The following is a 67,895-nucleotide window of genomic DNA, read 5'->3' on the forward strand; positions in this document are numbered from 1 at the left end:
TGAAATATGGTATGAGAGCATACTGATCCTCCTCACAAACTCTGTTTCAAGATTTAGTTCCAAACGGCAAATTTCAAACTAAAAGAATCTGCTGCAACCTCCAATAATTAATGAACCGGATCCTTCATCACCATACTATATACACCATTCCCACAGTCCAGGCGCCATGTTAGTCTCACATCAATCCCTTGACAAGAGACAACTGCACAAATCAATATGGAGAGCAAAAATCTGGCATCCAGTGGGTTAAAGGGGATAAAAATACTCATTTTTTCTGAAGTAAAGCTAAAGCACGTTCTAATTTTTGAACACCGGCAAGCTTGAGAAGGGTTTGAATTCTTCCTTCATAGCTCTCATTCTAAAGGTTGAAAATCCTTTATCTTTAAGAGATTTTAGACCTATTTGTTGGTAAATTCTCTTTATAAGATTCTTTTCAAATTATTGGCTAACAGGCGAAAACAAGTTTTCCCTAGAGTTATTAGTGACAACCAATCTACTTTCATCAGTGGTCGGTAGATTACGAACAACTTCTGCTAGCTGATGAAATTATCCATAGTGTGAAGAAAGGAATTCATTGTAGTGGTGACAGTGTCCTTAAATTAGACTTTGAAAAATCCTTTGACTGTGTGGATAAAGATTATCTTCAATAGGTTATGAAAGCTATGGGTTTCGATTCTAGATGGATATGGTGGATCAAGGAATGTATTTCTATTGTCTGGATTACGATTCTTGTTAATGGTTCTGCCACCAACAAGTTTGCAATGAGGCATGGTATAAGACAGGGCGACCCTCTTTCGCCTTTTCTTTTTTTGTTGGCAACTGAAGTTTTACATCTTCTTCCTTCCAGAACAGAATCTCTTTAGCTTTTTCGAGGTATTTCTCACTCATATTCTGGATTATCTATCTCCCATCTACAATTTGCAGATGATACCATTATTTTCATGGAGCCTATTCCTCATCATGTCATGGTGGTAAAACAAATTCTTAGCTTCTTTAAGCTCACATCAGGTCTTAGAATAAATTACAATAAATAGTGCATTTACCCTATTGGCATATCTAATTCATCAACTCTGGAGATTGCCTCCATCCTCTAATGTTCTGTGGGTTTGTTGCCATTTATGTATCTAGGACTTCCCCTTGGTGCTAATCCAAGATTTGCTCATACGTGGGATCCTATTTTTAATAAATTTAGGCAAAGACTTGCTTTATGGCATTTATGTAAGTGCCTATCCTTTGGTGGTCATCTTACACTCATCAACTCCGTTCTCAACTATTTGCCTTTGTACTATCTTTCCATTTCAAGCTCCCAAGGCGTTATTCACATGCTTGAGAAACTTTGAAGAGCTTTTTTGGTGGGTGGTGGAGATAATTTCGTAAATTGAATAAGGTTAAATGGAATACAGTACGTAAGCCCAAGAGGTTTAAGGGCTTTGGTGTTTCCAGCCTTGCCAATAAAAAATTGGCTCTCTTAGGCAAGTGGTGGTGGCACTATGGTACTGACGATGAGGCTCCGTGGGGTCGCTTAATTCTTGAAAAATATGGAGTTGATAAAGTTCAATGGATCCCGAATACCTCTCAACGAAATAGAATATCCACAGTTTGGAAATGCATTTCTCATCTCCCGTCCAATAACAAAGTTTGTAATTTAATTGGCTTTCAAACATATCGCTGGATTGTGGGACATTGTGAATCCTTTTTTTTTCTGGTTTGAGAAAAGGCTCTTTGATGATGCATTATGTTCTAGATTTCCTTGTCTCTTCTCTATTGCAGTGGACAAGGAATCCTGAGTTGTTGATATGTGGAAAAAAGGCACTTGGTTCATCCCTTTTAGACGGTTGTTATATTCTTGGGAAAGGGAATCTTACAATGAAATTTTCTACAAACTCACCAATGTCTATCTCACTGTTAGTAAAAGTGATAAGCTGATTTGCGTGCATGACCCTCACGGTCAGTTTGCTGTAAAAAAATTCTACTCTTTATTGGACTCCAATCCTCTCGATTAGAAAGTTTGGTTTCATTCTTTATGGAAGATCTTAATTCCGCCAAAAGTTAAATGGTTTCTCTAGCTTGCAATCCATTAATAGTATAAGCTCAAAGCAATATATACCAAGAGGGGGTGAATTCGCATTTAAGAAAAATCCTTTTAAAACAAGTGTAAAAATCAAATCTTTTGGCAACCAAAATTTTTTTTTTTTGTGTCAAAACAAAATAAAGATTTTTCAAGGCAAATGCAAGCTATAAATCACAATGCAGAAAATTAAAATCACGACACAAAAATTTTATAGTGGTCCAGCTTTCTCTAGTGCCTAGATCCACTACATTGGAAACCAAGGAATTTCAAATCAACTCAAAGAAATGTGCTTTTTAGGGAATCAAGCATTAAATCCTCACAACGCTTTTTCACAAGAACAAGTGGAACCCTCAATAACGCTTTTTCACGGGAGCAAGCGAAACCCTTACAATAATGGTTTTTAATAAGCTCAACCACAAACCTACAAATAGCTTTTGGAGGTTAAGTTAGAACATTTACTAAATGAGTACAAAGTATAGCAAGAATGCTTCTACAAAGGCTAGATGTTAAAGGTTTAAGCTTTGTGTACTAAGAGAAGAAATACTATCAAGAATTTCAGCTCAAAGATTTTTTTCAAGTGAGTGAATGAGCTTTTATTGCTTTTTGAATGTTTGATGGAAGACTAAGATGAAGAGTAGAAAGAAAAGATAGGCTTAAATGTCTCTCAAGGGTTTTCAAATGTAGTACTAGTCTTCTTTCTTTTTTTCAAAATGACTTAAAAGCCACCATTTATAGTCACAAGAATGTTTGGAGCCATTAGACACAAGTTTGAATTAAATTTGGCCACTATTAAAGCTTGATGGTCAACTACAACACTCCTAGGATTGACAATGTTCTTAAAAAATCACAAAGTAGGGCTTTTATACTCGACTCTTAAAGTCTGATACTCGATCCTTTTCCAGAAGCCCGTGATTTTGAAGTTTGCTCAAGTGTAGTCGACTATGGTGCCTTCAAGGTCAACTTGGGCTCTTTAAATCTTCTAATTTCTTGAGTGTTCTACCTCAAGGTCAACTACAGCCTTCTCAAGGTTGACTATGGTTGTCCAAAAGTTCAATTGCGCTTTGCAATCTGCCTCAAGGTCAACTATACCTCTTATAAAGTCAACTATGTCTTCTTTGTTTCACAATTCTTCATTCGTTCTTCAACCATTCTGCCATTGGATCGACTAAAGCTTCTCTAGGGTCAACTCTTACCTTGTTTCTTCAAGATTTCTTGACTTTTTGGCACCTCTCTACAGCTATTTCTTCCTTGCCTCTTTCTTTTAATCAAATATTAATTAAAGGCATGTTCGCTCTATATTTACTTAGCTAAAGATTCATTGTTTGAAAACTTTTGTGATGTTTTCTAATCATGCATGGCTTTTCAAACAAATGTGTGATTTTAAAGGATGAAAAACATGATTGAGACAATTTCAAATCCTTAACATTAAAACCAAGATATCATATAATTTTTGTTAAATCAAAACATAATGTAACGTAAGGCTAACAATCTCCCTCTTTTTAATATGACAAAAACATGAACATGTTGCATTTGAAATTTCTTGAAAGCTCCTTTTAACTTTATTAGTCTTTATGTCATGACCCAAATTCGGGCCATGATCGGCGCAAGGGTCCAATTGACGTAATCCACTAAACCCAAGCAAGCCTATTATTTATCTTATAATTCCATCTAATATCACTAAGTCATATTTCATAACTTTGAATCAAATAGTGATATACATTGCCAAATCGTACTGGGCATTACTCCCTAAAAATTTACATACAATGTCTACAAAATGTATTCTAATAATTTACATTAAGCTCGTCTATACAAAACAAAATAACACTCAACTTCCAGCGGAGTGACTCAGATGAATATACAAACTACGGAATGCCGAGACACCTATCAAAAGATGGACATAGTTTTACAAGGACACCTCTTCCTAGTAACTGGCTGCCTCGGTGATCTGAAAACATGAATTTGAAAATGGTGAGTATAAACCCATTGAGTGAACAAGGAAGGGAACAAACAACAACAACAAGGGAGAATTTTAAAATTCATGATGCACTTGTTTCAAAACAATGCAATTTGGTTCCATTCATATTAAAAACCCTTCATTTTAAACTTAACTCATTTAGTCCTAAATGTTAGAAGTCCATGATCAGATATGGTAGCAAAGAAGTGGAAAAAATAGGCAGCAATTGGACAAGATAGGAGACAAAACAGAAAGTTTTTCATTACAGTAAGAATAAATTTCGCTGCAGCGAGTTTTCGACCAGTCTACCCCTTCAAACTAGAGAGTTTCCCGCTGCAGCAAGATTCGTTTTCGCTGCAACGAGATACTACAGTGACTATCTCACGGCAGCTAGATTCATTTTCGCTGCAACGAGAACCAGTTCTGGTGAAAGGTCCTCAAACCCGAGAGTTTCTAACTGCAGCGAGCATGAATTTCGTTGCAGCGAAAACAGAGCAACAAGAGAAACATTTTTCCTCACTCAACAAAAAGCCATCCTGCTAAACTAACAAAATCAACATAAAACTCATGAAAATTCTCAAAGTACAATGTGTCAAATTTCACATATATGTCAACCATATATCACATTCATGAGCTTTCATTTCATAAATCTAGATATGCATAATTACATAGACAAACATCAATATCATCATAATCACTCCCGGCTCATGTACATCCCCCCACATCGTGCACATAGCCGGCACCATCATGTGCATCCCCCACATCGTGCACAATCAGTGCCATCGTGTACATCCCCCCACATCGTGCACACGGGCACTATCATCATCTATCTCTCACGCCACCATCATCACCGGCATGTGCATTCTCCACATCATGCACACACACGGTTACAGTCATTATATACAATATCATTCATCATGCACAACACACACATATATATATATATCATCATAATACAATAGTGCATGAATCCATAGCAATCACATATTACAACATAAAACCATTTTTCAAAAGCTTGTTCCCAAGGCACTTATTTTCATGAAAAGCTTGGTAATTCATTCAAATGGGTGGCAATTTCATTATATTTCCCAAAACAAGTTTTGAAGGCAGTCCACTCACAAGTGTCGAAAATCGAGATTCCGGGTGCACTCGGACTAATAGTCCTCAAGCACAATTCCTTTGCCTTTTTCGGACGTCTCACTACCTTGACAAATAACAAAGTCGAGGAATTTACTATATTGTCCCTAAATTGATATAAACTAATTTAAATTACTAATGCTTGATATGTAAATGCAAAAATATGTCTGATTACCGCTTAATCACGGTATCGATTAAATTCGACCGATCACCCGATTAATCGGCGATTGTGTCCAAATCACCTCCAAATTAATTCATTTCTCCTCTAATACCTTAATTTACCACATACATTTAAATAAAGCCAAATTCAGCATTAGAACCCTCACAGTTCCTTATAGAAAAATTTGGTCATTTGGTGCACTAGCATCGAATTTTTTTCTACATAACCGTTTCACCTTAATTCATCATTTTCCATGCCATTTTCCTTGAAATAAAAACAATCCCCCATTGATATTCAGCCCTCATGGTTCGGCCAACAAGGAACCCTAGAGAAATTGAATATTTCTTTTGTGTTTTTGTTCATAACCATGCTTAACTATCCCTAAACACTAACATAGTCTAAAATCAAATTATTCCAACAACAATTCCTCTTCCATACCCATTTTTCAGAATTGAATTCATCATGATAACTCAATATTCAACCATGGAAATCAAGAACAAAAGCATGGGTAAGCTAGGTATCAAGGAGAATTAAAGAAATTTTAACTTACCTAGCTTGTTTCCTTGATTTCTTCACTTTTTCTTTGAATTTCCACCTAGGTTTTCTTGTTTTTCCCTTTGTTCTTCCTTTTTTCTTGTTGCTGGTTGCCTAGGCCGAATATGGTGAGAGAATTGGGGATTTAATGGGCTGATTTCTATAGAAAATAATAAAATAATCAAGCATGCCATGTGTCACATGCTTATTGGCCCAATTTTTAACTTTTTGACTTTTTCTTCTTAATTTTCCACCACAAATATTCTGGTATTTATCCAATCCTACCACAATTAAAATCTCTTGGTCTTGACAAGTGCTGGGGCAAAAAATTTATCAATTTGCCCCGAGAAAAAAAATTACGATTTTGCCCCTATACTCCGAAATGTATCGGAATCACATTATTTCTACTTTTCAACCTCAAATAACACTAATATTGATCAATATTAACCAAATGGGGCAAAAATTGTTTTATAAAAATTTTCGTTTAGTCCTCTAGTGGTAAAATTACTATTTTGCCCTTGTACTCCAAAAATATCGAGAATTACAATTTTTCACTGCTAAACATCATTTTATACTCCAATAATCATAATTATATTTCATATAATTATTCTTGGTCAAATGTGATCAAATCTTGACTAAAAATCTTCATTTTATCATCAAATGGTAAAATGACCGTTTTGTCCCTAATCGATCAATTTTCCTAATGGACTCCAAACTGGACCTTGAACTCCGAATCACTATTCTAAGTCATTCTATGAGTTTTAGAATTTTCAAATTCCTCTTAGAATTTCTATTTGAACTAGTTCAAGGCTCGATTTAACTTAGTTGTACCACTCGGTACAATACCGTCTTTTAATCGAGCTTGACAGGGTCTCACACTTTAAGCCCTTGTTTTGAAAACATTTAAGTTTAAGTAAGAAGGGTATAAGAAATGAATAGAAACTTTAAAAATTCTCCCCCTCAACTTATGCATGAAATTCTAACATGTTTTCAAAAAATTCAACTTTATTTAATACTAGAGCATTTCAATGTGCTCATAAACGTTCCCTCCTCCCCCCCCTCCCCCTTTTTTTTTGTTATATAAAAAAGGAATAGAAATGTGAGCTTTAAGCACTTATACTCAAGAAATAATGATTAGTAAAAATCATCAAGAATATATGAGCATTAAGATTAATAATAATTTCTAACCATTAATCCAAAGTCATGAAACATATTTCTATACAAATATTCAATTTAGAGATCAAGAAATATATCCATTCAACGTAGTTATAAAGCAATAGATCAAGATGCATTTCCAACCAATATATATTGAAGCAAAGTATAAGGAAATATATCCATTTAGCATAACTTGAAAATATTATCACATATTTATACCAAGAATGCCACACAAACACACACACACACACACACACACATATATATATAAGCAAAATCATGTGAGAATTACATCCTTTAAGTTCATGAAAGTCTAAAATATAAACATATGTAGTCAAGCATCCAAGTTACATAAATATAAACATGAGGATGGGATGCATGAGTGAGTGAAGTGCAAGACATCCAAGACTAATGCTCTCCTTTGGCAAGGAGTTTTGCTAGGTAGGCTTCTATGGACTCTTGATGTTGGAGTATGCACTGAATGTTTTGATCGACACCCTCAAATTGTGTAGCCGTTGTGGGTCCCAAAGAGCGTGTTAGAGGGGAGGTGAATTCCACTTTTGGAATGACATGAAAATTCTTTCCAAGTAAAGAGCTGATTAAAGGAATTTGAAAATGGAAGTTTAAAACTTGCAAGAGGAATGATTTAAATGCTAAGAATAAGAAAAAAATAAAAGAAAGTACACAAAACACAATGATTTATAGTAGTTCGATCCCCTTAACCTATATCCATTAACTTGATCTCCCAATCAAGAATTTTCAAACCAATTCACTAAATCAGTGGAATTCTTAAGCTTCCACCAAGCTTTTACAATGGCTTTTCATAGGCTCAACCACAACCTTTAACAATGGTTTTTCCCGAGATTAACCAAAACCCAAAATTAACTTTCTAAGGCTAAGTTAGAACCTATAACAACGACCAAGCTAACCTAAGTTTGATCTACCCCTTAGAGTGCCTCGCACACTCTAAGTAAACGAGAAATGAAGAAAAATTAAGAAAAGATAAAGTACAAATGATCACTTAACTGATCTAAGTTGTACAAACTTAAGCTCAAACACTGTTTCAAAGGATGGGAATCAAATACAAGTGTAAAGAGAAGGTTTTTGGTCTTCTAAGCTCTAAATCACTTTGGATAACTTCTCTATCTGATTTTTGACTATTTGAGAGGCTTTAAATATTTAAAAAGTCACTTCTAGCAGTTGGAGACTGAAACTAGCTATTTTTGGCTGTTATTTTACCCTTTTCTGCTTAAATTCAAATTTTCTGACAATGAGGTTTTAGCTTGTTAACCATACTTCTTAGTCAATTAAGTTTTCTCTGTCTCGTGGTCTACTTTACTCTGTTAATCAATTAACGGTAGCTTTAACTGATTCACAACTTTCTATTTTAAGCACCTTCAAGTATTGTTTTTCACCAACCTCCATTCAACATACTAATACTCCCTTTAACTGATTAAAGCTTGTCTCCATTTATCCTTAATTGATTAAAATGGGCTCCAAAAAATTAAAAATTCTTAAACTTTAAATCTTTTGGTTTAGTGCCTTTGATGGTCATCAATATTTTGAATTTGAATTTTGGCACTTCTTAACACTTTATTTTTAACCTTTAACTAGTTAACTCTTTTCCTTTAACCGATTAAAAGGCTTTTGTTTTGACGTCGAGGCGTTGTAAAAGACACTTGGGCGTTGTGAAAGACACCAATCATGGCAAGGTTAAAAACCCCACTAAAGTGAACCACCAATCTTGGCAAGGTTAGAAAACCCCACTAAGGTGAAGAACAGCTAAAATCTCATTTTGGTTGGCTATGACAAAGATACTAAAACCTCTTACTCCTTAAAAAGAGCCTAGACAAATAAACACTCCTACTTAAGAACTCTCAACTTGAATGTCGCATAACTAAGCCCAAGGGTCATATTTATAGTATTATAGGCCCACATCCTAACAAAACTCTACTTCATGTTATCTAATACAATTAGAATAGTTAACAAGAGACTTAAATAAAATAGATATTCTATTCCTAAATACAATATGACTAGCCTAATTAAATAATAATTCTTAAAAGTATTAAAATCTTAATAAAAATAAGAAAAGAATTTCAATCTAAATAAAATAAAGAAAATAAATCCTAGATCAACTAAAATTAGAAAAACTAAATAAAATACTAGATGCTCTTGCGTCATTCTCCTCGGGTCAGGAAAAGACTCAACTCCAATGAGTAGGCCTTAACATAATTCTTGTAAATTTTTGGATCCACATACTACCATGGTCCACATCAACCATTGGAACAATTCATCCATTGTTTTGAAGTTTGTCTTCCATTCATCTCCAAGTCGCATTCTAATTTGATGATAACCATTACGCAGATCGATTTTAGAGAAGATAATAGCACCATGCAATTGATCTAACAAATCATCAAGTCTAGGAATGGGAAAACAATACTTGATGGTGATTTTGTTCACGACACGACTATCAATGCACATATGCCATGTTCTATCTTTTTTTGGAAGTAATAAAGCAGGAACAGCACGTAGGCTAACACTTTCTGTTACCAAGCCTTTCTCTAAAAGTTGTTTGACTTGATCTTGTAACTCCTTATGCTCTTGGGACTCATGCGATAAACAAGCTTGTTTGCAATTACAGAACTAGGGATGAAATCAATGGCATGCTGAAAATCTCACATTGGTGGCAGTCCATGGTGTATCTCATTAGGTACAACATCACAAAACTCCTCAATTATGCGTTTGACATCTTTGGATAAGGGTGAAGATACTTCATTCTGCTCACAACCAATAAAAGTTATAAAAGACTTGATTCACAATAAGCTTTGTTTAAGCCAAACACAGTGATGAGTGCTTTATCTTCCTCTTGTCTCTTTGATCTATCTTCTAGCTTTAATGGAGTCAACATAATTTTTACTCCATTCTTAATGAAGGAATAAGTATTCTTGTATCCATCATGGTGAGCTCAACGATCATATTGCCATGAGCATCCCAACAACAAGTGGCATGCATCTATTGGGATAATATCACACCAAATTTCATCTTCATACTTATTTCCAATAGAGAATTGAACACAACAATGCTTTGTTATCTTAACTTCATTTCGTTTTCTCAACCATTTTAGCTTGTAAGGATGAGGATGTACTTCAGTTGGAAGTTTCAACTTTTTTCGCCATGTCGTTGGCAACAACATTCCCATAACTTCCACTATCAATAATGACATTACAAACCTTCCCTTAAGATGTGCACCTTGCATAGAATATGTTGTGACAAAGCCAATTTTCATCTTCAATCATAATAGCAGTATTGAGGTTATGACAAACAACAAGAGCTTCTCCATGGTTAGCAGAAACTTCTTCTATCTCTTCGTTGTTGAATATTTCTAGCCCATCATGTACTTCTTCTAGGCTAGGTTTTTCCATAACTTCTTCTTCAACTAAGGAGATAATTCTTTGATTCGGACAATCGGAAGCAATATGCCCAAATCCTTAACATTTAAAGCACTTTTTTTTACATTAGAAGCACGAGTAGAAGTAGTTTCTTTATCATTATTGTTTGCAGTTTTGGAAAAGTTTATCTTTGAAGATGGAATAGTTGTTGAACTTTGACTTCCATGGTTTGAGATAGATTCCTGTTGTCTAGATGAACTCACTGAGCTTTTCCATGATTGTTGTTTCTCAACCTTTAATGCTAATCTAATGACATCATATAAGTTCCAGTATGGTTGTAGTTGAACAACATCTGCAATTTCAACATTGAGACCCTCAAGATAACGAGCTACAGTTTGTTTTTCAGGTTCATGTACATCGCACTTTAAGCGAAGTTGTTTGAACTCCATTGTATATTTTTCCACTGACATTGTTTTTTGCCTTAAGTTAAGAAATTTGATAAAAATTTCTTGTCAATAATGCTCAGGAAGGAACTTACGATTGAGTTTTTGACCCATATTATCCCATGTTCTGATATTGTTGCGGCCTTCTCTTTCTCATTTGTAACACCTCGTACCCTCGTATAGAAGCCCATACGACCTTATCAACAAGATAAAGGGTCAATTGAAGTAAATTTAAATACCAAAGAGCGGAGACAAGTGGAAAAGAATATTTTAAAATAAAATATTATTTATTAATAAAATAATATTAAAATATTAATATTTATCTATTATTGAAATTAGTCATGAAGAAGGACTATATGACTAATTTAAGTGGGGGACAAGAAATAAGAAAGAATTTAGAAGAAAAATGACGTAAGTAGGGCCCGCGTGCCTTTATTTAATAAAGTAAGAAAGGGTAAGTATATATTTAAATATTATGGTGACACCTTGGTGAAGTGTAAATTTGATATTTTATTTGTACAACTGTAAAGGAAAAAAGATAGAAGGAAATTGAAATTGAAGAAATGTTCGAAGGACCAAATTGTAAAGGATGAAAAGTTTGGAGGGTCGAATGGTAAATAAGGAAAAATTTGAGGACTTATGTGCAATTTCAACGTCTGAAGATAAATGAAAATCAACTAACCAAGGAAGATTAGATTAGGTGGGAGGATGGAATATGCATGTAACAAATACTATTACAAGCAAAGATATGCATGCAAGGATATACTTGTAGTGGGGAACATGTGGGACCCTCACCATGTGACAAACAAAAAGGTAAAAGATAAATGAATAAGATAACACATGTATGTGGATTTTTAAAGATTAAAAGAATGCATGAAGGATTCATGCATGATGGACACTTGATGACAATTACACTAAAAGAAAAGAAAATGTATTTGCATGTAATGTCATTGGCCAAGGAGGAGGCCAAATAGAAATCAAGGTGGGAAAGTTGCATGAAAAAACATTGGACATAAATAAAGTAGCAATTAAGTGGAAATAAATTAAAGAACGGTTATGGATAGTAAAGGAGGATTTTTAACCAATGTGGAAGAAAAGAAATTGGTGCATGAAAACCCATTGGTTGGCACAATGGCCAAGTGAAAATAAAAGGTGAATGTGTGCATGTATTGTGATTGGTTAAATGGGTGGCCATAAAAATACCAAGATTCAAGAGTAAAAGATAAAAGGGAATTGGTCTTGGTGAGACTTGAGAGAGAGTCGGCCATTGAAAGAGGAAAAGAAAGAAGAAAGTGCCTTTGAGAAGCTCCACCCGATAAGAAGAAAAAAAGAAAGAAAAAGAGAGGAAGGTGGGAATGGCTCGGGTTGTGAGGATTCCTTCCTTTATCTTGTAGAGTTGTGATATTCTACTACCCAAAGAGTCTTCAACATTCAAGAGAGAAACCGTGGAGTGTTGATGGAGGTGTAAAGCTTGGTTTCAAGATACAAGAGAAACAAGTTAAGGATTGTGGTTTTCGCTTGAATGTTCTTTGAAAATGGGTTGGTAACTATAAGAAATGTTTTGTGGCAGCAAAGATTAGCTTGATTGGAGAAGATTTAGTGACATGCAAGCCATCAAACTCTTAAATGCATGAGGGATTCAAAGTGAAAGAGAAACGGTAAGCTTGGTATTGTGTTTTAAGACCTATAGTTGGTAAAATCATTAAGAAAATAATTTGTGCATAATGTTGGCAGCTTGGTGATTGGAGCTTTGGAAGAATATTGAGATTGCATGCAAAATCCAAGCCATCACAAAAGATAAGGCATGCAATGTGAAATGATTGTGTGATGCCTTAAGTACGGTTAGGAAACAATTATGCTAGTTCAAAGCTTGAAGATATAATTGTGGGTATATGTTGTTTTGAAAGATTTAAAAAGTTAAGAATGTTGGTGTAACATGAAAGGAAATTGATATTGTGCTTAGTAGCAGCATGTTAAATGTGAATAATGGTGCATATAAGCTTAGAATATACTTATTGAAATTGGATTTATAGTTGCTGCCATATATGTGATTAATAGTATGAAAATAAAAGTTTGAATATGATAAATATCATTAGAAAGATTGATATGGGTATTTGAAGTCATAAACAAGATGCAGGGTTTATGTAATTCAAAGTTCACACTAAGGATTTAGTGTAAACGGTTATCTCTTAAGAATAAGAGATGAAAGTATAGAATTAAATACGAACAGCAAGTGTAGAATATAATGGCAGCAAAGCTCATTAAATGCATTGGATTGAAATGATGTCAAAAAGTTGACAAAGCAAGGATTATTGCTGCAAGCATAAAGTAAGCGTTTGAGGAAATATTAGTGGCGAAGTAATATCCCGCCATTGTAAGGGTGTCTATTTCAAAAGTTCCATAAACTATATATTGATATACGTTTAACAAACGTTGCTGGTTTCCTTTAAATGCAATTGTGGATAGCATTAGTTGTTACCCTCGGTAGGTGATTTTTAAATGGATTTGTAATCAATTATATTGTTTTTGTAAAAAGCATGAGTTGCTAGAAAATGATAAGTGATTTGAATACATAGTTTGTAATGATTTATACACTGCTATTGTGGAAAGCATGAGCTGGTAGAAACGATAGGCAATTGTGGATGCAAATTGATTTGGAAGTTATTTATGTATACTATATATATATATATATATATATATATATATATGTAAAGTGTTTTAGAAATCGGGAAACAAGCCCTTTTGCAATGTTTTGCATCAAATCCATGCCTTGTATCTTTGTATGACGTGCATAGTTGAATGTACTTGTTAAATGGTTTAATGCAAACTTTTGAGACCCGATTTTAGTTCAATCTTTATACAAATGTTTACACCATGCATTTTAATGTGAAAGCAATTTGAAAGGTTATCGAACCTTGTTTTCAAATGATTTAAAGCAAAAGTCTCAAAAACCTTAATTTGGTTTTGAAAACGGTTTTGACAAACCGAGAGCATCGAGAGTAGGTTAAATGTCACATCGAGATAATGTGACCGTTGTGCACAATTGAGCTTTAGCTAGAGAACCTTTGGGTCGCCTATGGGTTGTTAAACGTGGTTTGGCCACGATCTGTTATCATCCGTGGCAAGGCCACGGGTTGTTGTACGTGGCAAGGCCACAAGTTGATATACGTAGTTGCAACTGCATGATTTCTCCAATGTTGACCAACATCGTTAAAACTACCATGGTTATGGGAATCCGTTGGATGGGGGCCTCTCGAATTGTTATTACGTGGAAGAGGGTTCACGGATTGATTATCTATGATTACTTACTTGAGAGCCTTGAGAGTTTTTAGACTCGTACTCTTTTGCATGGTGAAGAGTTAATATTTTTTCGCAGCTCCCTTATTTCATTGAAAGTTTCAGTGCTTTATAAGTTGATTATGAGTTGATATGCGTGGATGTACACAATTATTTTTACATGCCACACATTTTGGGAGCGTGCATGCTTTTATATGGTTATTGTACTTTTGAACGAAATAGATGATTTCAATAATTGAAATTTATTTTACTACGCTTTGTTTTCGGCATTGTTTGCCCAGGAAAGTATTGCACTATGATTTTTATGAAATTATTTTTACAAGGCACAAACACCTTATTTGTTATGTGGTTTTAGCTTCATACTCTCATTTTACTATTCAAATTATCTATTCTAAGCTTGTTTCCCATCTATGCCCTGCTCACAAAGCTAATGATCACTGAGTCTATGAGACTCACCTCTTTATCTCCCTTTTGCAAACAGTGATCAGCCTAGCGTGCATTCATCGGCACTTATTGTCCACCGCGGATAGGCAAAGGCATCTCATAGCACTTTATTCTGAGTCACTCCACTACTAGAGGTCAATTGTTCATAGCATAATTGTTTGTAAATAGTGTTAATATAAATGTACAATTGGAGATTTTAGACTATAATGTATTCTTACAATTACGGTGAATAATGGTTAAGATAACTTATTACGACTTTTGTTCAAATCATATTACAAAGAGTTATACGGTTCAAAATAATTTCATAGATTGATGGCATGAATATGAAGTAATAACTAAAGTTTCAATTAAAGCTTGTTCGGGACTTGGCAAGTTCTCCCGCAAGACTCGGACGCCGATAGTGATCAAGGAGCGGTCATTACATCATTGCCTTTTGAGATTTTCCCACCAAATAGAAGCATGCTTCTTCAATTTAATTACCACAAGCTTCACACATATTTCATCGAGAATATCTTTAAGCTCGAAAACTCTTTCCACTGTGCAAAGCTAGTTAAGGAAGTCATCAGGATGAAGTCTTCCTTCAAACTCAGGAATGTCGACTTTGATTCCCAAATCTTTGGTAACAACAGTTCTCAAGTGACGAATAAGTACTTCTTCATCAGAGGACGAATTTTGATGAAATAGGTTGGTGTCATTTTCTTCATCACTAGAGCTACTATTGTTGATTTGAGCATCACATATTGCGAGTTACTCTTGTAATTCTTGAATTTGCTGACATGGTTCTGCAATCTCGATCTCGTGATCATCTCTTGGACAATTTTGGCATCTTGGTGGCATTTTATTATATGGTGATGACGATTTGGTGATGTAGAAAAAAAAGATGATATAACTATAAAGCAATAAATAAAATCACCAGAACAAGGAGTATTGAAACTCGATAGTGAACCTGAACTATGCAGTGAATAATGATTCTCCCACTCTAATACCAAACTGACGTCGGGGTGTTGTAAAAGACACCTAGGCATTGTGAGAAACACCAATCGTGGCAAGGTTAGAAACCCCACTAAGATGAACCACCAATCTTCGTAAAGTTAAAAAACTCTACTGCGGTGAAAAATAGCCAAAATTTCACTTTAGTTGGCTAGGCCAAAGATACTAAAACCTTTTATTCTTTAAAAAGAGCCTAGAAAAATAAGCACTCCTACTTAAGAAAATATTATTTATTAACTCTCAACTTGAATGTCTCATAATTAAGCCTAAGGGTCCTATTTATAGTATTATAAGCCCACATCTTAACAAAACTCTACTTCATGTCATCTAATACAATTAGAATAGTTAACAAGAAACTTAAGTAAAATAGATATTCTATTACTAAATACAATATGACTAGTTTAAATAATAATTCTTAAAAGTATTAAAATTCTAATAAAAATAAGAAAATAATTTCAATCTAAATAGAATAAAGAAAATAAATCTAGATCAACTAAAATTGGAAAAACTAAATAGAATACTAGACGCTCCTGCATCATGTTTTGCATCCAGCATCCATTTAACTAATTAAACCTTGTGTTAATCAGTTAAGACCTTTCTCTCTGTCCTTGGTGTAGCACCCAAAACTACTTTAATTGAGTAAGGATTTATGTTAATTGGTTAAGACTAATCTGTCTTCATTAAAGCTTTTTCTTCTTTGCTCGTTTAATCAATTAACCCATCTTGCAACTAAACAAGCATCTTGACTTGCCTTCAAATGCCAAATATGTTAATGAATTTAAGCTTTCTCTTACATACTTAAACAATATAATTAGACACCAATGAATGAGAATGTTTTACTATCATCAAAAACATATAGAGTCAACATTCTCTCCCTTATTTTTGATGATGACAAAACACTCCTAGATTAAGAGTGCAATGTCTATGTTCAATATGAATGCTTCAAATCTTTATGTATAATGAGTTTCTCCCCCTTAGTCAATGCATTTAGTTTCTTTAAAGATTTACAATAAAATATTTATAATATCCACAATAGCTAAACAAGATATACAATATCCACAGTAACTAAGCAAGATATATTGAATATCCATAATAACTTACCAATAATGTTCAACAAAACCATAACTAAGCATCACACACATAAATTAAACATGAAGTCTTTTAAACTCTATTTAAAGTAGTCTTCCTTCTCTCCTTTTAGATTATCATTAAAAAAGATATTCAAAATTCCCCTTTAATGAGTGCATCTAGATTTTCTTTTAATCTTCAAATCATACCTTAATGAATGAGAATCATAAGCACTCATACACCTAAGTCATACAAGCTTATAGATATAGTTCAATAACTTTAAAAGTCAAGTTTGTAATTATGTAAGAATAAATATATGGGAGTTAAATCATTTCAAGAACTTGTATTGGCTGTCATGATTTAACCTATGCTGAGCTTTATGCTATTCTTCAAGCGTTGAGAGCCTTCGCTTCTTCCCCTTTTAAAGGCTCTCAGTTGATTATTGAATTTGATTCAAAAAATGCTTTGGCTTGTGTGTCTAAGGATTTTTATAGGCCATGGAATTGTTGGCAGTTATTTAATGAAATTCATGCACTTCAGTTTTCTTTAGGAGCTGTATACTTCTCCCATGTATTTCATGAAGGTAACTTTTTTGTCGACTATTTGGCAAAGTTTGAAGTGGACAAAAATTCAATGTTTTGCACTTAATGGTAATTTTTCCATACTGTTCGTTGCCTTCTGATCCTTTGAAGCCCTACTCTCTTTGCTGGATTTAAGTCTTTTGGTTTTTTTTTTTTGAATGCTTACTACATCGATGATTTGTACTTCTTCAATTTCTGCTCGTGGCTACTTTACATATTGCTTTATGTTCCCTTGTTCTTGTTATAGTTTCTTGCTCTTGTTCCTTTACTCTTTTTGAGGAACTTTCGTTATTTCTTATATTATTAATGAATTTTTAATTTTTTATTGACCAAAAAAATACATTCATTGCTCCCATCACTTTGGAGGAATGGTTCTCCAAGCCAATCAAAGTTACACAATCTTTTTTAAGCGCGAGATGCTTTAATTTTATCTCCACAATAAAACTTCAAGTCATGAGGAATTTGTCACCTTGGGAAGTCGCATAATTTTCAATGAAGCCTATTGGGAAAGTTCTTTCAAGATTATTGGAGAATTTAATTATATTCCCAAATATTAAAAATGGATTAAAGATGTGCTCTTGCACGATGCGAAGATTGATGATGTTATTTTTGCATTTTCATATACTTATGACCACAGCAAGGATGTTATTCTAGCATTCTATGAAGCTCGATGCAACAAAACAACACATCTTCAATTCATTCCCAATATTTAGAGATATAATTAAATTCTTTGTATATTAATCTTGAAAAAACTTCTCCAATAGCCCTTACTAGAAACTATGCGACTTCCCAAGTTGACAAATCCTTCATGACATGAAGTTTTATCGAGGAGATAAGATTGAAGGAATCGTACTCTTGAAGAAGACTATGAAACTTTGATCGGCTTAGAGGACTATTCCTCCAAAGTAGTAGGAGATATGAATGTTGATGGTTGAGCCAACAAGATCCAACCAAATATAGGTCTCTCTATGGGAAGAAATAATCTTTCTTCATATATTCATCCTTCTTAGAAAGAATGACAAGGTGATCGTTGTAGTCCTTAAAGAACACCATGACAATTTTGGATTTTGCTATAATGAGCACTTACAAAGACTATCATGGTGATTGAGAATCTCTCAATTTCTTACTAAGGCTATCAAAAAAAAAAATTGTACCAACACAAAAATTGAAGAAAAAAAATACAACAAAGGCAGCAAGCAAAGAAACCAAAAAAAAATAGATGCAACAATGAGAAAGCATTCTATTAAATGATTTAAAGCAAATGAACCAAGAAAAAGAATCCCCACAAAGCAAAGCAACCAAGAATACAAATAGCAACCAAGAAAACTATCAGAAAAGAAATCAAACAGAATGAAAACGTTGCAGTGGAAAAGAGTCAAGAAAAACATATTGTTGCAAAGGATTTGTAGTAGTAAGAGGTCCAAAAAATTGCAGCAAAGAAATTCAGGATTGAAGCAATGGCAACAAAGAAGCTAGATTCAAGTTACAAGTAGATATGCATATGCTATCTTAACATGGGTCAATATGCATGAGTTGTAACATGGCATATTGATTAGTTCTTGAATCTATAACTTGTCACCTTGATTCATGAAGCCACCTTGTGAATTGCAATACCTAAATTTATGAGTAAAATACCTAGACTTTTCTAACTTTTAATCAAAATTCCAAGTGAGTCCATTACTTTTTGAAATGGACACTCTATCCCAAAAACAATCTTTCACTAGAAATATAGGTCTACCCCTTAGTTAACCGTTAGTGTTTTCATTCGTTTGATCATGTGGCAATATTAAAAGGATAATTTTATCCTTTATTAATTATAAAAATTACTATTACATAATCTTTTTAGCCAAAAAAAATTTCAAGGCCCCTCCCCTGGGGGTAGCTAATCGGAGCTCCCTAAGGGAAAGGAGCACCTGTCATGGGGCGGTCGATCGGCTATATTATTTGAGAGTAAAAAAGGGAGAAAAAAGAAATGGCATTTTAATCTTTTCATATTTTCTGTTAACAATGTTTACACTTTTGGGAAGGACTGTACATTTCGAAAATTAATGAACTCACGTGAAATTATGACTTCAAGTTAAGAGAGCAAGAGTATTTTACCCTAAAATTTTTTTTATGTGAAGAAGATTTGTAGAAAAAACCTTTATTTTTTTATAAAGTAAATGTGGACTAAGGAATGCACTACCAATTGCAAGATAACTCTTCCAAAACTATATTCTTTAGCCAAATACTTCTTCCAAGATTATAATTGTATTGCCTATTAGTTGGGCAAGCATAATTCAAATTGAACTTTAATTACAAATCTACCAAAGCATTCTAGGATTCCAAAATATCCTAGGAAAATAAATTCTTTGCCTATTAACAGTTCATTCCAAATGGAGTGTAAGTAAATAATGGTGTCAAAATAAATTAAATTTCAAGACTTTTCCACTTGTCACATACAAAATCTTACGTGAACAAGCCTTGATAGGACATTTATAAAAGGAGAAAATTTTATTATCCAATTACAAGATACCTCATGTACAAAATTAGTAAATTGAAGAAAAATTGTCAAAGGCACGTGGACTTGACAACAGTATTTAAATTAGTCGTATTTGATGGGTTTGGCTATGGACGGCATGCTCAAAATACATAGCAAAACAAAAATAAAACTTTATAACTAAACAACCAAAGCATGCCTCCACCCATGGATCACCTTGGTGATATTTAACACATAAAAGCACAAAATAAATTATTATTCAGAAAGTCACCTTGCCAAGTAATTTTGTAATCACAATGGCACTTTCCGAAGCAATGCCGTGAAAACCACAAGGAGCAAAAACCCTAGCCAATCAAGTGTTTGGCCACCAACAATAGTACACACGATTGCACCTGAACCTTCAACAAATGAGGGAGTTTTTAACTATACTTTATGCTAGCAAAAATGACAACAATTGTCCTTTTCTTCCTTTTAACAATCTTAGCCAAACCTCTCTTGAAAATTACTTCATAAGCAATTTTCTCTTTCACATAAAGAGAGTGGTAGCAAAGAGAGAAAACACTTTTTTTTTGACAAAAACTAAGTTTTCTTCAATTGTGAAAAACTCTTATAAGGAAAATAATTAAAAGGTGACTTATATAGTTAGGTTAAAATAACTTCAATTTTGTAATTAAGCCCTCAATATTATAACACATTATAATGTTGGGTCCATTACTTAATTAAACTCTTTTAATTAAGTCCTTGAAAATTAAAATCAAAATTAATTTCCTTTATATTTTGCAATCAAGGCCTTATAATTATAACTATTTATAATTATGTCTAAAACTAAATTAAACTCTTTTAATTAAGTTTATAGAAGTTAATTACCTAGCATTTGATTTAAGTCTAACTTAAATCATCACTCTCCCTATTTAATTCAAATGCAATCATTGTGTGTGACCCATTAGGTTCCTAACATGTTAGCAATGGAATTGATTAATGACTTAATTGATTAATATAAATTTCAATCAATTAATTTATAATCAATTTCATAGACCAAGATTGGCATCTAGCAATGCATCATGGCCACCCAATTGTTAGAAGAGTTAATGTCAACCCAACTCTATAATATATTTGCCATGTCATTCATGTTCTTGATAGAATGTTTGCATAAGTGAATATATCAAAAAATCGTTAAAAGTCAGTATTGTACCTAGTAGTACAATTAAGTTGATTAAAGCTTCGAACTAGGCCAAATAAAGATTTTATGATGTATTTGAGAGTTATTGAATCTTAGAATCTCTTAATATGGTGATTCGGAGTTCGAGGATTGATTTGGAGTTAATTCGAGAATTTTCATAATGTAGGGGCAAAATGGTCATTTTTTTACCCAAGGGCAAAATTGGAATGTTGGATGATATTTTGACTAAATTTGATTAATTAGAGCATTATTTGAATTTGAGAAGCGAAAAATTTCAATTTTGACATTTTTTCGAACATAGGGGCAAAACTGTCATTTTAAGTGTCCATGAGGACAAAATTGGAAATTTTGAAATTTTACACCACCATGACACTTGTCAAACTCATGAATTTCACCTATTATTCTTTTAAGTGAGAGATTATATGTGGTGGGAATGAAATGATTAATACTTAAGTTTTTTAAACATGGACCAATTAAAAGGTGACAAGTGTCAAGCTTTAATATTATTTTAATTGCCTATATAAACTCACTTAAAACCCTCACATTCACACTCTTACGGCTGGCCAAGCAAGGGAACAAAGAGAAAAAGGGAAGAACAAACCCTAGGAAGGAAAAATTCAAGAGAAATTGTTGGATTTCAAAGAATCAAGCAAGTAAAAATAAGATTTTTTAATTTTAGCTTGTGATCTACCTTTCCCATGCATTCTTTTTCATTCTACATGGCTGAAATTCAAGTTTTCAAGAGGGAACCTTTGCTGGCCAAACCTAGAGAGAGAAGTTTTGGTGATGAATTTTGCTAGATTTCATAATATCGTAGTGTTTTTAGTGATTTTGTGATGCTTGGAAGGAAAAACAAGCAAGAAAATCACATGTTCTTCAATAACCCTCATTTGGCCTAATTTTCTATAGGGCATGTTGATGATGGATTTGGTTGTAATTCATGTTATTTAGCTAGGAATTGATGAATTATGATGTTGGATATCGAAATCGGAATGAATTTCGGTTACGGTGAATTAAGTCGCAATTAAGCTCATTGAGGTACTTTGGTGTATTTGGAATATTGGAAGTGTAATGAAGATATTTGGAGTTGAATTGGATGTTTTGGTTAATTAAACAAGGCATAGAACGAGTTAGGTCGAATGCCAATTCAATCCGATCATAATTGAACCCACGTAGAACACCGTCTTTAAGTGATTATTCGGACAATTCTCATTCAATGTCATGCATTCATATAGAGCTTGAAATAGTTTTATAACAGTTTGGCATAAATATATTGAATTACATGTCGTGTATTATGTATAGGTGGTGAGCCCTCTGATAAGGGTAAAGATATTGTGCCCGAGGACCAAGAATAGGAGTATTCCAAACTCTTGCTATTGTGAGTAATCAGATGTTCATCTTAATTATCTAAAGTGGTTTATACTTGTTTTAAGATTTTAAAGAATAAGGCACTTAATTTACAAATTATTATGTTTTACATTTTCAATGTTAGTTAAATGAATGAGATTTATAAATTATTCTGAAACTAAATGTTGATTTTCGAAAGAGTAAGTGGAGGCTATACATTTGTATTTTATATATATACATGATTTTGAATTGATGGCTTATGAAATTGTGGTAGCATGAATGACTGAGATTGTGGTTTTATAAATTATATAAATTGTTTTGTCTTACATTGACAGGTTGGATAGTACTATATTAGCCATGTTATGCTACCGAAATTTTATTGATTTGGTGGGTTATGTATTTAACTTACTGCAATGGGCAAGTTTTGGTGGACCAGCCTATTAGAGGGGCACGATAAACTCCGTTATATTTTACCTTAGTATGAGAGGCACGGAGGGTATCTCTTAAGGTAAGTTTAGAGTTCACTTCACGTCGAACCACCACGTGAGGATGAAACTCAGCCAACGTCAAGGAATGACTATATTTTAAAAGTAAAAATATGTTTTACGGGTATACGTCGTTTTAACATCCTTGGCAGACTCGGTTGGATGCTTGGGCCAAGGTGTCACTGAGTATGAGTTTTGGCACAAGCCAAGTTTTTAAGAAAATCATAAGCCTTGATGATTATTTTGATGAAATGTAATTGTTTTATAGGAATTGAAATGAGTTTTGAATGTTATGAACTATATTATGATGGGATGATTTAACTGTCTCCATTTACTCGGCTTTAGATGTTATAGATGAATTTTGCTTACTCATTGGGTTTGTAAAAACTCACCCCTTCTTTTTATCCATTTCAGGCTCAGGATAGTCTGTAGGCAACCGATTTTGTCGAGGGTTGCTTTTAAATTTGCATCCTTAGAAATCGAAGGTCTACAATCTTGTATATTTGCGGTTATTGTGGGGTCCACTTGTCATTGTAGAATATTTTGTATATCTAGTTGCTTGTGCCGCTGTATGTATGAATTTATTTTGCTTTTACGCTGCAAAAATTATTTACGCAGAGTTCTATAAATATTGTTTTATAAGAAAATGGAATATTTTATTTAATATTTTTATTTAGTTTGATTAGCCAAAATTTATTTTAAATGGATGATTTAGATTACTAAAATTATTTTTAGATAAGAAATGTATTTTTTGATCGTATGTTGTATTTTCACCAGGTTTCAAAATTTTCAGGTAAACATGACCAAAATACCCTTGTGTGGCAGAAATTATTTTTGTTTGTTTTTTATTTAAAAATAGTTTATATTCTCTTAAAACATGATATTTAGTAACTGTTGCTCACAAGGGAGACGTAAAATTGATGCAAGAGCCTTGCAAGGTTTCGGTTGACATTTCGGGCAATGAATGTCTATCAAGACATCGCGGCGGTTATCACGGGCTCGAAGGGAGTACCGGGGCATGACAGTTAAAGGGTTCTTTAACAACCTTTCAGTGTACAATCTATCAGTGTAATTCATTCCCTCATCATATATCCCAGGGATGATACAAGCTTGGTACAGTGTCTACTCTTATTGACCTTCATATTCGTTCCTGTAGTTATAGCATTAGCTTTATAAAGAGTTATGAAACCTTTTTCATAATCTCCCTGTCACCTTGGCCACTTCAATAAGCTAATGTTAACCAAGAACTGATAGAATATGTCCTCTAAAACACTTAAGGTGATGATTTCTATCTTGACCACTCATTTGCCTTCACATGCTTCATACTATACCCAAAAGCATCTTATTTTGGCATCCTTGGTTAGGCACTTGTAAGGATGAAATCAACGCATAGCACTCCACAAATAAAACAACCTGGTGCCTCAAGTCTAGGGAGTATTTACACAATTGACACATGAGAAGTATTGCATAGATACTAGAGAGTATTACTAAATGCACTTCTCATGGCAGGTCATGTTCAGTGAGCTTGCTCTCCTAGGCAACCACCTATGTCCTAGTTCCAAGTATCTCTATACTTCAATCTATGAGATCGATTGCTTACTTCCAAAGTAAAGAACATAGAATATACCAGTCTCTAAACATCATTGATGTCCAGTCTCAATGATACATTGACTAGGAAAATTTTGAGATTATGCTTTGATGCATTGGGATCTCATAACTGCAACCCATTACGGTTCCCTTTCAAGGCATATTAATCTCATGGACTTTATCCAATTAGACTTATAACTCATTATAATTAATGTCTTATTGATGAAGGAAAACCTTTAATCATTTAGCATGAATGATATTGATGCATTATTGAAATCAAGCTTTAACCAATCCCAATTAGCTGCAGGGCTCATCCTAAAATCTCTCACTAGCACAAAGCCAATTGCTACCTCATCGTATGTGGATTCAATCCATCTAGCAATCATGTCCCCATGCAAACTCGCTTATGCCCTTTCAATGTGGTTAATTGCTTTTATCTATCTTTGTGATGTCTATGTATCACATCATGTCATATTACTATATCTAGATCCAATGAGAACTAGGTTCTACTAGTATGACTTGATTGTTACATTAATAATGTTCGGAACCCTTTATTAGTTCCATGGACTAACGATCTAAGTATCTTCCTAATAGAGCCCTTTTCAATAGGATGTATATGACTTAAATTATATACATGTACATAGTCCTCTTTTTTTCTTTAAAATCATTCAAACTAGAATATGCTATATGCATCATATGCATTTGTCACTTTTCATTGTGCCATCCGCCCCTTTTAAATTTTGGCACTTTCTTTGTATACACATTGCATCCCATTTAATTATATCACCAAAGAATTGTATTCACTCCTACTAACCTCTTTATGTGTATGAGATAAGTACACTTGTACATTTTATTAAATCCAACCTTTTGGATCCCACTTAATAGAACAAAATGTATAACTCCAACGAAAAACATATTTAGTAGTTCATCTCATATGAATAACACATCTCCAATGTATCCTACTAAATCCATGGAGTTCTCATACATATGATTATGCATCTTTATGCAAAATCTTAAAAGTTAGATTCCACTGTAACCATGTAATACTAAAGAAACTCCTTTCTTAGTGTCATCATGCTCCCACAAAATCCAAGATCCTTAGTGAGAGTAATATTCTAACTCTTTTGAATTTTCCATGATGTTACATACATACATATCAATGTATGCTTGGAATCGTATTGGTTTGGAAGAATATAATTGGCTACATATATATTGGAGAGATATGGATCAAATCATATCACTATATGAATTTGCTTTCTTCTTTGAACAAACATCTCTATGTTCTATTCATAAGAAAGTTCCATTTCACATGTATCCACATTCAACTTTTGAATGATTAATTAATAAGTAAGAGTAATCTTCACTAAGATCATATCTTAATAAGAGTACTTCATACTATATAGCTCATATGATCTTATATTTGAATTCTCTAAACATTTCAAGGTTTCAAATTTTATTTCTTTAAGTATACAAAACAAAATCTCTATTTGGTCTTGTGTAAACTTAATGAATTAGAAACATTTTCCGTAACATTTTATGTTCAATGGTTCATATACATCTAAATGTATAAAACCGTTTGAACGTACCAAATCATTCACTTTTGCATGAAAATTGATTTGGTCATATAAGAATTACTAGCTCCTTTATACTCCCAATTAAAAGGATCTAATTATCTTCATACTCTAATTCTTACTTCAATGACCAAGACTTAAATGCCATAATTGAGATCACATGTAATCAGTTTTCTTGATATTTATACTAAGCATTGACTTACTAGTATTGTTTTGCACTTTATGTCATTACTTAAAGGCATTCAACATCTGGCATTGAATACTTATGATGTTAATACAACAATAGTAACTTCTAGCTCAATCATAAACTTTTGGCAAAGTAGAAGCTTCTATAAGCTTTTCTTCTTTAACTCTGTCAAGGAAACATTTTTTTTCAGTCCCTTCTTTGTCCATCTTTACCATAGAGATGTTTAAGAACATTTCGCAGTTAGTGCCATTATCGTGGTTGTTTTCCCAATTCATAATTAAGGCAATGTAAATTCCATCTCATGGAAGCTCACTCCTAGTTATGAATTGTATTTGGTAGAGATTGTGTAAAGCCCAACCTTATAAAATATTTGTCATGACATACATGTAATGGATAGCATGTTTGCATGCTAGAAGAGTCCCGAAAAATTTACAAAATCGGTATTGTACCTAGAGGTACAACAAAGTTTATTTAAGCCTCGAACTAGATCAAATAGAGATTTCAGGGTGAAATTGAAAATTTTACAAACCATGAATGATTTAAAATGGTGATTTGGAGTTCGAAGATCAATTTGGAGTCAAACCGAAAATTTCACTATCTAGGGGTAAAATGGTAATTTTGCCACTCGAGGACAAAATGAGAAATTTTTGAAAGATTTTGATAACATTGGACTTATTGGAGTATGATTTAAGGTTGAAAAGTGAAAAATTGTAATCCCGGTATTTTTCGGAGCATAGGGGTAAAATGATAATTTTACCACCCTAGTGGCAAAATTGTAATTTTACACCACCAACACTTGTCATGCTCATAGAATTCATCCATTGACTTTTTATGTTATGGATAAGTGAGAAAATATATGTGGTGGAGATAAAAAGTTCAAATTTTTAAAGTTTTAAAAATGGACCAATAATAAAATGACACTTGTCAAGCTTAGAATATTTTTTTTTTCCTTTAAAAATCAGCCTATAAACCTCTCAATTCTCTCCAAATATTCAGCCAAGTAAGGAAAAGAGGGAAACAAGGAAAGAACAAACCCTAGGTGGAGAATTTCAAGAGAAAAAGTGTGGAAAATCAAGAAAAACAAGTGAAAAAGGTAGGATTTCTCAATTTAAACTTGAAATCTATTTTTCTTAAGCATTTCTCCTTATTTTTCATAGTTAAATTTCATGTTTTTATAGTGAATTCATGGCTAGCAGAATGGATATGGAAAGAGAATGATGTTGGATTGATTTGATTTCAAGTTATGTTAGTGTTTGTAGTTAGTTTACTATGTCTAGAAGCAAAACAACAAGAAAAGAATTCATTTTCCCCATCACCCATCAATGGCCGAACCTACCTTGTATTGAGTGAGGATGAATTTGATTTTTTTTATTTTAAGAGAATTGGTTAGAAAATGATGAATTATGGTGTGGAAAAGTAATAGGAAAAATCACGGTGTTAATGCACCATTATTGACCGAAAAGTCTAAGAAGAAAAGTGAAGATGGTTTTGTTAAATTTTACGTAATTTGAATTGTGTTTGGGGAATTAAGGTATTGGAAAAGAAATGGAGCAATTTGGAGCTAAATTGGACGCGTTGGCCAATTAATCGGGGTGATAAGACGAATTAGGCCGATACGAGTTTAGATGGTTACCCGTGCATTTTGCATTCCATATCATGCATTAGTAGTCTAAATTAGTTTAATTTCGATTTAGTACCAATGTAGTAAGTTTCTCGATTATGTACTATGTCAAGGTGGTGAGTCTTCCGATAAAGGCAAAGAAATTGCATCTGAGGACCAATAGTCAAAGTACTTCGAAAATCCGCACTCTAGACATTATGAGTAACCTTATCATCATCTTGATTATCTGAAGTGAATTTTAATTCATTTTTGTGATTTTATGGAAAATGAGTTTAAATGGTAAATCTTTATGTTTTAAAAGTAAAATGTGATTAAATGAAATGATTTTATAAAATTGTCTTGAAATTGAATGATGGTTTTGGAAAATGGAGTAATTGGAGACTAATTGCCGTGTTGTAAATTATGGTTTGAATTGAATGGCTTTTGATAATGTGGGCATAAGTGGCTGGATTTGGTAAATGTGCTGAAAATGTATGAACTGTTGTTTTGCCTTGACATGCTGTGTTGTAAAATAATTACCACGTCATGCTGTTGGAATTTTATTGATTTGGTGGATATCAATTAGCTTACTACAGTGGGCGAGTTTCTGTGGACCAGCCTATTAGAGGGGCACGGTAAACCCCGTTATATCTTACCTCAGTATGAGAGGCGAGGATGGATTACTCCTGAGGTTAACACTTTAGAGTTCACTTCATGCAAAATCACCACGTGAGGGTGAACTCGGCCAACGCCAAGGAACGGCTATGTTTTCAAAATAAATACGGCTATGTTTTATCTGTCTTCATTTACTCAACTTTAAATATTTTAGATGATATTTGTTTACTCACGGGGATTATATAATCTCACCACCCTCACTTCAACCCATTTCAGGTTCAGGATAGTCTATAGATAGCACATTTTGTTGAGGACTAGCATTGGATTTGCATCTTCCAAACTATAGGTTCACAGTCTTTCTTACTTTTGGTTATTCGATGGCCCACTCGTTACTGTAAATTAAATTAAATACTCTGATTTACTGTATTACAGTATATATGAATTTATTTTGCTTTTACACTATAAAAATTATTTATGCAATGTTCTAAAAATATTGTTTTATGAGAAACTGATATTAAAGCCTTGCGGGTTCCGATTGGCATTTCGGGTAATGAGTGTCTATCGAGACACCGCGGGGGTTGTCACGGGCTCGAGGGGAGTACCGGGTCGTGACAGATTATGGAACGAACAACCTTTTGCTTGAGAACATTTCTCAAGTCTTAATACCTTTAAAAAGGGTTTGGTTTAGTGAGTTTGATTTGCATCTAAGATGCACCATAGTGACAGATTATTAGCCATGTATATAAATTATGTCTAAATAGATAAAATAAAGCAATAAGTAAATATCATGCATAAACTATTTAAAACAAGGTTTTAAAATTTTAAATAGTTATTCCACTATTTTCTACAAGATGATAACCCTCTATATCACCTCGAAAGATCTCTACTAGGATTCTCTTAGTGGGTTAAGATCCCATTTATCTAGTCATGGCCTTGAGTGTGCTCAACAAACCATGATAGATGGATTAGGTAGGTAACTGAGCTTACCCATTGTATCTCTGTTTAACTCCTAGATCAACTAGGTGACAACACATTGCCTAAACATATCATATATGTTTTGCCTAGCCTTTGCCTCTAGTCTCATAATAATCAAGTTTCCAAGCATCTAGATTTTATGAAACTAGTTGAGTAAGACCCACCAATAGCTCAAACATACTCATGTAAAAGTGTGACCTTGAGTGTGCTCAACAAGTCTCCAATTAAAAGAGCAACCAGTTATCTTGCCATATGGTGGAAGGTAACTTGCTCATACATGGCATGTGACTCAATATATAATGAGGGATTTTGTTTTTGCCTTTATTAGGGTCTCATCTTTGCATGCATAGCATTTATTAAATCGTATAAAATAAATCTATCACATGTATACTACTTTGCATTGCATAGCATTTATTAAATTGTATAAAATAAATCTATCACATGCATACTACTTTGGATGATTATGGTCTTTAACTATACTAATTTCCTTGAGCCATCAAAGGAAACTAACTTGGTCAAACCTAGGGGATTACATATAAGAGTCTTCAAAATTTGCTTGTAATCGCTTTGTCCTTCTTGGTGCCTTGGATCTCCATCGTCAATTTTTTCAAAATTCAATTCCTAATCTATCCTAATTCTAATTACATTTGAATGTAGAAACCTCGAGTTACATTCGAAGGGAGTAAGATAAGGAAAGAATTTTACAAACCGAGATAAAAAGTTAAGGCAAGACATGTAGGCCCTATTTCAAAAATACCAAGAATATACATTCAACCATAACATAATCTTATTGGCCAAAGTCCATAATTATCCACATATAGTCATCAATATGAATAAAATTTAAAGACATGTCTCATCCAAATTGTTAATCATATAAGGTATTTAAGATTAGCAATTTTCAACATTTGAATTTTGCTAATTTCAAATTTTCGAGTAACCATTTAATTCTATATATATGGAAACTTCTTTCATATATGGTAAGTATTACTAAACAAAATTAGTAATTTATCCATATGTAATCTTCTTAGGATTAGAATAAAATTTTTATTACAAATTACAAATTAAAACAATTTTAATTTGTACTCCTAAACATTTTATACAACCTATTATTAATCTCATTTAATTAAACATTGAATGTCTATTATTATCTAATCTTATTAGGAAATGTCTTAGACAATTTAATCTTTAAATTTAATGTCAAAGTAGAATTATCTTCTTGTAAGAAGTCAATTCAAAACAAAATTTGTCCATAAATATACAGACTCTCACTACTACTAAGAATCTAATTCCTAAATTAATGTTGTCTTAAATTATTTAAATTTTGAAACCCTTAAATTAAGGAATCACATTCCACAATTTATTAAATAAATTATCAATCTTTATGGAACATATTCCATAAATATTTAATAGGATAATGAAGATATTTTAACTTCCATAGTTTTAGAAATCTCATTTCTTTATTTGTGTATGTTAATGCATCATTTTTGACATCCTTAATTTTAGGAATCATATTCCTTAAATTAAATGTCTCAAAAAATCAACATAACTATAGAACTAATTCCATAATTTATCCTCAGCCAATTAATTAATTTAATTGATCATTTATTGGTGTAAAATTCGGACAAATTCTATGTCTTAACCAAGACAATGTCCTGCTGCAAACAATAGCAGACATGTCTGAATTACGTGGCAGTATGGTGGTGTATATTTAGGAATTTAATTCCAATAAAATTTATCCTGATAGATAACTCATGGAACTATTCCAGAATAAGTTTTCAGGATTTTAGAAAGTGATTTGTCCATTCAAAAATTCAAAAACCGTGACCTTTATTTACAGGTAGAAGAATTGGTTTTTTAGACATTTTGAAATTCTTTGTGACTAAAAATTAGGAATTTAATTCCTAATAAAATTTATCCTGATAGATAACTTATGGAAATATTTGAGAATAAATTTTTAGGATTTTATGAGGTGATTTGGCCATTCAAAAAATTCAAAAACGGCGACCTTTATCTGCAGGTGGCAGAATCAATTTTTAAGAACTTTTGAAATTCTTTGTGACTCAAAATTAGAAATTTAATTCCTAATAAAATTTATCCTGATATATAACTCATGGAACTATTCCATAATATTTTTTCAGGGTTTTAGGAGATGCATTTGGTTGTCAAAAAAATTAAAAGCCATGACCTTTATCTACAGAGGCAGTTTCGGTTTTATCTTTCTTTTAAAGCCATTTGGTGGCATAAAATCAGGAATTTAATTCCCAATTAAATTTTCTTTGATAGAAAACTTATGCAACAATTCCATAGTAATTTTCTAGGATTTTAGTAAATGTTTTTGACTATCAAAAAAATCCAAAACCATGGCTTGCTGTTGTAAAGGCAGCAATGGTTTTGACTCCACAAACTTAGTTTTATGAAGGCTTAGTTCTAGGGATTTAAATCCTTAAAATTCTTGACAACAATTTGGATAATTTATGGAACCTTTCCATAAAAAATCCTCAGTCAATTGGTGCAACTAATTACACAAATTTAGGCCTTTCTGTTGGGATGAGCCCTACAGCCAATTGGGATTGGTTGAGGCTTGATTCCAATCATGCAACAGTATCATTCATGTTAAATGATTAGAGGTTTTCCTTCATCAATAAGACATTAATTATAATGAGTTATAAGTCTAATTGAATGAAGTCCATAAGATTAATATGCCTTGCAAGGAAACTGTAATGGGTTGCAGTTATTAGATTCCTATGCATCAAAGCATAATCTCAAAATGTTCCTGGTCAATGTATCATTGAGATTGGACATCAATGATGCTCAGAGACTGGTATATTCTATGTTCCTTACTTTGGAAGTAAGCAATCGATCTCATATATTGAAGTATAGAGATACTTAGAACTAGAATATAAGTGCTTGCGTAGAGGAGCAAGTTCACTGAACATGACCTGCTATGAGAAGTGCATTTGGTAATACACTCTAGTATCTATGCAGCACTTCTCATGTGTCAGTTGTGTAAATACTCTCTAAACTTGAGACACCAGGTTGTCTTATGTGTGGAGTACTATGCTTTGATTTCATCCCTACGAGTGCCTAACCAAGGATGCCAAAACGGGATGCTTTTAGGTATAGTATGAAGCATGTGAAGGCAAATGAGTGGTCAAGATAGGAATCATCACCTCAAGTGTTTTAGAGGACATATCCTATCAATTCTTGGTTAACATTAGCTTATTGAAGTCCTTGGCCAAGGCGACATGGAGATTATGAAAAAGGTTTCATAACTCTCTATAAAGCTAATGCTATAATTGCAAGAACAAATATGGAGGTCAACAAAAGTAGACACTGTTCCAAGCTCTTATTATCTTCGAGATATATGATGAGGGAATGAATTACACTGATAGACTGTACATTGAAAGGTTGTCAAAGAACCCTTTGACTCTCCTAACAATTGGGTGGCCATGATGCATTGCTAGATGCCAATCTTGGTCTATGGAATTGATTATAAACTAATTGATTGAAATTTATATTAATCAATTAATTCATTAATCAATTCCATTGCCAACATGTTGGGAACCTAATGGGTCACACACAATAATTGCATTTGAATTAAATTGGGAGAGTGATGATTTAAGTTAGACTTAAATCACATGCTAAGCAATTAACTTTTATAAACTTAATTAAAGAGTTTAATTAAGTTTTTGACATTATTATAAATAGTTATAATTATAAGGCCTTGATTGCAAAATATAAAGAAAATTAATTTTGATTTTAATTTTCAAAGACTTAATTAAAAGAGTTTAATTAAGTAATGGGCCCAATATTATAATGTGTTATAATATTGAGCGCTTAATTGTAAAATTGAAGTTATTTTAACATAACTATATAAGTCACCTTTTAACTATTTTTCATATGAGAGTTTTTCACTATTGAAGAAAATGTAGTTTTTGTCAAAAAAAGAAAAACGTTTTCTTTCTTTGCCACCACTCCCTTTGTGTGAAAGATAAAATTACTTATGAAGCAATTTTCAAGAGAGGTTTGGCTAAGATTGTAAAAAGAAGAAAAGGGCAATTGTTGTCCTCTTTGCTAGCACAAAGTATAGTTAAAAACTCTTTCCTTTGTTGAAGGTTTAAGTGTAATCGTGTGTATTACCAGTGGAGGCCAAGCACTTGATTGGCTAGGGTTTTTGCTCCTTGTGGTGCTCGCGGGATTGCTTCGGAAAGTGCCATAGTGATTACGAAATTACATGGCAAGGTAACTTTCTAAACTACAATTTATTTTGTGCCTTTATGTGTTAAATATCACCAAGGTGATCCATGGGTGGAGGCATGTTTTATTGTTTAGTTATAAAGTTTTTAATTTTCTTTCCGCTGCGTATTTTGAGCATGTTGCCAAGCCAAGCAAAATCGTGATTGTCACTGCTACAAACAATAGCTGTTTCAGCCATGTTTTAGTAACCTTACCTCCACTATTAGCCACACATAATCACCCATCTTGGAACATTTCCAATGTGTATTGATCCCATAATTTTCCTACATTTTATGAAGCACTTAAACCTCACTTTTATGGCTGAAAATGGACCAATACCATGGCTGGACAGAATCGAATTCTGTCATTCAAATCATACCATAATGTCATGAGATCGAATCTTTATTTGCTAAATTAATTTGTGCATCTCATGCACTTGTTAATCTACAATATTTTGACATTAAAATGAGATTAGTATTACAACAAATAAATTTTAAAATTTATAACTAAAATTTATTTAGAAATCAAAATAACTAGAACAAATTGTAAAACTTTAAAACTTCCTACTTTGTGTAGAACAAAACTTGAACACCTCACATTTCTTTTCAACAAGGCATTAACAACAATAGACATTAAAATGTGTTAAACTCGAACCAAGGAAGGCTCTGATACCATTGATGGGTTTGGCTACGGACGGCATGCTCCAAATACGTAGCAGAAAGAAAATTAAAACTTTATAACTAAAGCAACCAAAGCATGCCTCCACCCATGGATCACTTGGGTGATATTTAACATATAAAAGTACAAAATAAATTATTATTCAGAAAGTTACCTTGCCAAGTAATTTTATAATCATAATGGCACTTCCCGAAGCAATCCCACGAACACCACGAAGAGCAAAAACCCTAGCCAATCAAATGATTGGCCTCCAACGGTAAGACACACGATTGCACCTGAACCTTAAACAAAATAGGGAGTTTTTAACTATACTTTGTGCTAAAAAAGATGACACCATTTGTCCTTTTATTCTTTTTCACAATCTTAGCTGAACCTCTCTTAAAAATTGCTTCATAAGCAATTTTATCTTTCACACGAAGGGAGTGGTGGTAAAGAGAGAAAGCGCTTTTTGTTTCAAACAAAATTAGGTTTTTTTCAATTGTGAAAAACTATCATATGAAAAATAATTAACACATGACTTATATAGTTAGGTTAAAATAACTTCAATTTTGCAATTAAGCCCTCAATATTATAACACATTATAATATTTGGCCTATTACTTAAATAAACTCTTTTAATTAAGTCCTTGGAAATTAAAATCGAAATTGATTTCCTTTACATTTCATAATCAAGGCCTTATAATTATAACTATTTATAATTATGTCTAAAACTAAATTAAACTCTTTTAATTAAGTTTATAGAAGTTAATTACCGAGCATGTGATTTAGGTCTAACTTAAATCATCACTCTTCTAATTTAATTCAAATGCAATTATTGTGTGCGACCCATTAAGTTCCTAACATGTTGGCAATGAAATTAATTAATGACTTAATTGATTAATATAAATTTTAATCAATTAATTTATAATCAATTCCATAGACCAAGATTGGCATTTAGCAATGCATCATGGCCATCCAATTATTAAGAGAGTTAAGGGATTCTTTGACAACCTTTCAGTGTATAGTCTATCAGTGTAATTCATTCCCTCATCATATATCTCGAAAATGATAAGAGCTTGGTACAATGTCTGCTCTTATTGATCTTCATATTCGTTCCTGCAGTTATAGCATTAGCTTTATAGAGAGTTATGAAACATTTTTCATAATCTTCATGTCGCCTTGGCCAAGGACTTCAATAAGCTACTATTAACCAAGACCTGATAAGATATGTCCTCTAAAGTACTTGAGGTGATGATTCCTATCTTGACCACTTATTTGCCTTAACATGCTTCGTACTATACCCAAAAGCATCCTGTTTTGGCATCTTTGGTTAGGCATCCGTAAGGATGAAATCAAAGCATAACACTCCACATATAAGACAACCTGATGTCTCAAGTCTATGGAGTATTTACACAACTGACAAATGAGAAGTGTTGCATAGACAATAGAGTATATTACCAAATGCACTTCTCATAGCGGGTCATGTTCAGTGAACTTGCTCTCCTAGGCAAGCACCTATATTCTAGTTTCAAGTATCTCTATACTTCAATCTATGAGATCGATTACTTACTTTCAAAGTAAAGAATATAGAATATACCAGTCTTTAAGCATCATTGATGTCCAATCTCAATGATACATTGACCAAGAATATTTTGAGATTATGCTTTGATGCATAGGGATCTCATAACTACAACCCATTGCAGTTCCTTTGCAAGGCATATTAATCTCATGGACTTCATCCAATTAGACTTATAACTCATTATAATTTATGTCTTATTGATGAAGGAAAACCTCTAATCATTCAACATCAATGATATTATTGCATGATTGGAATCAAGCCTTAACCAATCTCAATTGACTGCAGGGCTCATCCCAACAATATTCATGTAATTAGCCCAACACAAGACACAAGCAGTATTAAGATGTTTTAAGCTTTAATTTATCTTTGAATTTTGTAATTCAATCTTGGACATACTAATTATTAATTTCTATGCCACTAGCCTATAAAATTCAAACCAAATCAGATGAAATTTCAATCCCCTCTCTCTAAAAATTCAATCATTTGCTTTTTATCCAAATACATTGATTGGTTGAGTTGTTGAAAAGTCACATGCAAAGTGCCCCTAATCCCAAATATTTGCAAATTATATGACACTCAAATTAAAATCAAATAATTAATTTGATAATTAATTTTTTAAAAAAAATACGTAATTAAGTATTCAAATTTTTTTTCTGTTAATCATTTTAATATGCATTTTATTAATGTCCCAATGACCAATAAATACATGATAGTATACACATTTTGAACTATTGGTGTTCAATTTTATGAGAAGTTTGGTTCTTTAGAGATTTGGATAGGTGATTTTAAACTCAAATTTTATAAAGTTGGGGCAATTTGATTCTCCCAATCTCTTTTTCAAATATCCTCCTAAAAATTTCAGGGGCTTTGGTTATAATAAAAGGAAGGGTAAAATACCCCAACCTCTTAAGTTTTAATCAAAATTCTAAGCAAGTTTATTAGTTTTCAAAATAGACACTCTGTTCAAAAAAAATTTTTTCACTAGACACATAGGTCTAGCCGTTAGTTTGATGAGGTGGCAATACTAAAATGATAATTTTCCCCTTTATTAATTTTAAAAATTACTAATATATAATTCTTATTATTTTTTATTATTTTTTATTAAGTAAAAAAAAAGAGAGGAGCACCGATCAGTGCTCCCCTCTCTTGAGGAGTTGGGGAGCACTGGACGTTTTTTAAAAATATAATAATAATTTTTTAAATTAATAAAGAAAAAGGGTATTTTAGTTTCATCACATGTTAATAATGTTTACACTTTTAGAACAGAGTGTTCATTTTGAAAACTAATAGACTCATTTGAAATTTTGATTAAAACTTAGAAACGTAAAGATATTTTATTCTAAAAATAAAGTCAGGTTTATATATATATATNTGAAAATATTAAATGTATATTATATTTTTTGATAAATTTAAAAATAATATATATTATTATATATATATATATATATATATATAGTATATATATATATATATATAAGTTTTACATTTGTATTTTAGAAGCAGGTACTTGTGGTTTATCCATATGAATAGCTTCTTATGAAAAGAAGTTAAAAATATCTTAACAAGTATATATCTCTTATGCAATAGGCTTTATTCTTTGTTGAAAATTGTCTCATAAAACTATAGAAGCATAAAACCAGGGGCCAACAAAGCCTAATAAAGCCATATAATGAAATCTGTTCTTTTCCACCTTTGTCGTGTGTTTTTTTTTTTTTTGGTGGGTTTGGGATTAATTAAAAAATACGTCCAAAAAGTAGCAAATATTCCATGCAGAAAGTAACCAAAACCAAATCTTCTTCTCATCTCTTTGTTATTATGATGGAAAAGTTGAAAGCGCTCCTACTAATAAGGCTGGTGGCTTGGCCCCAGCTTCAATGGAAGAAAAGGCAAAACTCTATCATATCAGTCGTGACATGGAACCCATAATTTTGCCACTACTTTTGGATATTGCCTTGGCATCGCATGCATTTGGGAAGATATAACCTAAGATTACAATCAAGTTTTCTGATATATGCTTACCATATCATGACAAATTCTCTTTCTTGTACCACTTAAATTCATGTTGCTTCTCTCTCCCATCCATTTTTTCTTTGGATTAATTATGTAATAAGTATCTGAATTATATTCGAATATTCGATTAGATATTTAAACTTTGCTTCCCTACATAGCATAGTACCTTTTATATTTAAGATGTAAAATAAAGGGCCTAAAAAATAGAAGGCAAGAAGAAACCCAACCAGCATGCAAGGCAAGCAAAATACAAATATATGAAAACAAACTAATTACGATCAAACCATATTGATTTATAGTAACATGGAATATGACTCTTCCGTTACGACAAATACCCAATCAAGTAAACAAAAAGAACATGTAAATTTTTTTATGAAAAAATTTCACAATTTTTTTTATTTGAAAGAAGGGGAATTTGAACCTTATCTTTTATGCAAGAAATCATACACCTATCAAGGAGTTAAATGCTCAATTTCGCAACTTTCATTAACAAACATTCAATATTACAATCATCAACTCTTTTCGATCTCTCTCACAAACGCAGATACTCAAAACTCATTACATCCGAGAGCTCAATATCTTTCACACTCTCTTAAATTAGCTTTCAACTTAATTTCAACCCTAAGCATAACCGCATATTTAAAAGCACTCAAAAGAAATCCTAAGCTAAATAATTTACCAAGTAAAAAGATTAACTATAAAATAAATTATTAACCAAGTTGACTTTAAACAACCATAACTAAAATTTGGGTCAATAATCCCAAGACCTTGAACCTCCTCCATGCTTGTCGTTCTTCTCAGAATCCTTTTGGAAGTTTGTATGAGAGAGTACTATTTTGGTTGCTAGCTAGAGCAAATATGAAAGCGAAAGACAGTTTTTATTTTTTGTGATTTACATATTATAAAACTTCAATGCATTGCCCTACATATTAATAATAAAGTAGGTAGAGAGATAAGACTCAAGGAAAGAAAATTTTCCTTTTTAAAATAAAAAAAAAAAAAAAAAACAAAGAGTGTATGTACTTTTTATTGAGACACAAAAATAGAAAGGAAAGGGGAAAAGAATAGACATAGGTGAAAACAGGGTTATTGGCTTTCAAAAGCACAAAGTACAATCCTACCTCTAGCGCTTTAAGGTAATCTCCCCTTATGTAAATCATCATTGTAATAATAATCCCTTCAAGTTATTAATTTACCTTATCAACTTTTGTGTATCATTAACCTAATTAACCCACTGTTATTTCTACTTCTAATCATTCTTCATATCATTCAATTATGACTTTCTTATTATCATATCACTAAAGTATGTTTCACTACATGACATTTACAGTTAAACATTTAGATTAATGACAAGAGCATGGATAGTGTATCTACATAAATCATACTATACTCAAAAGATTGATTTCGAATCCCCGTCCGGCCTTCCCCTAATACAATCCCTATACCCAATCTACTTTTGTTAACCTCTTTGATGTAAGGGTTTCTTTTATAGGTGAATAAAATGTAATTTGGCCTACTTATCAACAGTTTTGTTGGTGAATGGTGATGATACCAAAAACACATTGGATGGTGAGGAAACAACAGCCTTTGATGATTTCTATTTTTTTTATTTTTTGAAAGGCATAATTGATCATTCCTACTGCATGATCATAATCATAGCAAATCGTCACCATTATAAATATGGCAATTTGCAATCAAATTATTATTACAAAATATAAAATGGGTAGGCTCCTCAAGTCAAGATAACACCCATAAAACACGAAGGCCCACAGAGCACTAAGTCACCAACATTAACTTAAAGTGGGAGATGACTCCCATCACTTTAATAAAGGCAAGGTTGGGCTATTACCCTTAAAAAAAGGGAAAAACTTAAACATTCAAAAAACTGATTACACGTAGGGCATATGTTTAAGAGGCTGACCTTCTCCTCGACTAACACATTGCCCCCCTCTTATTTCATGAGTTTGTTACCTCTCTTGTTAAAACCCTAACCCCCAATCCCCACCCCATTTGGTGGGTTTGGTGGGCCATCTCCACCACGTGAACTCATTGGTGCCATGGCATGTTGCATACAACTAGGGCCCACCTATCAGCCACTGGTTCTCATGATTCTCCCTTCACACCATGATTTTCAAAGCATCCTTCCAACATCACACATGCTCTGCCACTACACTGGATCATGATGTACTCCCCTCCTTCCTAAGCTCCTTTTTTTTTTTTTTTTTGCCCTTAGTTCATCCAATCTCAACCCTCCAAATTTTTGTCCAATCACGTCCCTTTGACGTGCATGTGCACCAAACGTACCTGTTTCCCCCTCAATATAAATGCCATGAAGAGAGCAACAATGCGCTTTGCTATTACTATAGCTAATACCAAGGTTTTTGGTTTTAAGTCATGGAGAAGAGCAAGTCATTCCCGGAATACTCTTCATCATTTTCCGGCGAATTCGACTTTGAAAACCGATCAAATTCGTATAACTTCAACGGGCCATGCAGCAAAAGCAACGGATTCGCAGCATCAAATGATCCGGAGCTTAAGAGGAAGAAGAGAATCGCCTCGTACAACGTGTTTACGATGGAAGGTAAGGTAAAGTCAAGTGTTAGGAGCAGCTTCAAGTGGATCAAGAGCAAGTTTAGCGATGTTCGTTATGGTATGTAAGTTGTAAAAAGTAAAAAGATGTTCACTTCTTCTTTCTTTAACAAGTTTAGCTCCCATTGTATACAGTTAGTTTGTGTCATGGTCTTTTTTCTGTTTGGAAATTAGAGGGAAGAATTTTCTCTCTTGCAAAAAGAAGAAACAGAAACCCAATGAAATTGGGTTATGTGGAGTCTACTCTTGCATGCCAACTAATATACAAGTTTGGTCGTTTGGGCTGTAATATGTTTTGGTGAAAAATGCATAAGTTTAATTTTCATTCTCTATCCTTAATCTTCCATTAGATTGTTTTCTTGTGATGTTCTCTAGGCCAGATAGGATGGACTTTGGATGCTAAAGGAAAAGGGGACAGAAGAAAGAAGTAGAAACTTTCTATTTCTCTAACACTTTGAACTAACATGATTCCAATCAAGTATACTTTTGCTCTGATCATCAGTATTTTCAAGGGCCAAAATAAGAGATATATATATATATAATAGCTACCTAGGCAAAGGATTGGCCAGGAACAGCACTTGCCAAATAACTTAAAAATCTAACATATGACTCTTCATTTTTTATCATTTGGTTAGATGTTTGAGGGGGCTAATGGAGCCTCATCATGAATTCCACCTTTGTATTTGTAAGAAGTTAATCATATAGGTATAGAAATTATGTGCAATCCAAGTATACATGCAAAGGCATTTGTTTCACATGAAATCATTTCTTTCTACCCCATATTTCCCTTCTTTAGCCAAATGTTGATTGAAAAATTAGCAATAAAATTTTCCACTTGTATAACCAACCAGAAGAAACAACAACTTTAGATTTATTGACAATGGATTCCCAATCAAATGCTCATCCAAGGTTTCAAACCATATATTTTATGTGACTAAGATATAATTTGATTTGTAGTCACACGTTATATATTGTCAAATTCAAAGCTCTCCGACCCTAACTAACTATATATCCCATAGTTCATTTAAAATACTACACTTATTTATGTGGAGCAGCCCCAGTTAGCTCACATAATAAACAAGTGTGTTGATGTAGGACTGTGGTGCTGGTGGCTACAGTTACTCCCTTGGGCAATTGTGTGGCCCAAGCTAAAGAGGGCCACAAAGGCTCTAAAGCCGAAGGGGGGTGCAATAATATTATTGAAGTAGACATGCAATAAAAGAAAGAAAGCAAACATGAAGAAAACAGGGTTGGGTGTTTGTGATATAGATGGCAACTGGCAAGGTGAGGAGCCATGTATGATGTATTTGAAGCTAATGATTGAAAGTGACAACCAACCCTCGATCACTCACCACGCTTATTCGTACACGGATGCTAATATTTCCATTAATTATTAAGGTTATTAAAGATGTTTTTGTCTTTGTTTTCTTTTTTTTTTTATTCAGTCGATTGATAAAGGGAACCGAACCAAAGATTTTACTGCCAAAACAATACAAAAAAATCATTGAATCAAGGATTTGATCTACCCTATATGTTTTTTATCCCTTGTTGTTGTCCTGGTCCCATGCATGATCAAGGTTTTAACATTGTGCAGGCCATTCTATTCTTTTTTTTTTTTTTTATCTTTTGTTATGTAATAGATTTCAGTTTACTTTATATATTGATCTCATGTATCCTTCAATTCTTTCTTTCTATTCTATATATCAAATGCTAGAATTACCTATATTGATCTTATTTAAGAAGTGGCCTTGAGTTCGTGGACTAGCCATACTTTAATTAGCAATCTGCACCCTTTCCTTCAAAGGAATGAGGGTTCAAGTTCAAATATTGGATCCAATACTTATAATTATGATTCTGATGTAGCAGAACAGACTGATTCAAAAGTGTTCTAGCAAGCCAATTCTGACCTATTTGATCAAGGTAAATGATGAAGGGAACAGAACATAGAAAGTGGGGAATGTTTTGGCATTCATTTTTCCTGAATCAATGATGTCCCCGTGCTTAGTTCGGGTTTATCTTGCCTCTTTTGTACCCCAAACAAAAAACAAAACAATCAATCATGTGCATCTCTAAGGATATAAATGAATCATGTTCATCACTAGAGTCTAGTGAACAGGGACAAAGGGTTGAGATAATCCTACACATGAAGCTCCAAAACAAATTTTGTACTTAATGCCTTGTCAGAAATCTTACAGGATATATAAGCAATTAACAAAAGTACATTTAGTTTTGCATTTTTGTTTTCCTGCTATTTCCTCACATATGCCTAGCAACAAAACCAGTATTGTACCAAATACAAACATATCATGAACTTTGATTAGCAGGCTATTTAGTCAATCCTCAGGGTATGTGACACTTACTAATCACGTATCACATCAAAATACATGCATCAACAGATATATTTATTTACTTGGAGATCAGTTTATGGAGGGAAAAAAATATATCAAATTAAAACCTTTAGGAGATGGTTCAAGTTCCTCAAAATCGCAAAATCTCAGCATCAATTAGTCATTTCACATGGCCTAATCATCAATCGCATATTCTAAATGCTTCCTTTGATTCAAAGTTCTGAACTCCCTTGTGGATGCAGACCTACTAACTTGATTCAATCTGTACATATTACCATTGTCCTTCTGATAGTTTGCAGCTCGTGTTTGGGAGCTGGGTAGCGGAGGCCGGTTTCGAATGCTCCTACTAGCACTAGAATGAACATGGGTGTGTGGGGATATCTTCTGGCCAGAAGAAGCAACTGGAGAGAGAAAAAGGGAAGGGCTCTCCACCTGGGTGGGCTTTGAACCTGATGAGGTGCTGGTGGTACTGCTGCTAGGTTCTTGGACTTGCACATTTGGCTCAGCAGTTTTCTCAGTGTCCTGAAACGCCATAAGTTGATATACTATTAAAGAGCATTAAATTAATATAGTACTCAACAAGATTGTTGGACAAGAACTAGTACCAACATTAAAACTAGGAAGTTAAGTGTATGCTATTTAATGTGCTTGTTTTCTTGTTTAATTGAAATGGTTGGTTATATCTGAAATTTCCTTGATATGGATAGTGACAGATCTGGAAGTGCAACATCAGCAAGAAGTCATAAGTGCATCTCTTTGCTTTTTCTCTTTTCCAGTTTTCAAAGTTTTGAGGACAGAAAACAGGGGAATATGCTGATCTTTGTACTCAATATTTCTGGGGCAAATTCCTTACCTCCCTTGGAAACATGGTTTCTTCCTTTTGTTCAGCCACCTCATCTTGTTTCCTGCGCTCACGAAGCGTTCGAGACCGTTGTTTCATTTTCGGATTTCTGTACCTAAAAAAATGAGAAAAGTAATTAGGTAGTTCAACACCTAGATATTCTGGCATCTGCTACCTATCTGGAACATAAAAGGTACATACACTTGCATTCAGATTGAACACCAAATCGTTACTTATTGCCATTACCAAATGAAAAAGACATTTTCGACTTTGTATGCATCCAATGCCAAGATGTGATTATTCGAAACAAATTGTAATCAGAAATTTTTTGTGTTGCATGATTAGCCTAATGGTTACATGATTGCAGCAACAAAATGAATTTTTCATATTCATCATCCCATTTACCTGTAATTAGTTGGTAACATATGTCAAGGAAAGTGTGTTTATGCACAGTTACTTGTGTACTTACAAAACATAGAATCCTGATTTCATTGTGACAAGAAAGAAACAGAAAACAAATCCTAGGGCAAACTTGCAGGCATTTGTAATTTGATACAAAAAGCTGCTGTCAAGGATTAGAAAGCACTCTTGAATTTGGAAAATCATTTGCTAAAATGAAAAAAATTAAAAACTTATCATATGTTCTTCAGCATTCTACAAATCCACCTGACTCCACCCCCCCATTTTTCAATCCCTACCTTCTTCATAGGCAAAGCCGTGAACTTTAAAGGGTCAAATGTAACATGCATGTACAGAAAGAAACATCCTAATTTAAAGTTTCTCCATTCATATCTTTGAATACAAAAAGTCATAAAAACTTGATGCATGTGGTATAAATGAAGATGATGCTCAACTATTTCATCTCTCTCTGATTCACTAGAATTACAAACAAACTTGTATAAAACCAAGTCATGCACCTTGACAGACTCTTAAATTAAGTCAATGTGAAATAGCATAGAATCATGAACAAATTGGCGCAGAAAGATATTTATATTCGGTTTGCAACTTACCACACTAATTATCAATTTTTCTCAAGGCAGAAAAATCTAAGCATGATTTAATAAAAAGAATTCACAATTAATCTGGGAAAGGAAAACTTACTTTCTCTGTTCATCAGTTTCGTCATCCTTATTGTAAATAACAGGAAGACCTGAAAGGTCGCATGCCAATGGACTTGTGTAAAAAAACTGCAAATAGAAAGTATTTCTTAGCTCAAGATTCAGAATACGGTTTGCGTGTAGTCTTATAATTGCAACATGAGCTCAAGAGCTGCTATACAATCATACTAAAGATATAGGACCATTTAGGGTTAGATTACACATGTGAGAGTACAACTTTCAACTGATAAAATGGTATAAATTAAAAACAAAATGTTGCAGAACCAATTAGACATGAGATAATGTAAGGGAAAATGCCTCACAACTGGCGTAAAAAATTCTGTCAAAGTGGAAAAAAAAAAAGGGAAAATATCTTTCTTTGACAAATGCAAAGTATTCTGTGTGAATTGTCGTTGTCCCAATGCAATTGCTGGTAGAAAATACATGTTCAGTAAGGGTAAAGCACAGATTAGTGTAATAATTTAAAAGCTTTGCTTTAGGACGCAGGCATCATTGTCTCCTTACCAGTGCAAATTGTGGGGGGAAGTAAGACATCAGAATTATGTCGAATTGTTAAAGTTGGGTCAACTACGGTAAATAATTACCTCTAGAAATTTTTCAATAGGCAAATGTATCATATAAAAGGTGCAGCAAAAATAATAATCATTATTTCTAATGTAAAATTGGAAGCTTCTGCATACTGCAGACTGATTAGAGAAGTATTCTTAAAGACTGCACGCCAACTAAAGAATTTCTGATTGAAAATAACAGAGCCTACTATGCATCTGGAAAAACAAGATAAATAAAAATTCAACTAAAAAGGCCTTCCTTTTTCTTCTTCTTCCAAGCAAAGAAAGATAAATAGCATGACATGCAATAAGCTTCCAACTCCTACTTACTTCATTTTGAAGGCCTGCAGAAGCAGAGCCACGATATGCGGGATCTAAAGCAAGAAGAGTGCTCAAAAGACCCAATGAAGATTTGGGGAAGTTCCTGAAAGCATCTACTAGGCTAGGTTTGTATGACTGAGGAGGTCGGAAAGTTGTAGACAGCCTTAACTTTTTCCAATATTCCTCTGATGGGGTGCCACACAACTTGAAAATCTTGTGAAGTTGCTCAACCTGGATGCATAAAAAAAATTTAATGTAAGAAACTAGCAATAGCAACATCAGCCACTCCCTCCCTAAACACACGACCAAAGAAAAAATTTCTTAAGGGGGAATAATTTTGACAGAAACATTAAAAAATCAACAAATTACTCGTGAATATTAGAGTGTATTACCTCCGTTCTACCTGGCATGATTGGCCTCCCCGCAAACATCTCTGCCAAGAGGCATCCAGCACTCCAAAGGTCAATTCCGACTCCATAGTCCGTAGAACCTAGCAACAGCTCAGGAGCTCTATACCAAAGTGTCACAACTCGGCTTGTGAGGGGATACTTGCGGTTAGGAGAAAAATAATTTGCAAGCCCAAAATCGGCAATTTTTAGCATCCCATTTTTATCAATCAGTAAGTTAGATCCTTTAATATCCCGATGCAAAATTCCCCTTTCGTGGCAGTGCTGCAGACCTGAAAGCAGCTGATGCATGTAACATTTTATCTGCATCAACAATTCAGATTAGCAACTGAGAAAAGTAGTGTCTCCAATTTCTGAAATCTCAGAAAGAGTGAAAGAGACAAGTCCAACCTGTGGTTCTGTAAGCCTGCCCTCAGGACGAGATATAATTCTTGCCAGATCTGACTGCATGAAGTCAAAAACTAGATAAAGACTGTATTGCATTCTCGATGTGGCCAACCCTTCGAGCTTCACTACATTGGGATGATCCAACTTCAGTAATATCATTATCTCTCGTGCCATAAATTTCACACTCTCAGGTTCCGATGTGTCAAAACGGACCTTCTTCAAGGCAACAATCTTTCCAGTCTCCCTATCTCGAGCTTTATACACATTGCTGTAGGTACCCTGACCTATCTATAAGCAAACAGCATAAAGAAATTTACATCATTCGCATTTCTTATCATAGAAATTCACAATATTAAAAGTCACACTTGCATCAGTTGCTCATAGAATTAAGGACAATAAAGTATAATGAATGCAATTCAGATGATCCTAATACAACCAACTTGGCGTTCTCAAGTTGAGATTATTGAACATTCTCGCCAAGCTGGGGGCAGAGAAGGATAGCATCAAAATTTTAGTGAATATGTTTTTTTCTTTCGACCATTTCCTTGGCAACCTAACAATTTCTGTCAAGGATTTCATTTTAAAGAAAAAGATATCATATGTTTTCAACTTGAACACAAGTTATTGAAAATCCAAATTCTATTTGCTTCTTTAATGACAACCACCACCAGTTTACCATTATATTCTTCATCTATACTTGTCACAGTGATTTGATAGTCTAGTAAAGTAAAAAAATAAGGATCACCCAACCATTCTTAGCAGAGCAACTAGAAGTAACATCAAAGTTTAGCAATTACCTTATCAAGCTTAACATATGACTCAGCACTTTTTGGAACCAAACCAGCCAAAACCTCTTTTGGGATATTATCAATGAGCCATTTAGGCCATCCATCAACTATCTCGTCTCCAACAACCAAACAATTTCTCTTTTCAACAGTTTTGTCGCTTCTCTCTTTTTCTTTACCATTAAAATTACCTTCTTTACCACCAGCCACAACACCATCAGCACTACCAAATCCATTAAGCTTCTTAGGTGGTTCAGGCCTATAAACCCGACCTGACGCAGAATACCTCTGGCCAGTTGACCTTCTATGACCCACAAATCCTCCTGTTCCTATATACCCATTTTCCATTTTTAGCTTCTCTAGCCCTGTAGGTGGTGAGTTCATTGAATTCTTGCCTTGAACACACCCCATTTCTTTGTGTCAGTCACCAAAAAGTTTTCTTCTTCTTGATGGTTCAACAATGACAAACAAAGTAGAGAAAGGACCATGAAGAAGAAGAAAAGAAAGGGAGACACTTGGAAGAGTTTAAAGAACAAAGAGAAAGAGATGGAAGAAGGAGGTGACAAAAATGGCCGTCCTAAGGCGGCATTCTTGGAATTTTGCTGTGTGAGTGAAATAAAAAGGATCTCTTTTCTTTTTTTTTTTGGGTTCACTCTTTTTGGTTTCTTTTTTGTCTTGCTTTCTCCGCTCATTGAGAAAGAAAAAAGCGAAACTTTGAAACCCCCATTCATTGAATTGTGTTTGTCATAACTGTTTCTGGCGGGAGACAAAGTTGAAAGGGAAATACCATACACTACATGGGAAAACTGAAGAGTTAAAACTAGAATGTGTGAACCAATGACATTTTGCCACTTTAGAAGCTGCAATATCACGTGACAAATTGAACTTACAGGAGTTTGGTTATAGAATCTCGAAAAGTTGTCCGGTGGAATCTTGCCATGTCATGATCCTTGGCCCCACGGGAAGGGTGTCAACCATCCGATCTAGCTGACTTGTCCATCGACAGATGCTATGCTGTCGGGAAGGGAGGATCCTGATACCTCACCTGCTAGACTGCAGCTGCTGCTGCACTGAGACCTAGCTTGTCTTTCAATGTCCAAGCCAAAAAGTTTTATGCTCTGTGCTTTGTATTACTCCCTTCCTCTAGTTGTTGAAGCTTGTATTCTTGACCTTAAACTATCCTTGGAGATGTTCAGGCGTTGGCTTCAAGGAGAAGAACAAGAATAAGTTCTCTTTTTTCAGGTGGGATCTCTCTCTCTCTCTCTCTCACGATTTTGGGTTTTAATCACTTTCTTTTGTTTTGGCCCAAAGTTGAGAATTTGGATTTGTCTGCTTGATTAATAGTTTTGGGGATCATTAGTTCACTGGTCAAAGCTTCTTTTTTTTTTTTGTTGCATTGCACCAAACAGGGGAAAGAATCATCTGGGTCCAAGTTTCTTAGCGTAGGTTCTTTATTAGCTTGACTGAGAAACTTGCAGTAGAGAGTAAAAAGCTAAGCTTTTGGCTTCTCTAGAGGTTGATAAGGATAATAGGCGTTGCTGGTTCCAGTAAGTGTTTTTTGTTGAATATTATCCACTAATTATAAGTGAGAACAGTAATTAGTGGTGATTCCGTTTCTATTCTTCTTTCTTTATTGGCTAACTGAGTGGCTCAAAATGGAAAATATTACTGTATATTAAAGCAAGAAGTTTCCTTGATTTTCGTATAACTTCTGTTGTGTACATTTGTATTTGCTGCAATGGTTACTAACCATACAGGAGTAAGGGTGTTTTTGGCTGGTATCAAATTGTAACCATGGTGAAATAGATAGCCATGTACTCAAAACACCATTGATGCCCCTCGATGGAGTAGTAGGATTCAGTGGTGCTAGGCTTGCTCTTTAGGTGAGGTTCTCTTTTGCAGCTTCAGTAAGCTGTAACAGCATTACTACTTAAAAGTTAAACTTTTCCTCCATGATCTAGTATATATGCAAAGGGTAAGTAATCATGGAAATGAGTGTAATTTATTGGTAATGTGAAGGATGAGGACATAAATATATATATATATATATATATATATGACTTGTGAAGCATACCTTATTTGAAAAGCCCTTCTATTGATGTCATTCCCTTTGTTAAACACCATGCTTGACTCCTTCAGATTCAGATGCTAGAACTGGAAAACTATATATGAGCTTATAATGGTTAATGCATTTCCTGGGAACCAGTTGAAGAGGCTGCTATCAGTGAAATACCATTCTCATAACCTGGCCTGTTCTTCTAGATGATCTTTTAGGAATTATATGCCAGCATAGCGAAGTTCTTTATGTTACTACTCTTCAGTCCCTTGTCAAAGCTAGTTTGTAACAACCCATGGCACAATATGGTAACAATTGCTTAGTCGTATATATGTCATATTAGGTAGCATGAGTCAAGTGTTTCCTTTTGAAATCATGTTATTGCTTATCCATATGCTTTTCTGATATAAGGTATCTACTAGGATTGATGATTTAAGACTTAAAAGGTAAAATCTGATCCTTGTGACAAAAAATATGGAAGGATCCATGTCTGAATTTCTATTTGTGAATTTTAACATGTCTGAATTTGCTTGTTACTGCAGCAAGTTGAATTAGTTAAGATGTGTCATTATCAACCATGGGAAGATGATTCACCTCCAACCGAAGATCATGCACAAAGCACCAGAAATGGCTCAGACCCTGTAGTAGCTGGGTGGCATTCATGGGAAACCAGAATAGCAATGTTAGAGGCAAGAATAGCAAGGGCCGAGGCTCGACTGGATGGACTGGAAGCAAGGATGTTGTATCAGCAAAAGGCACTGCACGTCACATTTGTGCTGTTTTTAGTTACTCTTATATATGCCATATGGAAATGAATGTTAAGGATGATAAACTGTTGCAGCTGCAGTGTTGTACTGCTTGACTTAGGACGATCATAGCTGACCATCTGATGCATTTTTTACTGTAGAATTTAATCGGAATCTAACAAGGGGGGAACTAACTGCTGAAATATTATCAAGTAGTTGCATAATATTGCTATTCTTGGCCTGTCTACTGATGATGGTCACAACCATGTTTTGTTGGTCTTTATATGAGACCATCACTATTCACCAACTATGATGCTGCATCTTTTTTCTGCTATCAAAAGGCTCCTGATCTATAGAAACGATCAAAATAAAGAACTTGTATACTTGAAAAGCAAGCAAACTGTCTGGATACAGCTTTGTTATAATTGATCGATCAACCAATGAGGATAGCAAAGAACTTGCTCAGGAAGTTGCAAACAAAACATTGGATATTACTACAGAAAATCAAATAGTATGGATAGCATTGGGTACAAGGAAAGGAATCAATCCAAATCTATAATCCCGAAATTTGAGAGCATGATCTTTACTTGATCAACAAAGTTCGAACCTGTTGCATACTCTGTTAGCATCCCAACAGCAAAGCCAAACATTGCCCACCTGCGATACCAACATCCCGAAAATCAGTCATCCTATCCTATGGTAAAGTATTTGCACGATAATTCCTGTACCCAACTCCAAGCAGCCAAGATAAGGATTTTACAGGTTAAATAAAAAAGAAAATTAATAACTCTTACTGAAACAGTCAAGCATGTGTAACATTCAATTATGCTTATCCTAGTCAAAAGTAAGAGGCCTTCAAGTTTAAGAGTGCGTATGTGTCTAAATATCTCACAGGAAGCTATTTCGTGGTATAAGTGGACATCGTGTAAAAAACAATATCAATGTGCCGGAAACTAAAAAGAAATAAAGTTTTGTTGTTAACCATGCGAGGTTTGATGAATTCATTCATGAAAGAATGCAGGTAAGAAATACTCATTCAAAGAGGGAGTAGCATGGTGTGAGCTTGCTACATACCATATTCCTTTAGTATAGGTTTAGGTCAAATATATACATGACGTATAAGGAGGTCCATCATCTTCCAAATCTTTATATTGTGCTTACAAAATGGTGAATCTTAAAATTTAGATATGAAGATTTCTGGACATGGAGCCCATGGACACTAGAATGAAATACTCTCTCGACATCAAGCACAGTGCTCATAAGCTATTGCTAATCTGCTAAAGGCACTAGTGGACTGATAAGGTTTTGAGCTCAAATTTTATACTTGACCAAAATTATTTAAAAAAGCAATTAAAAAACAGTCACCGAGTATCACAGTCCCTTTCTATGCTTGCCAATAGTTGGGAGCCTAGTTCTATACCGGTCCAGTTCAAGGGCTTCAGGCAAATTGGCCAGTTCTTAAAATTTGATAAAAAGAATATGGTTGATGTCCTGAACACAAGTCCTCACAAGGACCGCTAAAAGAGGAATATGAACAGTCCCAGAAATAGCAGTCAATTATTTTAATGAAAATTTTCAAACAAATAAGGTATGAACATGAGATGTAAAATAGCTTTGTTGGACTGTGGGTGGAACAGTGATTATTCCAACCATACGTTCCTCCAAGCCGAAACCAGTATTCCCCTCCGATACATTTAAAAACAAAGACTCTGGGCTAAATATTTGGATTGTCTACTTAAATTGAACCATGCCATAGCCTAGAAAGCATTGCTGGCATGAAATTGTTCAATTGTCAAACAATTCATATGTGAAAACACATGTCAGTACCAATATACTCATGAAGCTCACTGCTGAATGTATGGAATTTAAAAATGGGTGATGGACTGTTGAGTGATGAAGAAGCAGAAAGAACTGTTTGAGTATCCTTGTCTTTCCTCTTTTCTATTTAGATAACACAAAACAATTAAAGAAAACACAACAACAAAATCAAAATTTGTGTTTACTTCTGGGGTTTTCTATGAATTTGTTTAAACTTTTCCACTGCTAACAGCAGCTTTGATTTGCTTATAATAAGACATGCTGTTATTGATTACGGCAGCGGTACAGAGAGTGGAGATGTAATCCTAACATTGTCTTCAACTACAAAAACTGTAAATAGAGATCACTGAGGCTAATTTACCCTGACAGAATTTCTGTCTCTACGAGCAATTAAGTAAGAATCAGATCTCCTTCTATTCATTTCGTTATTGGTTTCTCAATTGGCTCTACCTTGGAGTCCTTAGGTTCTGTATATTAACGACAACTTTCATAATTCAGCATCATATCCATCAATGCAATCGTTCACTTCTTAATCAAGACAAGACAGTAACTTCATTTAACAAGATTCCTCAAAGCACCAAAACCCGCAAAAACCCCATATAACCAAACTTATGATAAAAAAAAAAGAAAAGAAACAGAGGAGCATATTCCATTTACCTTCCATTAGCAATCTCATTCTTCCCAAGGAACCCAAAGAAAGGCCCTTGATTTGATTCCTCAAGCTTCTTCTGCTTAAAGTAGTCTTGCATCTCCTTTGCCTTCTGTCTCTGAAACTCCAAAGTGATCACATTCTGGTCACCAGCAGCTGCCACAGAAGCCGGCTTTGGCCGAGGCGAAGAAGAAGGAGGAGGTGTCGGCGGTTGTGATGGAGAAGGAGGAACTGGTTTCAAAGGAGGTGGTGGAGAAGGTGCCACAGGTCTTCTCAAAGGCCCTTCAGTCTGAGAACTCCTGATAGTCACAATATAAGGTTTGGCTGTCGTAGACAATCTACAACAAGTGGAGGACGAGGAAGAAGAAGAAGAAGAAGAGGAAGATGGGGATGAAGGGTTTGGGATTTTGATACATGGGATTGAGGATGCCACAGACATTTTCTCTTCCGTGTTGGTTTTCTGCAACTGTTTATTTGTGTGTGTGTGTTGTTTTAATGTTCTTTACAAGTTTAAGATTGTGTTAGAAATGGGGTGTGTGGATAAGGCGTGGCCAAGTTTCAACAGACACATGGCTCGAGAGTATAGTTGGTCTCCATGCTTTGTTGGCTAATTCGCTCCACTGCCTTCTTAAGCGCGTGAGAAACACGTCATCCACAACTCACTTTCACCATGTCACTCGCTTCCTCTGCGGGTAGGCTGCTTTTTTTTTCTGTTTGAGTGTACAGAACATCATTGGTTTGGATACTCATAACTTCCCTTGTTTTTTTTAATTTTAATTTCTCTATTTTCAGATTTTGGTAGCTGCAAAGAGAAATGAACAGCCGTCACGAATATTATGTAATTTGATTAGTAATACGAAATTTTAATTTTAATACTATTTTAATATTAGATTGACAAAAATAATTTTAAAATAGTAAAAAATAACTAAAACACCCTTGATTATAATTTAATAAAATTTTTAAAATCATTAAGTTTTGATAATGTTACTGTTAAATAATAATTTAGTACATTATTTTAAAATATAAAAATAAAATATTTTTATTTTTTAAATTTTGATCGAAATTACAAAAAAAAAATCTATTAATTTTTAAAATGTAAATTCCGTTCCAATAATACAAACATTATCAACAAAAATAATCAAAAAACTAAAATATTTTTTTTTATTAATTTAAAAAATTATTAATATATTCTTTAAAAAAATAAAAAGCATCCAGAAAAGAGCACTAGATCAACGCTCCTAAGGGAAAGGAGCACTAGGTGCTCCCTTGAGAGCCTCAGTCAGGCTCCCCAGGGGAGCATCGATGCTCCTTAAGGAGCTCGATTTGGGGCCTTCCAAGGGGAGCACCAATGCTCTCCAATGGAGAGCTTTATATTTAATTAATAAAAATAATAGTAATTATAAAATTAATCAATGATAAAATTATTTTTTTATTCTTATCATGTCAAAAATATTAACATTGATTAACGACTCTACTTACGTATCTAGTAAAAAAAATTTTTTTAAGATGAAATATTTATTTTAAAAATTAATAAATTTTTATATAATTTTAATTAAAACTTAAAAGATAAGGGTATTTTACTCAAAATATTAATATTATTTTTATTTTCTTTTCTTTTTACATTTTTGCTATTTTCATTTTTTCTTTTTTCTCTTTTAATTTCTTTTTTATTAAGATATTATTAATTTAATAATTATTAATATTTATTTTTAATATAATAATTTATACGATAAAATAACCAGACACTTTTAACTTTTGATCAAAATTACACAAAAGTTCATTAGTTTGAAAAGTAAACACTCTGTCTCAAAAAAATGTCTATTACTAAACAAATAAATCCAACCGTTACTCAACTTTTAAAATTTTCATTAATTTGTTAATGTGACAATATTTTTTAGATAATTTGATCCTCGAGTATGTCAAAAATTATATATTATATAAGCTTTTATTTTTCATCTTTAAGTTTTTTTCTTTCTTTAAAAAGAATTTTACCTTCGTTTCCAACTAGATTCACCGAATCTAGCACGCTCCCTGTTGAGGGAGCTTAGGGGAGCACCAAAGCTCTCCGCTGAGGGAATGCCCAGCTCCCCTCAAAAGAGGCCAGATCTAGCACTCAAGATCGCACAAGATCTGGCGTTCCAGATCGCGCACTCTAGATCGCGCTAGATCTAGCATTCCTTGGCATCAAAGAGTACCAAACTTAGCCACAGATGACCGACCAATGTAAAAGGACGTCGTCTACTAACCAATGTCTGAAAACAAAGAAAAATTGAAAGAAAGAGGAAAAAGTGTTTTAATTTTTTTTCATTTTTTTCTTAACAATGTTAAGACTATGAGAGGGAATGTCTATTTTTCAAACCAATGAACTTTTATTTAATTTTGATCAGAACTTAAAAATGTATAGATATTTTACCCTATTTTATATGATAAGAGTTAATAATTTCACATGATAAACAAGATTATTTTTATCTATAATTATTTAAACTCTTTCATAAAACTTGAAACAATTACTATCAAGGGACCTGTCAATGAACGGTTAATCTTAAAAATGACTACTCCTTTTATTAAAAAATGAACCAAACGAGATAATGAAAGAGATCTTAACTTTTTCCTCCCGACCAAACATACCTTTAAAGCTAATCCCACCATAAGAAAGCCCATATTTTGCACTTGATGATTCAGAGAACTACTAAACATTTACATTTCACAGTCCATCCACTTATTAAACGAAAGCAAAAGTAGAGTTGAAGAGCACAAGGTAAAAGAATGAGGGTCAAGCAAACATGACCCCTTTTGCTCATTAAAGTGAAACAAAGATATTCAACATCAAACCTAGTTTCAGCAAAACAGAAAGCTTGCTGTCAGATTTATTCATGCTAAATCAAATATAAGGGCATTAGATCTTCATTGAAATCTTACAAGGCCTCCATTTTTACCAAACTTTGCTGTCATAAAGCCAATAGTACAATGTTTCTAAGCAGGACAAGCACAGCACAAACATCCTTTCTAACTACATATGAATATGATTGAGCTGAAAAAAATATAACACATTAATTACCATGGAAATAATGAACAACAAAGTCATGCAACAAGAACAATAATAATAATAATATAAGAAAACAAAGTGCGGCCCAGGATGACAAAATTGAAATCTCAAATTAAATATTAAATATAGACACAAAAGATCAGTCCAACTAAGGTGGCCACAAGGATAGATAGCTCCTCTCTATTGGTGCTTTTCATTTAGAATCAAAAATCTTGCTTCTTCTTTGCCCACAAATCAATTGAGCATTTCCAACATATCACAATCTCTGTTAGCAGCGATTTACCTTATGCATCATTCAACTCAACATAATGGCCAAACTACATAATCGTACATGAACATGTTCTTTCGCTTCCACTGTCAAATTCATCGTCTGATCCACCTGTTTCACTGCCATTTGATAAATGTAGAATATCAGAAAGAGAGTACAAGGTAATTCTTTCAAAAAATAAAGTACCAGGTAATTTGAATATTAAAAAAAATGATGAATAAACAAGCAAGGAGAATATATGAACAGGTTAAATATATATACACAAGGAACATAGGATCTTCACCGTCTGAAAACAGATGCTCATGCTAGGGAATTACTGCAAACCACACAAATGGATTCAATTCAGTATATTTAACGATTTTGGCATATGGAACCACATTCAAATAGGAAACTGATTAGGTAGCCCATGCCGATGGCATAGAATGCAGACCTATCTGTTGACACAATAAATGAAAATAAAAAATAAAGGATGGAAGATAACCCCTAAATGGTGATTTGTTGTTATATAAGCATATGATATGACCATTCTACAAAACTCGTGAACCAAAAAACAAAAACACATATTTGACTAATTATGTAGATGGGATCTTATTGACAAGCTAATCAAACAAATAAAAATACAAGGTATAATGCTTGAAAAAACTCCTGAACTATTCAATAAAATACAAATAAACCCTTATGCTTTTATTACGTTAAATCAAACCCCTATATTTTTATTTTGGATCAAAACTAATAATTGACTTAATCAAAATATCACTTGTGAAAGGTAAAAATACCACATTTTTATGTAATTATGTCACATCAACGGCCACATCATCTTCCATTATAACATGTCAACATGCAACGTCAATACCACATAATATAGAATAACAAATAACATTTTAACTAAATAAACCATTAATCACAAGAATTTATTTGGTTCAAAATAAAAGTATAAGAACTTGATTAAACGCAATAAAAAAATTAAGAGCTTATTAGAATTTTCCTAAATATTTTAAAGACTTTTTAAAATATTATGCCAAAAAATAAGCACAAAAACATCTCTTAGGGTAAACACTCCTTAAATTTTCCATTCAGTTTTCTATACAAAGTCAAAGCCTTCTTTTTTCCCCTAAAGAAAAAGAGAAAAGAGGTGTGGGTTATAAGAAAACAAGGACTCATATCAACCAAGAACTTAAATATAAGTTTGCGTGCAACACCAAAAGGTAAGAGCAAAAAACAAAGAATTAATCAAAAAAAAAAAATCACCCCTTGATATTAGCAGGGAAGAGAGTGAAGAAAGCCATTGTGTTCAATGATAATTTATGTAAGTTTCACATTGAAAATAAATGCTAAGTGATAATAAAAATTATATGCTAGAAATGAGGGAAAGAACTTAAATTAAATTTTCAAGCCTTCTAACTAATAAACCTATTAATGAGTAAGTCAGTGACTACAACACCTTTGAGTTAAGTGAGGTAGCACAAAGGGGCAAAATGCATAAAAAGTTATATATTAAATTATTCTAGCTAATTATATTTTACTAAAGGGTCAAAAAATGCATAAAAAGTAATACATTAAATCATTCTAGCTAATTATATTTTACTAGTGTGTATCCTTAAAACAACAGTGCAATCTATAAGGGGAAGTTTCAGCACAGAACACAGGCATGTTTTGCAGCAAGATTGCTATTATTTGCATTTATGTTGTGGAGGGTCCAGTCCTTGTTCAAAATGATAGCTCCCTTATTTCAGTTATATGATGCGCAACACAAATTTTAGCCATCACTCTAACGACCAGCAAGCAATGTTCCACCACTCATATACCACAACAGATTGAACAGCCTAAAGGAGTCAAAGAAGAATGCCTCCATGCACAGCAAACAGAGAGCTCCAAAATGTAACTAAAGTTGAATCTCTACCAACCGAACACCCATTGTATGGATGAGAATAAGAAAATCAGCTGTCCCATTTAGTTGCTTTTTGATATGTTGACATGATGATCAAGTAAAAATTTATATAAAAATAACATACTTCTTAAATCCTAAAAAAAATAGATAAATTTGAAAATAACATAAAAATGGTGGGAAAAGTTATAAACTTTTAAAAATTGAGTTCACTTTTCAAGATCCATATTAAATCAGGTGTCTTCTCTACAAATGGAGCTGACATATTAGCTACCCATGTGAAATAAATACATTCAAGAATTCTTTTTTTCATAGAGCAATCACTACCCTATCTCAGTGATCTGAAGGAGAAACCCAATTTCAAGTTTTCAACCCTGACTACATGTGCTTCTACACTTCTAAGAAGTAAATACCACATATTTTCCTATGGTTACTATTCATTGAGTAAAACAATGGATAAGAATAAGACTGCACCAACCCATTTTGATTTTCAGCACAAATTGCAATCGGATCAACCGAACTTACAGAAAACCTTTAGTAAGCAAGGAAACGTATTATTTGAAATCAGAATATTTTCACAACCTGTAGGGACGAGGGTCCAGAGATTTATAGAGGATGCCATTCAGTAATGCCAAAACACCTTTATATAACTAGCTTTAAAAAAATTAAAAAAGAACAGAAGAAAGAAATAGAGAAAGTATGACAAGCTTAGAGGTAATTGCTGGACAGTTAAATTACTTTTCAGTTCATGATGCACATAAACTAAGACACAAACAGCATATGACAACAGCATTTACACAAACTTAAATATTTTTCACAATTGTACCGCATTGCTCATAAAATTTTAATTTAGGGCAGATATTTCTCATACCTGGGCTCAAATTCCTTGATTTCAGCAAGCTCACTACCACAAGCATCTGTCCACTGCACCTTTCTTCGTTCTGTGTGACTAGGGATATCACCATCCTTCTCCCCTGATGCCTCACGGTCATTAACATCCTCAAGAGGAACTGGAGTACTATTTGATGGCTTCTTCAAACTACTTTTAAGAGCAACCTTTCTTGCATTACTATTGCCATCTTCAAGATGAGATGTGTGATCATTACTCTTATCTGAATCAAGTGGCCCTGGCAAGACATCCTGCTGTTGAACAGGGCCAACTTTTAAAGGAGATGGGGTATCAAGCCCTGCGGAAGTGCGACCAAAGCAGACAAAAGAGGCGCACCCGCGGGAGAGCCGGTTCTTGATGGAAGCCAGCTGGAGGTCAGGATCAGGTTCTTGGTCCACCAACTGGTAATGGTTCCACGGCGAAACTCTCATGGGCCTGTCCTCGTGCTTCTGACCCAAGAGAAGAAGGGTCAAGCCCTTGCTATACCCGGATGCTGAAGAAGAGAAGAACCCTCCTCCTTCTACTGTCAATAACATCAGTTCTTCTCATCTGGGGCACCGAGACAACACTTTATTTTTTTATCTTTTCAACTCCCCTCCAGTGAACAAACTGAACCAAACTACCCCCAACTCCTTCATCCACCCATATCTCACAGTCAGTGAAGTTTCCAAAACTTCCCAAATAACCAAATTTAACAATCAATGAAAGCTCTTAAATAAACTTTAATAGTTACTAATGAAATGCAATCCTAGGTAACCAAAATTTATTGCAGACATAACTATTGAGTTCCCCAAAACTGTAATAATTATCAACATGTTTATCCCCTCATTAAAAATTTAACAACCACACATAATTAAGATCTATAAAATTATTATTTAATTAATTAACATTAATTTTTTTTAATTTTAAATTCAAAAATTACAAAATCAAGAAAGAAAGCAACATCATTCAATAAATATACAGAAAGTCTTAAGAGTATCAACGCTAATAAAAACTAAATTAATTTAAGAGTCATTTAAGATCTGTCTACTTTTTAACATAACAAGGACCAGCTCATAACAATGCTCTGTTTGATTGAAATGAAAAAAAAAAAAAAAACGGAACAGACAAAACTAGCAGCGAACAGTTCAAATTCAAAAATCTTTGTTTCCATTTCCTGTTATTTTCTCGGGAAACAAACAGGAAAATTCAGATTAAAAAAAAGAGGCAAGTGAGAATTTACCTGATGGCGATGAAACGGATCTGAAGAGTAGGAAAAAAAGCCGTGAACTAAATAGGCGGCGGCGCCCGCATGTTCGATCGCGCCTAAACGTACTAATAAATCGGCGAGGAATTGGAAAATTGGAGAGGGGGGAAATTTAGAAGCATAAACGATAAAAAAAAAATCTTAGAGTGAGGGGGGAAAATAAAAAGAATGCGTTAACATCTGGTTGGAATTATTTAAAGTGAAGGATAGGGATAGATGACATCCATGGCGCATGATAGCGATGGGGTCCTCTATTTCCCTTTTTATTTTTTTATTTTTTTTGGTTTTCTCAAAAATAAAAAAATAATATATATATATAAGCTTTACAAAGAAAAGTAAGATGTGCTGTGAAGTTGTGTGTGTGTTGGGAAGGTAATTACATAAAGAGGAAAGCCTGCTTTTGTTTGCTTGCTTCTGGTTTTTGCATCTCAGTTTTAATTAAAAATATATTTATATTTATTAATTAATCTTAAATCTCTTTTTACTCTTTCTAGAAGTGCTAAAAACATTAATTAATTTAAACTGTATGTGTATGTACTTGTTTCATCCCTTTCTAGAACTATAAAAGACACCAACTTTGACAAAAGAGAAAACAAACAATTTAGCTCATTATTATTAACATCATTTTAATTCCTTCATTATTTCTTTCTCAATTATGATTAAATAAGAAAAAAAAAAAAGGAATTTGAATCCTTTTCAATATTATTTATTTTCTTTGCTTAATTAAAAAAAAGTATAATATCTAAAAAACTCTACACTATTAAAAAAATTTTAAATAAGTCTTTATACTTTTATTAAACTTTTATTTTGAGCCAAACAAGTTTTCATATTTTTATTTTGAATCAAATAAACTTTTATCACTAATGATAAACTTAGTCAAAATATTATTTTTTATTTTATATCACATGATACTGATATGACATGTCAATATATCATAATAAATAATAACATAGCATGTTGATATCACATGATAACATAGTCATATCATATTTTTTACCCTTCACATCAGTGTCATATGAGTACAATATAACAAATAAACATTTTGACTAATGACAATTAGTAAATCAATACTTATAAAGGCTTATTTGATCCGAAAATAAAAATATAGGCTTTGATTAAACGTAATAAAAAATACAAATTTATTTAAATTTTCTTAAATAATTTAAGGATTTTTTTTTTTTTGTATTATGCTTTTAAAAGATAACTTAACTTCATGTAAAATAAAAGGCTAAAATAATAAGTTAAAAGAAGCAGTAAGAGTATAAAATCTGTAAATCCAGTTGGGCTTAGAGAAAGAAAGCTAAGATGGCAAATTTTGAAGAGGAAGAAAACAAGAATTGGAATGAAAAGAAAAGAAAAAGAAAGAGAGAAAAGTTGAAGAATGGCCATGTATTGCCTGCCATTAAAATGAATGATCTAATAAGGTGGCAGAAGGACCACCAAACCTTTTTAGGAAGGTAGCTTGTAAATTGCAATGAAAGGGAAGTGTATGTGAGTGAGTGCTCAAAGCAGATAATGGTGAGGAGGATTAAGCCACTAAATCTTCATCTCAATGCTTTAGTCAATCATTCTTTTCTTTTCCTTTTTTAAGCCCATTTTTGGCTGCATATATTCCCACACTAATATCTGGCCATTATTCTTACTTCTACTCATATTCCCCTCTCTCTTTCTCTTACCAAGAAAAAAACAAAATATATAAACATGAAAGACATATATGTAAATTTTTATAAAATAAAATAAAAATGACATAATGTAAATTATTTTTATTGCGTTCAATCAAATTTTTATATTTTTATTTTGAGTCATATAAAATCTTTAGGACTAATGGTTGACTAATTTTTATTCACCAAAATACCACTTGTTATTTTGTACTCACGTGCTATTGATATAGCATCAATGTGGATGGTGAAAAATACTACATGATCATGTTATATTATCATCAATTATATTATATCAACATACTACGTCAGTATCAATTATGATATTTCAACATGTCACATCAACACCAAGTAGTTTAAAATGACAAGTGGTATTTTAACTAAATCAACGATTAATCATAAAGGTTAATTTGGTTCAAAATAAAAATACAAAGATTTATTTGAATTTTTCTAAATAGTTTAAGAATTTTTTTAGGTTTTACGCTCCAAAAAAATGTGTGTGATTATTGAAGCTGTTATAAAATTTTCAATCTCTTTACCATTTCTTGGCCCTCATAGTTTATAAATTTTTGGCATAATTTTTAAAAAATTATCTTAAACTATTTAAGAAAATTTAAATAAAATTTTATTCTTCTATTACGTTCAATCAAGTAATTATATTTTTATTTTAAATCAAATAAATCTTTATAACTAATAATGACTAACTGCAATTAATCAAAATGTCATTTATCAATTTATACACCCTGCACGTGACGTTGAGGTGAAAGGTGAAAATGTGATATGACCATGTCATCGTATCTCGTCATTATTTATTATGACATATAAATATATCACGTCAACATTACGTTTTATAAAATAACATGTGATATTTTAATTAAAAATAATTAATCAACTGTTAATTATAAAAACTTAATTGATTTAAAATGAAAATATAAAAAGTTAATCGAATGAAATAAAAAAAATTAAAATTTGTTTGAATTTTTCTTAATAAATGAAGTACTATGTCTAAACTTTGCAATAACAGAAATGCAAGCTGCTAAATATTCTATTATATGTACAAATTTTGAAGTGGCCATGTCCCCATGCCATAATCTCGTTTATTCCCGTTGAAGATATAAAGAAGAGTGAGGAGCTCCAAGGCTTGCAAAGAATAAATAATGGTAGGTTACTGCGGTGGAATGATTCCCTTGCATGGTAGCAATAAAAAGGGGAGGCATTTCCATTTATTATATCTTTGGAATATTGAACAAGGCAAACTTTCCCATCCACGCCTAATATTATTTCAGGGTAGTGGCTGGCAACTTAATTCCTACCTTTTTTTAAAAGCTCTACAGCCTACAAATTGGCTTTTTCCTTCTCAGAAGAAGCTAACCAAAACCAGCATCAATTTGCTCCTGCATTTCCATCAGAGATTCATAACTTTCTTTTTTCCCGTCAATTTGTTTGTTTATTTGACAAATAAACATCTTTTCTATTTTGGGTTTAGCTCATTATGATTAGGATACGTTTAATCGTTACAATTTGATCATACCGATCATCTATTCTCGCTCTCTATATATATATATATCATAATGATCATTAATTCTCACAACTCAATTTTCATATTCTAATTATAGTTTTAGCTCCAAATATGACTCATCAAAAGGATCGTATCTAAGGGGATTCATAATTCCTAAAATCCATATAAAGAAATTCTAAAGAACAAAGATCCTCACCAATTAAAGTATGTTTTCAATGTTTTAGCAGGTTAGAAAATGAAACCCAATACACAAGACCTCTACTACTCATAGAGGGTCAATATATATTATTCAATTCCAACGTGTATTTAACTTACAATCAAATATTCCTTCATGTGGAGTATAAGTGGACCATGAACTGTAATTGAGATTAATTAATTATTAAATTTCATTTGTATCTGCCCATTCTCCTGCTTATTAATATCAATTGTGAGCATGGAGTTAATGTGGCATGAAAACAAACAACTCTTTTTTCCCCAAAAGCTATATATAGACTATAAGTGTATGTTGAGCAAGGACAGCCAGAATGATTGCAGTTTCTGATCTTTACGAAATTCATTCTCTCAAGGAATATTTATATTTGGGTGAGGGAGAGGGATAATCAATCCCAGACTCAGTAGCCCATACTATTCATTTTATTTCCATCTTTTTTACATGTACTCTATCCCAACCTTATCATTCATTCATGGCACTCAACTCATACCTTCCATCCGGATTATCCAATCTTCAACATTTATTTAAATATATTATCTAAGAAAGTTTTTAATTTATTTAAATAAATTTTTATTTTTTATCACGTTTAATTAAATTTTTATATATTTTTTTTCAAATAAAGCTCTTGTACTTTTATTTTAAGTTAAATAAACATTTATAATTAATGAGTAACTACTTATCATTCTATATCATGTGACATTGATTGGGTATACTGACATACCATTATAAACAATGACATGACATATTGAATGGTATGATGATATGATCAAGTAACATTTTTTATCATCCTCCTCAAGTCAACACCATGTAAGTGTAAAATGACAAATAATATTTAGATTAATGTAATCAGTTAATCATTCAAATCTCATTTTTTAAATAAGAAATCATGTACCAACTAATAAACCAAATGCTCGAAATAATTATTTATAAGAATTTACTTAATTTAAAATAAAAATATAAAAACTTAATTAAACATAAAAAAAAAAAATCTATAAACTTACCTAAGCAAATATTATATATTGGTGCAGGAATTGCTAGATATTGGTTTTCATTGGGAGGGATGGATGTAATTACAATATATTTGATTTAAAACAATGAAGCGACAAACATGTGCGGGGATTCAACATCATACCTTTCATCTAAATTTCACTTTTTTGATTGAAAGCCTGAAGGGTAAAATCAGTTAAAAGTTGAGGAAGCGCGTTTTTGCCACAGAGCCTGCTAATTCCAGGCATTAATTAAGACAACCCCTTTAAGTATGGCCTTCCAAACACAAAAAGCTTGCTTCTTTCAACTAATATAATTAACTTAACCTTGTTGCTTCAATCATTGAGTAGTCAAAAAAGTTATGGTTTTGGGAAGTGACCTGCATATGGGGGATTGGGCAAAAGAAGCCTGGTTCGTGGGGTCACAAGGCAGCAAATCTGTTTTTCAATGAGTCGAGGAATTATTGATGCATTCTTTACAAGGAAGAGCGCGTCAATCATTTTCCCAGGCCGGAAACAAGGGTCAACAAGTTGCATGGGATTCCCTAATGCAGGAATTTTGATTGTGAGAGGATTGCTGGTAGGTGAGCTGCATAGTCATTTCTTGTCAAACCCAATGAAAGAGAGAGCTGCTCTGCTGCATGTGAGCTTGGAATGGTTTTTGGACCCCATCCTCCATTGTCTGCTTTTGCCAATGGTGCCGACACCACCCCATGATACCATCAAGAACGTTCATCTCGATTACCAATTTTCAACTTGTTTGTTTTCATGAATCAAGGTAGACTTCAAATGGGACAGCAACAACAAGGAATGTAACTTCCCTACACATGCAAATAAGCTTTATGTACTGCTTACTTGTCCCTTGTACCTCGTTCTTTGTTAAATCTGTCACTTTAAAAACTGTAATTAGGCAGTTCATGATATCTTATCCTCAATTCCATTGGGCACCAAAAAGAGTTTTAGAAAAGAAATGCTCTATATATTTTACACTTTGACCTACAAAAGTTAAGTAAAGACAGCTTATGCATTTCAACAAAGCAAATGATCCAGGAACTAACAATTCCCTTTTTTCGCTAGGGATCTTGGTTTAGGATTCCTTTTCCACTCAAGAGGAGATTCTGAAGAAAGTAACAAGATTGAGGTGTTCAAAGGTAAGAGTGAAGCAATCTGGGGAAAATTTTTTTAGGTTGCAGGTTATGCCATTGCAGTGTAATAATACTTTCATATCAAAATCTAATTTTCTCTTACCTTGATCTCAGCCAAAGCATGAAGGGCTTAAAGAACGCTGAATCTAAGCAAAAGCAGCATCAGAAAACCAGATCCCATTTCTCTTTGCCGAAGCTCTATCCTGACCTGTGAGTCTGGAAGCATCAAGTATCAACTCATCTATGAATTTGAGGTTTAAGACTTCGATTCAAAAGTTTTCACCTCGATCTGCTGAGGCGGTTTTCAAGGCCTTTTTCCTTATTAATCTAGGAAAGGTATTTATTCCAGACTCTATGGTTACACATGCATAACGAAGTTACATGGTAAATGATCCAATTAGTTTAGAAAAATATCATGAATCACAAGCAATATTGATAACCAGAACATATGTCGACACTGTATAGAGCAAATATTCAGAACTAAGACTTTACAGACAAAATGAACAAATCCTAAGAAGCAGTTACAAAGAAATCTTAAAAGGTAAAAATTGAGAGAAATTTAACAAGCAGTTTGATATTTTCTTTTATAAGTAGGAGTACTGATTGAACAAAATGACTTTACATATGCAATTTAAGACCTCCAAGCAAATAGACTCAAAACACATAAACTGATAAATTCATACCATTCTGCGCTATGCAAACACAACACCATTCTGCGCTATGCAAACACAACACACTAGACTATTCTTCTTCAAACGCTTTCAACCAGTCACAAGTGCCATGTGTTTATTTTTGTATGAAGTAACCATCCTTATGTTGTGCTTCCTTAACTTCGGCAACAGCAACAAACAAATGGTGATGCAATCTGAACAGCCCGTCTGGATGTTTCAATCATGGGGCGTTCGAAAGGGGCTACCTTCGCATTCTCAATAAGTAGATTCATGAGATGGACTATCTGCATGCATGTCCATTGAGGAATCATTGGAGCTGAGAGGATTAGAATCCCTAGTCTGGTGTTGGAGAAAGTTAGATTCATGATTCCTGGCTCCATTTCCTGAGGGCAGACCACCATTAGGACAGTAGCCTCCCTGAGAAATGTGATAATGCTGAAGACTCTGACGAACAGGACTTGATAAAGCATTTGAGAAAACTAAATTCTTCGGCTGCTGATCACACTGGTCAGGTCGAGTTCCCAGCCCAGCAGTTTGGCCAGATGAGCCTGAAGAGACCATGAAATTGGTATTCATAAAGTGCATTGTAGGCTGGGAATGCTGATGTTGGCTTGGTGCTCTCGGTGACATGGGAGGCTCCTCTCCACAGTAGTCTAGCTCATTCTGCAAGGAGATCATAAAATTTTCAGGTTTTCAGAATATAGTAAAGATAATTATCAGTTACACAAAGAGCAAAGGATCAGAAAACACACAAGCGTGAGGTATGCCAAAAAAGGTTCCCACACTTCAAAAGCGAGAACCTATTCATGCCATCTTTGCAATAAACACAGAAATGCTTGCACATATCTTTTGAGGCCAAAACTAGAATATTAAAACCTAACTAACAATTTTCTGATTCCAAACGTAATCAATACTTTCACCATCACGGTAATGGTGTCACACAAGTTGTCCGAAAGTTGACATAAACCTGATTATTGTGCGGACTCAACTACTGAATAACAGCATAATAACTCCTCTCAATAACTCTTTCTTATTCAAAATATGAGAAATAAACAAAACAGACTCGAAATAAGAGACATCTACTACTAAATCGTAGGTTTCGAACATATGAATAAACTATCATCCAAATAAGAAACTGAAAATTAGTTCTTATGGCATATCCTATAACTAAGGGTCACCTCTATTACGGATAAATCCATATCATAAGACAACTGCCCTGGCAATTAAGGGTTTCAGCAGTTCCTAGTGACATAGACCTGACTGCAAGCCTGTCCAGACCTCTCCCTAACAGACATTTCAGTGACTGGTTTTGGTCATGTTACTAAAAGAAAGAGGTACAATGATTTCATAATGATGTGTTTACAGCCACCATCAGAGAGAATAGTATATTCATCAAATAGCAAAGTTTCAGGAGATTAACCCAAGCTTATTATGGATGCACAAGGACCATTTGTTTTATAATAAAAATATTCAGGAATATTCACAAATCAATTAAATATATTTAAGACTAAAATCATTAGATATAAAAAGGGATAAAACTCAATTTAGCTCCCAAACCTTAGGGAAATGCCTAAGTGGTACCTATATTAAAAAAATGTTTAATGTGATACCCGAATATATTTTGTGTATCAATCTACCTCAATTAATAACATGGTTAACGAAATCTATCAACATAGTTTCTAAACAATCAAAATGTGACACGTGACAAGAAAATGCCACATCACCCAACAGACAGTTTCAACTTGCACATGTGGCACACACGTGGCTGCCATGTATCATAATTTTTTAAAATAAAAAATAAATATTAAAAAATATTTTGAAAAAAAAATAGAAACCTTTTATAAAAATTCTTTTTTTTTCCTTTCCTTCTCTCTCCTCTCCTTCATCTTCTCTCTCAACCCCACTCCTAATGGCAGAATCCAGCCAATCACCAACTAAATTTGCTCAGCCGAGGTCAGATACAGCATTTGTAGGCTGAATATGACCTTCAACACATGGCAGATCCTGCTTATTTCAGACCAATTCCGG

At 33.4% G+C, this 67,895-nt stretch overlaps 4 protein-coding genes and 2 long non-coding RNA genes across 8 annotated transcripts in view; 2 read left to right on the plus strand and 4 right to left on the minus strand.

Moving 5' to 3' along the window:
• On the plus strand, positions 39,977–43,365 carry LOC18592681. The gene is made up of 2 exons (XR_001928935.1): positions 39,977–41,717; positions 42,960–43,365. It is a non-coding gene; the product is annotated as an uncharacterized LOC18592681 (long non-coding RNA).
• Positions 42,614–47,640, minus strand: LOC18592682 (probable serine/threonine-protein kinase At1g54610). Its single transcript, XM_007019523.2, has 7 exons — positions 47,087–47,640; positions 46,293–46,577; positions 45,888–46,205; positions 45,505–45,726; positions 44,610–44,695; positions 43,521–43,623; positions 42,614–43,189 (listed from the first exon to the last, which is right to left on the minus strand). The coding sequence occupies exons 1-7, from the start codon at positions 47,483–47,485 to the stop codon at positions 42,842–42,844; spliced, it is 1,761 nt and encodes a 586-aa protein (XP_007019585.2). The 5' UTR covers positions 47,486–47,640; the 3' UTR covers positions 42,614–42,841.
• Positions 48,231–50,123, plus strand: LOC18592683. Of its 2 annotated transcripts, XR_001928929.1 has the most exons (3): positions 48,231–48,316; positions 48,484–48,957; positions 49,673–50,123. It is a non-coding gene; the product is annotated as an uncharacterized LOC18592683 (long non-coding RNA). The 2 variants fall into 2 exon arrangements; XR_001928928.1 differs by lacking the exon at positions 48,231–48,316 and having other exon boundaries at positions 48,329–48,957.
• LOC18592684 (actin cytoskeleton-regulatory complex protein pan1) lies at positions 50,228–52,851 on the minus strand. The gene is made up of 2 exons (XM_018125569.1): positions 52,352–52,851; positions 50,228–50,533 (listed from the first exon to the last, which is right to left on the minus strand). Exons 1-2 carry the CDS (start codon positions 52,780–52,782, stop codon positions 50,419–50,421), a joined length of 546 nt encoding a protein of 181 aa, XP_017981058.1. The 5' UTR covers positions 52,783–52,851; the 3' UTR covers positions 50,228–50,418.
• On the minus strand, positions 55,251–59,834 carry LOC18592685. Of its 2 annotated transcripts, none has more exons than XM_007019527.2 (3): positions 59,654–59,834; positions 58,414–59,063; positions 55,251–55,776 (listed from the first exon to the last, which is right to left on the minus strand). In XM_007019527.2, the coding sequence occupies exons 2-3, from the start codon at positions 58,965–58,967 to the stop codon at positions 55,707–55,709; spliced, it is 624 nt and encodes a 207-aa protein (XP_007019589.2). In that variant the 5' UTR covers positions 58,968–59,063; positions 59,654–59,834; the 3' UTR covers positions 55,251–55,706. The 2 variants fall into 2 exon arrangements, with proteins under 2 accessions (XP_007019589.2, XP_007019590.2); XM_007019528.2 differs by having other exon boundaries at positions 58,414–59,104.
• The window catches only part of LOC18592687, a 5,513-nt gene continuing 3,250 nt past the window's right edge, over positions 65,633–67,895 (minus strand). Inside the window, exon 3 of the mRNA XM_018125568.1 lies at positions 65,633–66,530. Within this exon, the coding sequence (XP_017981057.1) occupies positions 66,123–66,530 (408 nt within the window). The 3' untranslated portion in view covers positions 65,633–66,122. The remainder of the gene's footprint in view (positions 66,531–67,895) is intronic.

The sequence above is a fragment of the Theobroma cacao genome, chromosome 8, assembly GCF_000208745.1.
Source record: "Theobroma cacao cultivar B97-61/B2 chromosome 8, Criollo_cocoa_genome_V2, whole genome shotgun sequence".
Lineage (NCBI taxonomy): Eukaryota > Viridiplantae > Streptophyta > Magnoliopsida > Malvales > Malvaceae > Theobroma > Theobroma cacao.

Coding starts and splice junctions, on each gene's coding strand:
- LOC18592685 (XM_007019527.2), bottom strand. CDS start 58,967: ATGTTATTGACAGTAGAAGGAGGAGGGTTCTTCTCTTCTTCAGCATCC. Junction 55,777..58,413: donor ATCAAGGAATTTGAGCCCAG/GTATGAGAAATA, acceptor ATCAAATGGCAG/TGAAACAGGTGGATCAGACG.
- LOC18592684 (XM_018125569.1), bottom strand. CDS start 52,782: ATGTCTGTGGCATCCTCAATCCCATGTATCAAAATCCCAAACCCTTCA. Junction 50,534..52,351: donor AATGAGATTGCTAATGGAAG/GTAAATGGAATA, acceptor TTGGTATCGCAG/GTGGGCAATGTTTGGCTTTG.
- LOC18592682 (XM_007019523.2), bottom strand. CDS start 47,485: ATGGGGTGTGTTCAAGGCAAGAATTCAATGAACTCACCACCTACAGGG. Junction 46,206..46,292: donor GCAGGCTTACAGAACCACAG/GTTGGACTTGTC, acceptor TTGTTGATGCAG/ATAAAATGTTACATGCATCA. Junction 44,696..45,504: donor CTGCAGGCCTTCAAAATGAA/GTAAGTAGGAGT, acceptor TTCTATTTGCAG/TTTTTTTACACAAGTCCATT.